A 72,089-nucleotide genomic window follows, 5' to 3' on the forward strand; every position below is an offset into this window, starting at 1 on the left:
AGTGGTGTATGGTAAGAATCCAATCAGTCCTTTAGATTTAGTTTCTCTCCCTACTAATTAATAATTTAGTGAAGATACATAAGAGATGGCTAAGGGGGTATCAAACGATTGCATAAACAAGTGAAAGCTAAGATTTTATAGTAAAATGAGAAACATAAAAAGGCAGCAAATAAGCATTGAAAATATATGGAGTTCAAAGAAGGTGATTTGGTGTGGATTAACTTGCAGAAAAAGAAATTTCGTTCAAGAAAGTTTGGCAAATTACAAACTAGGGTAGATGGTCCATTTAGAGTCCTCAAACACATTAGGGAGAATGTTTACAAGATATAGCTTTTCGACATTTATGGAGATCTTTCACCTTCAATGTTGCTGATTTATCACCCTACCATGGCGAGAATACTAGTTCAAACTTGAGCACAAGTCTTTTCCAACTAAAGTAGATTGACATCGAAGTGTCTGCACATCATACAACTTAGGCTGAAACTAAGGCTGACTTATCAAAAAATAAGATGGGCTTATTCTTGGTCCAAATCCACACATAAATAAGGTGGGCTAAAATAGGAAGATTGCGTTCACATTAGCTAAAAAATAAGATCATGAATATGAATGGGATTGTGGTCAGGTTCAGGAGTAAATAGGTAGATTATATTCATATGCAAATCTCATGATTTTAGGCATGATTCTAGCAATGCAATTTGAAAGTTTTCATGCTTGGAGGGATGTTCCTAGCCTATATATTTTCTATTATTCTTTAGTAAAAGGCAGAATAAAGTTTTCTTTATCCTTAGGCAATCTTTTAGATTATTTTTCAAGTTCTGTATATCTTAGGTAGATTTTTTAGAGTTGTGTACTTTTATTGTTCTGTATCCTTGATTAGAATTCTTAGCGTGGTGTTTTTATATCTCTTAGTTTCTAACCTTGGTGGTGAACTTTTATCCTTTTAATCCAATAATCATATTTTGACATTATTCAAAATCTTGTGAGTTGTCCTCTTTGTGAGTTTTTTTTGTTTGCAGTTAATCGTCATATCTCAAACATTAATTCCCGGCATCATGATAGGTACCTAGGACTACCTATGATGGTGGGGAGAAACATAAAGAAAGCCTTCAACTACATTAAGGACAGAATCCGTTCAAAGATTGGATCATGGAGTAGCAGCACATTGTCAATGGGTGGTAAAGAAATCTTTATAGAAGCGATTATTCAAACAATTCCGGCAAACAGTATGAGTTGTTTCCTATTTCCCAAAGGTTTCTGCCAGGAAATTAATAGCTTAATCAATGCCTATTGTTGGAGTACAAAGCAAAACCGGATTCGTATTCATTGGCTATGGTGGGACCGAATGTGCATAAGCAAAAGGGAAAGAGGCATGGGATTTGGACACTTTTAATTCTTCAACAAAGCACTTCTGGCTAAGCAAGGTTGGCGTTTGACCAAAATAGAGAATCATTAATCTATAAGATGCTGTGTGACAAATATTTTCTTGATGAGAATTTTTTGGTAGCTCAACTGGGATGAAACCCAGCAATGACTTGGAAAAGCATTTGGATAATGAGGGAGGTCCAAAAAACTGGGCTACAGTGGAGAATGGGAAACGAAAGAAAGGTAAATATATGAGAGGATAAGTGGATGCCTGACAACAGAATACTAATCTCAGAAAGTAACGGCCAAAGTTAACTGGGGTCGGACGCAAATGTTGCTACATTGATAAATAATCATAAGAAAGGATGGAATGAGGAGTTAATTAACTTTTTTTTTTCGGCTGATATTGTTAAAGTTATTTGCACGATACCATTAAGCGAAAAAGACCATGCAGACATACAAACGTGTGAAGCTTGGAGAAGGATGGTTGGTTTTCGGTACGCAGTGCATATCGCATGTTGGTTTCTGAAAATAGCTCTGTGTTTGAGGAAGCAAACCAATAAGAAGACGCGCAAATGGAACGAGCAAGAAGAGTCTGGGGTAAGCTGTGGCAAGCAAAAATCCCGAATAAAATCAAAATTTTTGGATGGAAACTTAACGAGGGATTCCTACCAGTGTATTGTATCCTAAAACCAACATGCCCAAGGTGCGATCAGCAAGAGGAAACAGTCTCTCACGCCAAATGGAATAGCGAAAGTGTGAGGGAAATCTAGAGTAGAGTAGACATCTCATCCAAATAGAGATGGGCAGGACAAGTAAAAATCATGGGTGGCTTGACAAGATGGCAGATAAGATGGATACAGAAGACTGGGAATTTAGATTTTTCCTAAGCTGGGAGATTGGCATAACAGGAACCCTGCTATTAAAGAAGGGGTGAGTCGAACTCTAGATATGGTGATACAGTTTGCAAGAAACTACTATAAGGAGATCAAGCAATATAATGAGGTTGGGATGCACAGAGATGTTGGTACCGCATCAAAGTGGGAACCACCACCCAGGAAGAAGTGAAGATCAATTTTGATGGGGCTCTGAATTTACAAGATGGGGTGGGAGGTGTTGGTGTGGTTGCAAGAGATGATAGGGGGATGGTTTTGAGAGCTACTACAGCAAGAATAAACTATGCAAATAATCCAAAAGTCGTAGAGACACTGGCCGCTGGGAAAGCAATCATAATGACTAGAGCAATGAGTCTGGACACTACTATCATTGAGGGAAAGCGATACAGGTAGTAAGGGGGGATCCTAAGTATAGAAGATGACCTTTCTGCAACAGGAAACATAATGGCGGATTTCATAAGTAAATGTTTGCTCCTTAACTCTCTGCGGTTGGAATTTGTCAACAGAGCTCGGATGGTGTGGCCCATCGGTTAGCAAGATACGCTTTGGATGCTAGTTCAGCTAAGATATGGGTTGGGGAATGCCCTACTTTTATCTAAGACATTGTCAGTACTGATTTCAAAGTTTAAAGTAATATAGTCCTTTATTTCAAAAAAGGAAAAAAAACTCGAACTTAAAAAAATCAGTTATATGTACATTTTCGTAAATATAACCTTTCTCTTTTACTATTACTTTTCCATACATCAATTTGACAATTTTCATTATTCACATGTACAAGATCCTATAATATACTGAATATATTGAATGAAAAGTTTATTTCATATATGTAAAGATTAAGTTATGATAATTAATGCATTAAAAAATATTACCGAAATAACAATAAAGGAAAACCGAGCAATTAAATGGTAACAATAGAATTAAAAGAAAAAGGAACATAGTGCCCTACATAAAAAAGGATTACATGAAACATTTACATCACCTTATATTCCTTTTATTCAAATCATGTCACTTAATTATATTATTAAAAAAATTAATCATTTATTATCCATCATATATGATAATTTAATAATAAATATTTATTTTAATAAATTAATTAATTTTTTAATAATATAATTATATAACATAATTTAAATAAAAGAGATATATACTATGTAATTATTTCATACAATATTTTCTTATACCACAAATATTGGAGCAGAAAATCCCTGAGAGGTTTTGCCTTGAAAAGAACTAAAATCAAGTAGCTCAATAAATGTAAAAGCATAAATAAATTAAAATTTTTTTAATTAATGTGACATAGATATTCGTGTATACAATAAGGTGGATGAGCTATTTCGAAAAAAAAAAAAGTAAATGATCTTTATAAATAACCTTAATTATCGATGTTCATAGTATAAGATTATTTTCAGAAGGGAGGAGAGAATGTTGCTAAGTGATCAGAGAAATAAGATGGAGAAAATAAGCATTGGACAATTATTAGTAGGTTTAAGCGCCGAGGCTACGAAATACTTGGAAAAGACGGTATGCTATGGTCGAAAATAAATAATTAAAAATATGTTTATGTTAAATAATAATTTTGTTAATAAATAATTAAAAATTAATAAAAATGATAATAATATATCAAATATTTTTAAAAAATTGATGATAACTGAGAAGATAATAATCAATTTTACATCAAACTAATAATTATTCTTCATTCAAAATAAATGATAAAAAAAAAAAAAAGAATAGAATGGAATAGACAAATGAAAGCGTAAAAGGCAAGAGGAGCGCATTATACTTCCAAAAATAAAAAATTGAAACCGGGTCTTTTTTGCGAAAGAGAGCTGCGCTGGGAATGGATTTCCTTTTAACCGCAGCCCTCCAGTGAGATTTTGGAGACACGATGCGAATTTGTGTGCTCAATCGCACCTTTACCATGTGATCCAAATGATTTTCTACGGAGCAATTGCACCAAAAAAAGTTAATCACATCGAAATGGTGGATGAATTACACCTAAATGCAGCCTAGCGATGTTTGATGGGTTCCATCTCACGCTAAATGGGAAGCTTGTTTGGATTTTTTTGTTTTTTTTTTAAGTAGGGGTCTCGGGTTGGACTAAAATTTTTTTATTTTTATATTATTTTTTATTTGTTAATTATTATTCCATAGGGCGGAGAATGGGGCAATTATGGTGTACGGTCATCCCTCTTCGTTCCTCTCTCCTAATACCTACTATTCTATATTTTTAACTAATACCACAGCTTTTAAATACCATTATTATAGCATATACTATAAGGATTTTTACTTAATTGTGTTTAAATATTTAAGTGAAATTTGAGAAATCAAAATTTATTTTGTTGAGATTATAATTTTCTTTTTCTTATTATTTTACGTTTATTCTATTAAAGTTATGATAATGAAAAGTTATATTGATCCTTTATTACCAAAAGCCACTTGTTAGTCTTCATTCTTTCAATGTTAACAAAATGGTCCTTTCCTTAACAATTCCTTTAACTCTAGTATTAAATTTTGGTTGATGACATGTGTTTACTACATGTAAGCTGATATGTAAAAACTTGATGATTTGGATTTTTATTGTATTATTTTATTATTTCATTTTTTTATTTTTTTATTTTTTTATTTTTTCTTTTTCTCTTTCTATTCTTTTTCTTTTTTATTGATAAGGGGTTTATCAACGATTAAGAGTGTAATCAAGTCATATCGAGTTGATACAGTAAAAAATTTGAGTTCAAGCTTGATTCAAAACTCAGCTTGAGTTCATCGAGTTTTAATTTTTAATCTTAAGGTCAATCAAAATAAAAATTAAATTATTCGAATTTATTCAATTATAATTATTTATCGAATAAAAAAAGCTCAATCCCATACTTAATTATTTATATTTGAACTCAAACTCGAGCTTGAATTAATATATATATATATATATATAATGGTGAAATAATAGTATCTAATTAAAATAATAAATATATATCTTAAAATATAAAAGTTTGATTAAGCTCGTGAGCTACTCGAATTTGATATCAGGATCTCAAATTCGACTTATTCAATAAGTCAATATATTTGATTTTAAGCTTAACTAGACAATAATCAAATTGTATTAAAGTTTTATTTTAATAAAATTTAAGTAACTTGTAAATACTTATATATTATTTGCATCCCTATCAATGATTAAAAAAAACTATTGAATCTAGCATAGTTGACACCAAGACAACGACTAATGCCAAACTAGCCCTTGAAGCTGTCAACCCAAGGAGGGTGAAAAGAGATCGAGCTTCATGTTATTTAAGAAGCCTAACCATTTCACTTGCTGGATTGACGGGGCCAAATCTGGCCCAATCGATGTCGAGTGTCTGACAAGCCACAAACCAACAAGAGAGAGAAAGAAAAGAAAGAGAGAAAAAAATAAAAAAAAAATAGAAAAAATGAATAAACTTTTATCAAATATTATATTTTAAAATAAAAACTTCAAAATTTTCTATTTTAATGAGTTTTTTGTTTTTAAAATATAATAAAAAATTTTAATATATTTGAAAAATATTATATTTTAAAATAAATAAATTTCATAATTTTATATTTTTAAGAAGTTTTTATTTCTTATATATTTCAAATCTAATATAGATTTTTAATATATTTTCTCAAATATTATAATTTAAAATAAATAAAGTTTTCAATATTTTATATTTTTAATGAGTATTTTTCAATTTCAAATATAATATAGATTTTAATATATTTTATAAAATATAATATTTTAAGATAAATAAATTTCATTTTTTCATTTTTAATTATTTAAATATAATAGATTTTTAATGTGTTTTTAATATACATTAAAATAGATTATTTTGAAAAATGCATATCATCCAATCCCTACGTGCCAAGTGGTGCCAAGCAGTTATGAATGTCTTATTTGATGACAATAGTGACGGAATGACTAATACCTTATGACTTTACAAGTATGTGGACCAGCAAAATGAATTTTGGTATATAGTTCGGGGACCAATATGATACTTTGCTAAAAATTTAGGGGTTATTCTTGCTATTTACTCTAAAAGTTATTGAATAAATTGAATTATATTATTCTTTTTAAAAAAAATTATAACTACTAATATTAAGGTCAAATTATGTTATATAAAATTTTCTACTAATAATTCCATTAAAACAATTTTTGTTAAAAAATTTGATATAAGCAAGCTGGGTAGAGCTAAGAATTTTACATCCAAGGCAAGCTGAGGTAAACGTGGCTTAATTAGTGTTACTTGGAATTAGCCTGCAACATTGACATTAAACTTGTCCATTGAGCGGTACGGGTTAGGCCAGGATGGATTATTTCCTGAATTCTCTACCTAAGGCCTGGTTCATTGGGCCTAAAAATTAAAATAATATGAAAATTAATATTTTAATATTTTAAAATAAAAATTAAATAAAATAATTTTATTAATTAATTAATATCTCAAGTGGTCGGATCCAAACTTTAAAATTCTTATCCAATACCTGACCCAAGCCTAGTCGGGTGAATAAATCGACCTTTTGAAAGATTTCATTGGCATGATATATACAAAGGATAAAATTTGAAAGCTGACATAATTATAGATAGTTGTTTGCATGTTTAAATACAGAAAATAGAACGCACAAAAACCAAAATAAAGAGGTGCTCAAATTTTACTGACATTTTAATAGAAATATCACAAGTAATAAGAATCAAGGAAGTTAATTTTTAAATTACGAAAACTTATCAGAGTATATTTATTTTTAAAATAAAATTCTCAAGAATCCTGAAAAAGGGAAAAAAAGAATTTCATATCAGAATCTTGAGTTTTCTTAATTTTATACGGTGAGAAGAATCTTGATATTTTTTTAAATATAAAACTTGATTTTTTTTTTTATCTGCAATTGTCGTTAGCTAAACATATAAAGATAATTTATTCATATTTATTTCATCACCTGCACATGATTCTTTAAAAGATCCAAAGAATTATTTATGTTTATACGAAGTTTATTTATAAGTTTATTCTTCTATGAAGATTTTAAATTTTGTTTATATGTGAGAGTCAACATTTTTTATTTTTAAAAATTTAAATTTATAATATAATACTCGAGTTTAAATATCTGCTTAGTTAATGTATGTATCCAGCTTGTACTCGTTAGGAAGATCATGAAATATGCTTTGAAATGGTGGTCTGTTCAAAAGGTACGACTTTTAATACTTTGGTACATAAAATATTATGAAAATGTACATCTTAATATATGATAAAATATTTATTTTTTATAAAAAGTCATAATTTAAAAATAGAATTAATAGTAGAATCAGAATTTCAAATTTATAAATTATTATCTTTTAAAAAATATATATAAATAAATTAATTTAAATTTTAAATTTAATAAAAATATTTGTTTTACAAATATATTGTTTATCTCATTGAATTCAATCAATTTATTAATTTTAGTCGTTTACATTTATTATTTTTATTTAATAAACTTTAAAAAACTTTAGCTTTAGGAGGTGGACTAAAGGTGGTAGGACTAAGCTGCAGCACTAAAATCATTTGACACCTCTACAAGCTTGAAGTCCAACTCAATCCACCTATTTAAACTCATTCAAGCTCAATTAAATTGAATTTATGATTAAAATATTTTTAATTTTTTATATTACTATTTTAATTTTTTAAATATATTTTAGATTTAAAATTAAATAAACATTATTTAATAATAAAATATTATTATATAATACATAATAAATTTTAAACTAATAAATATGTCAATAAATATTATCGTTAATGATAATAAAATTAATTATATAATAAATTTTAATAATTAATTGTAATAATTAATTTTTTAGGTTTTTTTATTTTTTGTTTTTAATTTAAAAATAATATTTATCTATTAATTGTGGTTTTTTCTTTTACTTTCTTTACCTTTTCATTTTTTTATTATAAAAATAATATTTATTAATTAATTGTGTATTTTTGTTTTCTTTCTTTTTTCAATTTTTTTAATTTTAAAAATAATATTTATCTATTAATTGTGATCATTAATTGTGTCTTTTGAATTTTACTATCTTTTGGTTTTTTACGGTATTAAAGATAATAACTTTTTATTTAAAATTACATTAATAGTGATCATTGATTGTTTTTCTGGACTTTATTTACCTTTTGATTTTTTTATTTTAATAAAAATAACGTATATTTATTAATTTTGATAATTGATTGTATTTTTTATATTTCTTTATATTTTGATTTTCACAATTTTTGAAGAGATATATATTAAATTAATTGTGTATTACTTTCTTTGCCTTTTGAGTTTATCTTTCCTTTTGTTTAAATAATATTTATCTATTGATAAGTTATTCCTCATTTTTTTGTTTTTTTACCTTTTCATTTTCTTCAACTTTAAAAATAATATTTATCTATTAGTTATGATAATTGATTATACCTTGTAAGCCTTTTTGTCTTTTAGTTTTTTTTTTTAAATTTTAAATATAGTATTTACTTATTTAAAATTATATTAACAATGATCATTAAACATGTTTTTTGGACTTTATTTGCTTTTTGATTTTTTTATTTTAATAAAAATAACGTCTATTTATTAATTATGATAATTGATTATATATTTTTTTTTGTTTTTGATTTTTACCATTTTAAAGAGATTCATATTATATTAATTGCGTATTGTTTTTTTTTAACTTTAGGCTTTCAACAAGTTTAAAAATATATAAATATGTATGTGTATATATATATATATGTTTTCAAACTTTTTATTTATTTAATGAGATTTTTAAATAATTTACATTAATATGTATTTAATAAATTTCATAACAGAAATAAAAAGATGCATAAACTTGCTAACTGATAGAGAGATATATTTACAATAGTAGTCCTATAAATATAAATTGCATTATAATAATTTATTTTATATATGGTATGTCGTAATGATTTTTCAACTGGGAGACTTGATCATTAGACTTGAATAAAATTTATGGAATTGTCATCAATTCTTTTAATTAGATATAATTGGCTAATTAAAATATCATCTTTTAATAAAAACTTTGAAATTAATTAAGATTTACTAAAAGTTATTTTAGTCTATAAAATCAAGATTAGGTTTGGAAATAAAGTTACAAATGAGAAAGGTATCAACACCACCACATTCCTATTCAAATAACAGTACCAATTAAATATATGTTATCCTTTAATTTTGGTAATATGATCTCTTTTGATATTTCAAATTAATTCTATAAAAATTTATTCATAGGAAAAGTATTTTTTTCAAAAATTTATTATTTAGCTATTTTATATATTTTTCAACACTTTGGTAAAATTTATAAAAAATATTTTTATGTACAAAATTTTCAAGACAGTTTACCATTCACAAAATATTCAAAATTTTATCGTGAGATATTCTTTATTCACAAATGACATATATGATTTATACAATTGTAAACCAATCATAAATATTTTTTACAAATTATTATTATTATTTTTTTATTTTTTAAATTATTATAATTATAATTTTGTAATTATTCAAATAAAATTTTCATTTGTAAAATTGGTTTTAGGATTATCTCAATTTTTTGGCAAAATCCTAAAAAATCATTTTTTTCTTGATAATAATTAAGGAAAATAACACTCTTCCAATTTTTCTTAAAATGTCCCACTCAAAAGATTTAATCAAATAAATACTTTTATTTAGTATTTTTATTTTATGTTATTTTTTATTTCAGTTATTTAGATAAATCTTTGTTTTAGTAAAAGTAATTTTTAGATTATCCAAGCTTTTTGGTGAAAACTAAATATATTTTTACTTGCAAGAATTGAACTTTCAAGTTTACTCTAAAAATTACATTTCAAAAGATTTATCCATATAATTGATTATTTTTAGTCATTTATTATTTGTAGAATTTTTATTCTTAACAAAAATAATTTCTTGAATTGTTACAACACTTATTTAAAATTCAAGAAATACAATTTTTTCCCGTAATAATTAAGGAAAATAAAACTCTTTCAATTTTCTTTAATTATTATATTTATTATTATTTTTTTAAAAAATTAATCATAATTTATATATTTTTTTGTTGAATTATATTCAAGAATATTGATTATTATTTTTTTGTAAGGAATAATTACTTATTTTTAATTATTTTTTAAAGTTAAAACATTAAAAAAATGAAATAAAATAAAATAAAAAGAAAAAAAAAACTTATATACAGGTCGGGTCAAAGTGCAGGTTGAAACGTAGGTCGATGGATCAGTCCACAGGCAAAGGACGTCAAAACAACATCATTTTGGAAACCAATAAAATGCCTAAATCAAAACATTTTTTAAAAATTTCACTTTCTCTTTTCTTTCTTTCCTCCTTCAAACCTTCTCTTTCTAGAAACGTCGAATCCTTCACCGGCTATTGTGTAAACCCAGTTTTCAGTTGGTCATCACTGTGCCATTATTAGAAACTTTAATTAATGCCTAAAAATTTAAAAATTTTCCATATAACAATCAGTTTTCCAATTTTCGATGGTTAAAAAATTTAATTGGTCACCAAAAAATTGAAAAGTTTTCAAATTTTGGCAACACAAAATTTTTAAAAAAATCCAAAAAAATCTTAAAATGATCCTTTTAATCTCTTAAACGCCTCTCTTAAACTAGTTTTCCTAAAAAAAAAAAAAAAAAAAAAATCTAAAATGGCCTAGATCAAGCTTTTTATTTTTATTTTTTTAAAAATATTTTTGTTGGGTTCCTTTAAGGATGTGGTTGTTGATTTTTTTTTTTTTTTTATTGGGTTGTTTACTAAGTCTTGAGTATTGGTCAAAAGGGCTTTTTTTTTTTTTTTTGGGTGGTGTTTTAGTGGGCTAGTAAGGATGAGTGGTAATTTGGGGATAGCTCGGGTTTTTTTTAATTAGTGGTGTACATTTATGCCGAATAATAGAGTATTTTTTTTTGTCAATTGATTTTTGTCAAATTTCTCTTTTTGCGTTTGATGAACATTAGAGCATAGTTTATAGAGCATTCAAGATTTCAAATCCCTAATATTCTAGGATTGAAAAAGACATTTTATGATTGTGTTGAACTTTAGGGTGCCTAAAATTTTGCTACCAAAATTAGAAAATGGTAGGTAGTAGTTAGTAGTCAATGTAATTATTGCAATTAATGCACAAAAAGCTTTAGGGAAAGAAGGAAAAAAAAAAAGAAAGAGAGAGAAAGAAGAAAAGAAAAAGAAAAAATAATAATAATGAAAAAAATAATAAATAAAAATTTAAAAGCTTAATAAAATTTCAAATTACCCAATGCAAATATAATCCAATAAATCCAATTAAAGCATTCGCATGGACCCAAATGAAATCAAGAACTGATTCAAATTTATTTTGACATTAAATTTGGTTTTCAGACAAAATAGGTGTCTATAGCTTCTTTTTTTACACGTTACTAAGAATCAAAATAGGGTAAAGACCAAAAGATAACAATTTTTCTTAGATGTAGCTACCAAAAAGACCAAAATGACCTACAAACACAACACTTTTTCTTTTTTATTATTTATTATTATTATTTTTGAAAAAAAAAAGAACTACAAAAGCATACCACACATATCTTAGTCTCAATATATTAGAACATGTCATTTTTTTTAGTTTAATTTTTTTATGGTATACCATCAACCAAACACGGTTTCAGAAAAAAATTTATTTCGAAAAAACTCCTCTAACTAAAGGCTCAATGACTATAAATTTAAACAAACTCTTAGGTTCTACCACTTTGAATTTAAAACTTGAGAGGTTTTACAAATTATGCCATAAAGGTCTCACGAATAAAGCCTGATATAAAAAAAAAACTCCTCTAACCAGAACTAATGAGACTTTAAAACTCCTCTAACCAAAGGATGCGATACTTGAAAATCTTCTCTAACTAGTGGCAATAAGACTTTAAAAGAACTTCTCTAGCTAGAGGCAATAAAACTTTAAAAAATTTCTCTAACTAGAGGTGATGAAACTTTAAAAACTCTTCTAACTAGAAGCTATTAGATTTTAAAAACTTGAAATTCAACAATTCTCGAAGCTCTTATAGATTATGCTCGAAGGTTTTATAAATAATGCTTATATTTCAAAAGAATCTTATATATAAAAGGCTTTTAAAATTAAAAAAAAAAAATTCCTCTAACTAAAGGCTATGACACTTGAAAAACTCTTCTAACCAGAGACAATAAGACTTTAAAAGAACTTTTCTAACTAAAGGCTATGATACTTTAAAAAAACTCCTCTAACCAGAAGCTATAGGATTTGAAAGACTCCTCTAACATGGGGCAATGAGATTCAAAAGATTTTTCTAACTGGAGGCAATGAGATTTGAAAGATTTCTCTAACCAAATGCTCAACAACTTTAGAAATGTTTTCTTTTGATTTTGACTTAATTCTTTTTGTTGGTTCTAGATTTTTGTTAACTCATGTTCCTTTTATATGGCACATTTATGCCTACATGAATGATATTTGCATGCTCTTGTAAAGTCATATAATGAGTAATGATTATAATGCAAATACATTTATGATGTATATGAAAAGATGATCTTTTTTTTTTATTATCATTTTATGTCATTGTCCTTGATTCCTCGAAAATTCTTAATGTTTGTTTTCCATTTTTGAATCATACGCATTCTAACATATGATGGGATTCAGATAAGACTACTTTTAACCAATTACCATCATTTTTTACATTCGATGTTTATCAACTATAAACCTCTTTCTTATTAGTTCTTGTTTTTACTATTTTGCTTATCATTTTAAATTTCCTTTAGAATAATGTTTGTATCTTTCATGGCCATTATTATTCACAAATCTTTTGAATCTTATGATAATTACAACACTCATATATTTTTCTTTCAATAAGAAGGATAAAGAGAAATGATAAATAAATATGTTTCTATATTTTAATAAGGAAGAAGTATTTCATGTATAATTCAAAAGAATATAACAAGAAAAAAATTAATAGTATAATGAATATTAAGATCATCATGAACCAATTTTTTAGGCATTCTTTTTTGAAAACCCTTGATTGATGCCATTGATTTTTTGAGAATGTAACAAACCAAGCTTTCCTAAAACCAATGAAACCCTTTTGGTGAATGTTGATGATTGCCCCATTTCATTTAATGCTTCTTTATCTAAGTCACCTATTTAAGTTTTCAACTAGATACCCCTTTGGTTATGTTAGCTTTTTCAAGTTTTCAACATAGGCTTTTCTTTCTTTCTTTTTTTATGCGTAATACCTCTTTACCACATCAACATTGACCAAATTTGGCAAATTGTTCCCATCCATTTTAGCTAAGATCAACCCTACTAGAAAAGGCTTTATTCATCACATATGGGCCTTCTCAATTAGAAGTCTATTTTTCACAAGGATCTTGATAATTAAAGAGGATCTTTTTCAAAATTAACTTTCATTCTTGAAACTACCAAGGGTAAACTTTCTTGTTATGAGCTTGCATTATTCTTTTTTGATATAGTTGACTTTGGCAAAGTGCTATTAGTATTTTCTTGTTAATGAAATTTAATTGATTTTACTGAGCACAAACCTACTCAGCTTCTTCTAACTCGATTTTTATGAAAACGTACAAAAAGAAATTTCAACCGTAATAGGCAATACTACTTCAATCTGATAAACTATTGAGAACAATGTAACTTTTATGGATATATGAATCAAAGTTTGATAAGCATGTAATGCAAATGGTAGCTTTTTATGCTAGTATTTATACATATCTATCATGTTTTTAATAATTCTCTTTATATTCTTATTGGCTGCCTTAATTGCTCTATTCATCTTTGGACGATAAGGCACTAAATTGTGGTGTTTGATTTTGAACTGAGTACATACTTTATTCAATTTTTTTTATTCAAAATAAGAGCATTATCCAAAATGATGCTTTTTGAAATTCCATATCGATATATGATCTTTTTCTTGATGAACTTGCAAATCATTATTTTTATCACAAGCCACCTCCGCCCACTTTGTGAAGTAATCAATTACCACCCAAATGAATCAATGTCTACTAGAAGCTTTTGGTGTAACAACCATTTCCCCTCAAGCATTGGCATGACATGCAAGGATGTTGAACAAACTTGCATTTTATATGTATAAATATGACATTTGTGGGATTTTTTAGCATAGTCATGCAATTCTTCTCTATTGTCAACTAATAGTATCATGTTCTCATGATATACTTAGTCATTATGTGACCATTTGCATCAGTTCCGCAAACACTTTTATGGATTTTTTCAAGTAACTTTTTAGCTTTAATGGCCTTTACACATCTCATGAGTGTTTGGTATCAACTTCTTTTATATAAAATTTTTTTATCCAAGAAAAAACCCATTGCCAGTTTTATCAAAGTTCTTTTTTCATTCTCTGATATGTGCTATAGGTATTATTGATAGCTGATGTATTGTAATATGTCAAAATACCATGGTTTCCCATCAACTTCTTCCTCAATATTTGAATGGTGAACTGGTGACTCTCACAAGCTCAACTTGATGAGTTGGACTTAAGTATTTTCATTTAACTTGAACATTACCGCCAACATAGCTAAAGCATCAACATTTAATTTTTTTTTTGGGCAAATGATTAAACCAAATATTCTTAAATTGTTTAATAAACTGTGATATATAATTTTGGCATAAAAATAGCTTTGAATCTATGGTTTTCTATTCTCCTCACAACTAGTATATGACTAAGACAAAGTCTTCATAAACTTTCAATGTATAGGTCTTATTTTCAAGAGTAACTTGAAAACCCATAACACATACTTCATATTCTACCATATTATTGGTGCAATCAAACTTAGTCTTGCAGTGATTAGGTAGTAATCTCTTTTCGAAGATATCAAAACTACTTCGATACCATGTCCCAAAGCATTTGATACATCATCAAAATACATCTTTCATGCATTTCCTTCATTAGGCTCTTCTTCATCATGTGTAATATAGACATTAAGTTTTTATTTAAAAAATTGAATGTCATAGACACATAGTCTTCCTAAGCATATTCTGGAAGAAATTTGATAATAGCACTTCCTTTGATTACCTTTTAGGACATATACACAATGTCATATTCAAAAAGTTACACTTGCCATATTACTATTCTTCTTGATAATGAAGGTTTCTCAAAGATATATTTAATTCGATTCAATTTCTTAATAAGCTAAGTAGTATGGTACAACATATACTGTTTGAGTCGATAAGTTATCCAAACTAGTGCACAATAGACCTTTTCTAGTGGTGAATATCTATACCTTAGTCGATGAACTTTTGCTCAGTTAATAAATTACTTGTTCTTTCCTTTCTATTTCATCATGTTACCCTAATGCACACCTTATGGATTTTTCATGCATCGTCAAGTACAAAATGAAAGGTGTTTCAAAGATAGCCAGCATTAATACTGACGGGTTTGATAAGTACTTTTTAACTTTTTCAAATACCATTTGACAATTGTCATCCCGTTGCCTTGGCTTATGTTTTTGAAAGATTTTAAATATGAGGTCACATTTGGCAGTAAGTTGGAAAATAAAATGAGTAATATAATTCAACCTTTTTAAGAATCCTCTTACTTTTTTTTACATGTGTGAAGGTGGTAGCTCTTGAATGGTATATATCTTATTTGGATCTACTTTAATTTCTCTATTATTGATGATAATTCCCAGTAATTTTTTTAAAGTTGCACCAAAAGTGCACTTAGCCACATTATGCTTAAGTTGAAATCTTCTTAGTCTTTCAAACAACTTCTTGAAAATAACTACATGATCTTTTTTTTCATAGGACTTGGCAATCATGCCATTTACATACACTTCTATTTCTTTATGCATCATATAATGGAATAAAGTTATCACGACTCTCTGATTAGTTGTCCTAGCATTTTTCAAACTAAATGGGATGACTCTATAGTAGAATGTTCCCCATAATGTCACAAAAGTAGTTTTTTCATATCCTTTTGTGCCATCTTAATTTGGTTATATCCTAAAAATCCGTCCATTAATGAAAATAGAAAGCACCTAATGGTATTGTCCATTAAGGTATCAATGTAGGGCAATGAAAAATTATCTTTCAGACTTGCTCTATTCAAATCTCGATAATCAACAAATATCCTCATTTTGCCATCTTTCTTGGGTATTATAACTATATATGCCACCTATTTAGGATATTTAGCCATTTCTAAAAACCCTGCATTGAACTACTTTTTCATTTTCTCTTTTATTTTTAACAATATTTTGAGTTTCAAAAGTAGTTTAATTTGTTTGTACACAAGTTTTAGAGGTAGTTTATGCACTACAATTTAAGTATCCAACCTTGACATATCTTTATACAACCAAGTAAATGTATCCACATATTCATGAAGTAACTTCATCAACTCTTACTTTATTAGTGATGACAATAAAGTACTAATCTTAACCTTTTTCTTACTTCTTTTGTCTCTCAAATTCACAACTTCAATGGTCTTTTGATGATGCATGATTGGCTTGTCCTCATATTCCATCAATCTTAATAGTTTTAGGAATTTGAATAGTCTTCCACATTCCTTTCATCATTAAGTTCACCAATATAAATGGAATTTTCAAAATCAAATCCTAAAATATCATCATGATGATCTTTATATATAGCAACAAAAGAAATTGAAATAAATAAGGAAAAGGAAATTTGACAATGTGCCAGGCTTATCATTTATTCGAACAAAAAATGAGGAAACAAACAAACACTCTTGCATGCAAGACACTTAATGCTCTCTAACAAAAGAATTTAGATTTAGTTCAATACATACTTTGAAGGAAATTAAAAAACAACAGGTTGTTCCTCAACATGCCAATTCTATAACTTTGCACCAGAAGGAGTAAGATACACCAATAGACATCCTAAATCTTCATTCTTGTCTTTTTTGTTCCAACTGATGAATAGACCAATAACAGGTAGGAACTAATCATAAACATGATTGAGGAAAGCTTTGAACTTTGAATTTTCCATGCAATGGAATGAAAGATAAATGGATAAAAACATTGACGCAAAACATGTTGAACCAAAAAATGGAAACAATGAATAGAAAATATGTTGGCATGACAATTATTTTCAATTTTTTTATATATGAAAATGCAATATGTTAGAGTATGAAATTACAACCAAAAGAAGAAAATGAAAGCATGCAGAAAGGGAAAAAACGAAGAAGTTTCAATGAAAAAAAAAACATCTGTGACTCTTGCACCTAGTCTTCTCTTCTTTTTGTTTTTTTTTTTTTTTGCTTCATTCTATCATGTCCCCCTATGGTTTTTCTTATGGTTTCTGCTTTTTTTTTTCTAGTTTTTTTTTTTATATAGATTTTGGCTTTTTCACTATTGGTTTTCTAATTTTCTCACTGTTTCATGCCTTTTTTTGTTTGCTATTTTTTTATTTCATGTCATTTTTTTTGCTTTAGCTTCCTACTTGGTTCAGTTTCTGCTTTATTTTTTTTTGTGTGGCTTTCTTCTTTATTGCTGCTGTTGTCTAGTTTGTTTTTTGCTTTCTTCTATTCTTCTTTTTTTTTTGCTATCTATTTCTACTTACTATCTCTACCTCTTATTTTTAAATTGCACCTTTTTTTTACGTGCTATTTTTTACATTTTCGCTTATTGTTTTGCCCAATTTTCTTCTTCACACACTACTTTCTACCTTTATTCCTAAGTTCTTATTCTATTTTTTATTACTTTTTACGCTCACGTTCTCCATTTCTTTACTATTTTTTCTAACATAATAATTTTTTCCTCCTGAATATCTTAGCCTCTTACGTGCTTTTTTTATTTTTTTATTCTGTTGCCATCATTTTTTTACTACATGTTCCTTCTTTCTTTCACTTCTACTTTAGTTTCTTATTGTTTCATGCTTTTTTTTTTCGTATTTTTTTTTGCCTCTTATCCTCTTTCTTTTTAGTCTTTTTTTTTTGCATTTCTTGCTACATAAATTTTCTACTACCACCGAGTCCTTGTTCTTTATGCAGTCTTCAATCAACTTTTAAGCCATTTTTGCACCCTTTCAAAATGCTCCATGTCTCAGGCCATTTAGTTTGTGACCGTTCTTGCACATCCCGTGCATAGCTTTTTCATTTTTAGCAGCAGCACTTTTTCTTTTCCTTTTTTCTCCTCATGTACATGCACGATTCCACCTTTTTTATAACATGAAAGGGCTATTGCATTTATTTGGCTTAATTCTTCTTCACTTTATAAGCATGCTGTGGTCAATTTTGATTCTTATTTTAGGTTATTTTAGGCTAAAGTTTTTTATTATTTTTTATTATTTATAATTTTTATATTATTTTATTTTTATATTATTTTAGTAATTTTTATTTTTTTTATTTTTATTTCAAGATTTTTAAAAATCTTGAACATTTAAGTAAATTTTTGGAGTAAACTCATTTTCTCTATTTTTTTTAAAATTGAATTTTTAATATTTTATTTTTATTAAAATTTTATTCTTCTTATTTATTTGTTTTCATGAATATGTTCTTGTTTGATTTGTTTTTTGCTTCCTTCCATTCTTTTTTTTGTTGCCTATTTCTATTTACTGTCTTTGTTTTTTATTTTTCTGCTACACCTTTTATTTTTTACGTGTTTTTTTTTTTTTTTTACATTTTCACTTGCTATTCTACCCAATTTTTTTCTTCACGCACTACCTTCCGCCTCTGTTCCCAAGTTCTTTTTTTTTCATTGCTTTTTGCCCTTTTACTACCAAATGCCCCCACGTTCTCCATGTCTTCATCAGTTTTTCTGCCATAATAGTTTTTTTCCTTTGGAATGTTGTAGCTTTCTACGTGTTTTCACTTTTTTTTGTTCTACTACCACCATTTTTTTGCTGCATGCTCTTCCCTTTTTCGTTTCTACTTTAGTTTCTTATTATTTCATGCTTTTCTTTTCTTCTGTATTCTTTTTTTTCACCCTTTCTATTCTTTTTTCTCAAAATTTCTTATTTTTTTTTATATATCTTGCTATCTTAATTTCTTGCTGCCATTAAGCCCTTCTTTTCCATGTAGTCTTTAGTCAATTTTTAAGACATTTTTGTACCCCTGAAATGCCCCATGTCTCAGGCTATTTAGTTTGTGGTTGTGCTTGCACATCCCTTACATGGTTTCTTTATTTTTGACAGTAGCATTTTTTTCCTTCATTCTCCCGTGCATATGCATAGTTCCACCTTTTTTATGACATGAAATAGCCATTTTTATTAACAAGGTCGAATGGGCCTTTGTTTTTAGTTAAGGCTTGGGCTTTCAATATATAAGAGCTAATGCTTTTAGGCCTTGCATTTATTTGGGCTTCATTCTTCTTAACTTTATGGGCCATGTTATGGCCAATTTGGATTCTCATTTTGGGCTAAGCTTTTTTACTATTTATAATTTTTATATTTTTATATATTTTTTATAATTTTTATAATTTTTTTTTTGTTTAAAGATTTTTATATTTTTATTTGGCTTTTCATTTAATTGCTAACAATAGGCCATTAATAAGTTTTTTTTTTTTTTAAAAATCTTTTAATAAGCTTTTTATTGGGTCATTTTGGGTTTTTATTCGGGTATATGTAACGGATCTCACTATAAAGCCTTCATAAGACCTCTTGCTGAAGCATTTAAAAACAAACAGTTAATGAATCTTAAAAATTAATGATTGAGTCTTAATTACAGAAATAAGTTCGAATTTTAAAAAAATAAAAATATATTGGACAAAATTATATGTTTACAACTGCTTTTCTTTGTATATTTTTGAAGATTAAGAATAATGCAAAAACATAAATAATAATTTTGTCTAAATACTACTTCCTAATTTTCTTTTGTTTTTGCCTTTTTTGTTTTTTATTTTTTATTTTTTTATTTTATTTTGTTTTGTTTTGTTTCGTTTTTTGGTCTTTTGGTCTTTTGTTTTTAATTTTTTTAATTTTTTCTTAAAAAAACTAAGATTAAACCATGAGTGAAAAAATAAAGATGGCCAAGATTAAATTGCAAGTCAAATAAAGTGACCAGGATTAAGTCACAAGTCAAATAAAGTGACTGAAACTAAACTGTAAGTCAACTGAGGTGATCAAATTTAAACTACAGGTTGAATGGGGTGATTGCTAATCTGAATTTGCAATGCCAACTAATTTGGGTTTTTGTGACAATTAAACTAGGTTTAAATTCTTATATGTGGTAACTAATCTGAGCTTGTGTGCCATCTAATTTGGACTTAAATTTGGGAGCTTGCTAAATTAGGCTTAAGACTTCTCAATGCTAGCTATTACTTTGCTTACAATATGAGTTTCAGCTGAACTGAGCTTAAATTTTCATTGGGATTAGCTAAATTAGGCTTAAAATTTTCATTAGGTGCTAGCTAATCTAGGCTTAAATTTTCATTGTGGCCAACTAAATTAAGCTTAAATTTTCATTGGTGTGATATAAACTAATTTAAAACTTAGGTACTAGCTAGACTGAGCTTAGATTTTTATGAGAATTGGCGATCCCTATCAGAAATCAAAGAGGTAAAAATTTTCTTTCCAAATGGATTGGATAATTCGACACACGAAGGTTTTTGTTCTTTCGCTAAAACTTCACCACTTAAAAGGGATATATATTTTTTCAGTTAATTTGGACTTACAAGCCAACTAAACAATGCTTAAATTTGGTTACTAACTAAACTAGGTTGAAAACTTAGTACCAGCTAAACTAGGCTTAAATTTTCGTAGGTACCAGATAATTTGGGTTTAAAATTAGTCTTGAATGCCAGAAAAACTAAATTTAAATTTTTATAAGTGTTAGGTACACTGAGCTTAAAACTTAAGTGCCAACTAAACTAGACTTAAATTCTTTCTTGAAAATTGGTGATCCCTATAAAGAATGAAAGGTATAAATTTTTTTTTGAAATGGATTAAATGATTCAACACACTGAGGTTTTGTTCATTCAAAAAAGTTTCACCATTTGATAGGGATAAAAAAAGATATACTTTTTCCATGCAAGTTTAAAGATAAAACTGAAGTTTTTTAAAAAACATGAATCTTTTGAATACCAAACATTTTCGACATTTTCTTTAGCCTCAAAATAGGAAATTTTGATATATATCAAGGTTAACTGTAAGGGCTCGAGATTTTGGAAAGTTATTTGGGAATGGAGAAAAGTTGAGCTTTTCGAAATCAACCCTTCTCTAACATTTGGGATCGAATCTTTTATAAGGTTAAGCTTGTCTTTACTCCGCATCCACCTTAACTAGTATTAAGAGTGGCCTTCAAGGTTTGCTTTAGACTGTCAATTGTAGGGTTTTCACTGTAGAGTCATATTCATTTTTTATTTTTTTAATTAATTATTACACCATGCACTTAAAAATTTAAACTCATCCAAAACGGGTTAATGTTTCAAACAAGAAATTAAGCAATAAAGAAAGAGTAAAAGGTTTATAGGCTTCATATCTATTTTTTCAAAAAAAGCACTTCAATTTTTAAATATCAATACTTGATCCAATATGGACTTTTTATAAGGTGTAACATAAGCCAGGTTTGGGGTTCTTAAAGAAAATGATAGATAGGCCTAAAATATGTATTTAAAGGTAATTAAAACTAAAGATCATTCTTTTGTTTGAATGATTCATTTTGGAGTATATTCCCTTTGGGCTTTCCATCCATTCATTTCTTTTCTTTTTTTTTTCTCTTGGTTCTTTTATTTTCTTTTGTTCTTTTTCTCTTTTTTTTTTACCTTCTTTTTCCTTTTTTCACTTTTTCTTTTTTTTGAGTGGATTCAAAACTTGTGAGATTTTTTATATTGCGAATTTGCCCTAACATACAAGATTTCATTTTGGACATTATCATTCTTAACCCCTAAATGCATTAATTTTACCCTTTAGTGTAGAGGGTATCCTGGTTAGGGTTTATTTTTTTAAAAAAAAATTATTAGGCTCAAAGGGGTAACAAAAGATGAAATTTTATATTCATGAAAGGATGATGAAAAATGATCATTTGTCATTTTAGGCATGATCATTTAAATTGAAAAGCAGTTCATTTTAGAAAAATAAACTTGAAGAAAGGATTTTTGTTTCAAAAGTTTTTTTCTTTTTTTTTTTTTTTGGATTATTGGCTTTCTTGACTTTTCTTTTGGCTTTTTCATTTTAAGCTTTTGTTTTTCCTTATTTCTTTTCCAACACTCTAGATTTGTCAGGATTTTATTTGGATTTATTTAAATTTCTTAAGGGCACGATGTCATAACCATTTTTTTGTTGTCTTTTTTTTTTCCCTTCTTTTTATTTTTCTCTTTTTTATTTTGACATGCCCTCTATAACTTATACATAAATTCATATTGCCAGTAATGTGATTCATGGAAGATGTTTCATTTTAGCAAATCACTCTTAATGATAGTTATTGAAAAAAATGGTCATGTGGAATGAACCTATTTAATGTGTCACATGATTCATATCACTCTATAAAAAAAGAACAATTGGGTTTATCATAACTCAAGTTATCTTAAGGGAAGTTTTTCTTTTTTCATTAACATACCCCCAAGACATTGGATTAGGCTAGTTTTGGGATAAAAAACTTAAAGATTGGTAAATCTGAGGTTATTTTACAAGACTTTGGGTGGCTTTGATTTTAAAATTTTTTTGAGTTATAGCATAACATTAACATATCAAATTACTACATTTGAATTATTAAAAAATGTCATGTTTGCCTAATCTTCTAATAACCATATATATATTTTTTAAATTAGTTGTTTCATTGTTCATTACCTGGAAAAAGAATACCACCATTTGATATCTTATATTATCAAGCAAGGGTAAGGTTCACAAATTTAAATTTATGGTTTTTAAAGGGTTATGGCTGATAATATATGATATCAAAAGGTTTAGGTATTTAACAAATTCTTAATAGTGATTGCCAACTCTTCTGAGACTCAAAACTTTTCTTTTTCCTTTTTTCTTTTTTTTATGGCATTTCATTTTCTATAACCTTGAGACTTAACTACGTGAGACTTTATTCAAATCTAATAATTTTTTCTTTTTTTTCTTTAAATCAACTTATCATAATAAGAAAAAAGAAGGATATCCACAAATAAAGAGTTTAGCTCTTTATTAGTTAAAGATGGTCGAACTTACGATGCGACCTTTTTTTTATCTATTAGCATATTTTTTGTAGCTCTCATTAGGGCTCATTCTCATGTTTTGAAAGCCTAATTGGTCTAGAGCCATTACTATCATGTGTCGATACTGATTTAAGAATGCTTGATATAAATCTTTTGAAGTATGAATTTGGCTACTTTGTAAACTATAATACTAACTAGCTACCGCCCTAACAAACTTTCTTAAAAAACATGGATAAACAGCTTTTCTCCAATGGCATACATAACCATTTTGTGATAATATTAAGCCAAATGTGCCTTAGGACATCTAGTTCCATTACACTTCTTAAATGTTGAAACCATGAACTTGGGCAAAATAACCACATCTAGAACTAGTTAGGATTCCTTTGCATGACAAGATTTATCCTTACCTCAAATAGCTTGAATCATTTCCTTTAAGAGACTATACTTTTTCTGTTCATCTAGATTCCATGATCCCTCCCTTAAAGGTCCTAAGTTAGGTATTTCGCGTTGATCATTTCCTTAAGCAAAAAGTCTTTTAATAATCTCTTCGATCTTTCTTTTTTATGTCAATATTCTCCTGATCCTTAGAAAAATTAGCAGGTTTATTCTTGAAGAAAATTTTTTTTTAGAGCACATATGAATTACATTCTATTGAGTGAATACATAAATGAATTAATGAATGAATGAATGCATAAATGATAAAGCTCTTTAGTGAAATGTGTAAAAATTGGATTAGGAGCAAGAATTAAAGATAAATCATAGTTCACATATTCAAATTCAAAAAGACAACATCATAATTACATAAAAGGAAACATTGTCCAAAAAAAAAAAAATTCACAAAGCATTTTATTTGCCTAACAACCTATCACTTCAAGACCTTCTTTAATAAAAAATCCCATCCATGTTCATCATCATGCCATCGTCTTCTCATTATTTCTAAATCTTTAACCCCTATCGTCGTTGGATTGAACCATTTCGCATTTATGAGTGATTGCACCTTATGTTTGAAGCCTTTAATGGAATGCCCCATATTCCTACCATGGTATTCACATCTTGCATTTAGATTAAAATATTTTAGGTATGAAGGCTTTAAAAGCTTTGAAAGCCCAAATGAACAAGGTGTCTCTTAAATAGATAAGAAAAGAGTTTTTCATATAAAATAGAGATAGGATCTAACTGTTTCTTATTCTAAGGTCATTTTTGGGCAATAGATTGACTGCGAGTCTCCGAATTTGGTGGTGATACAAAGATATAAAGTGGAGAAATTGGCTAAACAAGTGATTGAGGAATGGAAGGCTAAAAATATTGGTTTAGATGTGGACTTTTTTGATATTGTATCAAGTTTTGGGACCTGATCTTAAAAGCTTGGAAATGAGTTCACAGACAAACATGAGAATGATTTGAATGCAAGTTCAAGTTTAAAATGATTGATAAAGGTTATATGAAACCTGGTAATTTCATCTTGGAAATCAAATTATGAAACTTAAACACTTGGGTGGTTAGATCACTCATCCCTCTTAAGATCTTATCCAGACTTTCACTATTGCACAAGCCATTGAATACTTCAGCATGCTCAAGAAATGTATTAGGTCCAACAGGAATCGGTTGATCACGACTCAATTTATAGATCTTACTTGAGCTGAAACTGGTAAGGACCATTAAGAAGGTATCAAAATAAATTCCTTAAGCCTATCAACACTTTTTGTCAACTCAACAAGTTGTTTTGTTATCTCTTAAATGTCATGATCAAACTCCTCTTGATTACATTCTAACGCACTAATTCGAGCCTCCAATTGATCTTCCATATTTTCAACTTCTTATACCCACTAAAATAAATATTTTATTTCAAGGGTTTAAACAAAAACAATTATGCTATTATTCTTGTTGAATGAAGACAAAAAATAAATCCTAATTTGCATGCTACATAGAATATGTCTATGAATGCTTAAGTATGATAATGACGTAAACATATCAAAAAAAATAAAACAGCCTAAAATATACAAATCACTTTAATGATGAGGTAGCTTAAAATATACACATCACCTTTATTTGCACTAGTATTACCCTTAAACACAAATTGTATCTAAGTGTCCCACATATCTTAATTTGTGTAATTTCTATGAAAGAGATTGTCATAGCTTTTAACTTTCTAAATAATTTCTTTAAGAGGTTAAAACTACTAATGGCTTCATAAGAACTTCATTTACTAATGATTGACCCAAAACAAATATCCCCTTTGAAAATATAATGCCTATATGATCTATGTTGCAAAATTAAAGAATATAAAAATAAACATGAATAAATAATTCAAAACAAATAAAATAATAGAAATAATATAACAACCATAAAATACAACAAAATTTGTATAGTGTCCTAACTTTTGGTTATTTTCTAAAAAGGCAGCATTGCTTTACCCTAGGTAGGCTTCCTATGGCTCACTATATATTGGGTCGGGATTAATAAATCTAAAGTTCCCAAATCAAACCTTACATCATTGTTCATTACAAATTAATAAGGCACACCAATCCTCACTCATTATAGGCTACAAATGAAAAATGGTTCAATTTAAGTGAAAGTGTTTCACTAACAAATGTAAAAATTATCACCTCACAAGAGCAAAACTATTTCACTTCCTTCTAATAAAGACAGTGCCCAAGTCTAGAACTTATGCATGTAAGTAAATATGCAAAAGTGTGTAAAAATGTGCAAACTAGTATATCAATCAAAAGAGCATAAATAAATTACAAAATAAAATTAAATGAAAAATAAAAAAGGATATTAAATATAAATATTCGCATCTAAGCTTCGCCTAGAGGTTGGAGAGTCCAATGATCTTTTTATATTTTAAAACACAATCTTCAATTCGCATCTCATTGTTATTTAGGACACATATTTACATTTATATTTACAATTATTGTCTATATATATGTTTATTTTAATTATTGATATTTATGGTTAGCTATTTAATTATTTAATTATTATTTAAAAAATTTAATTTCAAAAGTAAATAAATAAATAAATTGAAAATAATATTTTAGGGAATATAATTTTTTATACTCTGTTTAGGTGTTGAAAAGTAACCAATAATTATTATTTTCAAATAATATTATTTTTATTTTCAATGAGATGTTGGGGTAAATCTTAGATGAAAATAATTCATTTTAAATTTTACCTTTATGTCGAAGAATTTTAAGGTATTTCTTTAATTTAGAGATTTTCACAGTATTTCTAAATAAAAATTTTTAAATAATTTTATTTCTTAAAAATGAAAAAAATTATAATTAAACTTCATATAAAAATCAATTTTGTCCAAAATTATAAATAATGTATAATTAATTGATACCAATTAATTATGGACATTATAGGGGTGCTAATCTTTTTCCACGCGTAATTGACTCCTAAACCCAATTTTGTTTTCATAGGCGTTTTTAAACTTTTATTTATTAATTGTCCAAAGAAAAAAAATCCTAAACGTCCTTACCATTTTCCATAAACAGCCAACATGCAAAAGAAGCCATAACTTGCAAAGCTTTAAACTTTTCCCCATAAATTGCCAACAAGCAATCCATAACCACAGATATCCAAGCCAAATGAACCAACGGGAGGACACGTAAAAGAAAAAAATGAAGAAAAAAAAACTAGTTTGATAAAACGAAAGACCTTAACGGCTATAAAATCTTAGTAATCTAATTTCACATAGGAATGCGCAACCAACAAGGGAAAAGAAATAAGAAAAAGAACTTTAAAGAATCCTTTCAAGTTATTTCATATAAAAACAAATCATCTACTCCTTTTTTTTTTAACAATCTAGCTTCCAAGAGGATGCAAAAAATGGTTAAACTTCTATACAGTACACATCCACATTTCTCTTTTATTTTTTTTTAATTTTTTTTATTAATTAAAGAAGGTAAAAAAATTAAACTATTGTCTGATTTTTTTTACAACCCAAAAGCTTAAGAAGGAAAAAATCTTAACACAAACCAAACCTAACTGCATGCATTCATCAAACCTATGTTACTTATATTTAAAAAGAAATGGAAAGATAGATGGATTACCATTCTTGCTATTGTTGATTCTCTTCCTATTTTTCTGTTGAATGTTGTTGCTACCACCAACGCTTTTTTTCTTAAAAAAAAAAAAAAACTTATTAATGGCCTATTTTTTCTGCTCTTGCCTCTTTGGTGCTAGATTCTTGGTTTGTTTTCACAAATACTTCTTTTTTTGGCTACTGGTTTACTTTCATTTGCTTTTTTTATTGGCTTTTTCTACGTGGTTTTCATTTCAGTTTTGGTTCACACCTTCATCCCCCTTTTTTTTGTCTTTTTTTTATTCTACTACTATTTTTTACTGTAGGTTTTTTTATTTTTCTTCAACAATTTTTTTGCTTCACTCTCCACTTTTGTTGGCACTTTAACCAATGCTTTTCTTCTTTCATTTTTCTTGTCTGCTCACTGGTCTTCCTTTGCTCATATGCTTTTGTTTTCCTCATTCTCTTTTTTATTTTTTTTTCTTTTGTTTTTTCATTGGCGCCTCTTGCCCAATTTTTTTAATGCTTTATTATTATTTTTAGACCTATTTCTATTTCTATTTTGTTTTGCATTTTTTGCTCTTTTTTTTTTTTTTTTTTTTAACTTACCTTTCAGTTTTCAAGTTCTTCCTCCATCTTTTTTTAATTATTTTCGCCTCTATGCCATTATTTTTTTGCACCAGTTTTTTTCCTTACTTCATGACATGCACAACATATATGTTACTTTTTCCTTTTCACATGCTAGCTCCTTTAAACTATGTAGTCTCCCCACACGTTCATGTAGCAATATTTTAGTTTTACAACTTTTCTTCATGTCCCATGGATGGTGTGACTGGCTTTCATTTTTTCATGGCTTTTATTTTCCAAATAAGCTAGCCAAATTCTTACCCATGTTTTGGGTGGCTTTCATTCTCATTTTTTTTTTCATGGCTTTTATTTCCTAAATAAGGCTAACCAAATGGCCCATTTCATGGCCATGCTTTGAGCTTTCAATTTTTTTTTGTTTTTTTGGGCTTTTAAATTTTATTTATTCTTATTGGGCCAAGCTTTTTGTTGTTTTGATTATTTTATTTTATTTATATATTTTATATTTTATATTATTATTATTATTTTTTTATTGTTTATATTTTATTTGGTTTTTATATATATTTTTTGTTTAATGGCCAACAATGGGCCATTAATGGGCTTTTAAAAATAGGCCTTTGTCAAGCCTTTTATCGAGCCACTTTGGATATTGTTCGAGCCAATGCAATAAACTTTATCATGGGGACCACATTAGGCCTCATCCTTAAACATTTAAAAATAAAACCGTGTAATGGGTTTGAAAAATTATGGTCACGGCTCATTTGCTAAATCGAGCCCAGATTAACATAATAAAATATTTTTGATAAAATTAGGTGTCTACAACTTTCAACAGCCCTCCCTTGCTATCTTTCTCCCCTTGGAAACTCTTTCAATTTGTAACCCTGATTTGGGGAAATGTTGCCATTTTATGAAAAGTCTAAGCTTTTAAATCTTGACTTGATTAGAAGCGACAGAGCTAAGTTTCTAGTCAAGTTACAATTTGGATCAGTCTTATCTGACCTGAAAGTCTCGGATCGTGTAAAAACCTACATGAAATGGAATAATGAGAGGGAAACTGTGGTGGAAAGTTTCATGAATTTACCGAATCTAATTTTAATGAGTCGATTGGTTTCTGGTCCTTTACTTGGATGATAAGTCAATTTTGTTCTTGTTTGATTTTTGTAGTAATTAAGTAATGAGTTCAATATTAGATACTTGGAAGTGAAATATATAGTCTTACATTTGTGAAACTGGTTATCTCTGGTGCAATTGATTGAGTATGGATTCTTTTACTTTTTTTATTTATATTAATGGAGACATGTAAAAGTTTTCAATAAATCATAGGGATTTTCAACAATTTTTTTTCAATGCTATGTTTTTTTGTTTTTTAATTTGTTTAAAATATTTGTTGTTAGGTTCGCATTTTGTTTTCTTTTCTAAATTATTTTTTGCATGTTGCATGCATGATAATTAGATTGGGTTTTTTGGTGGATTGCTTTGTGTTTTTTGTTTAATTAGTGTTTTTTTTTTGTAGGTATAATGTTCTTGGGGGCTTAAGTTGAAGTTCATTTTAATTTTTTATTCTGTAAATTTGCTTTTACTGCAGTAGCTATTATATTGACCAAGTATTCATTTATCCCACATGTTTTAATTTTTCTTAACTAGAAAAATGCATTTGGTATTGGATCTGAACTGTCCCTTGCCTTTTTATAAACAATAAGCTAAAAGCATTTATAATATAGAAGTTAAGAAGCTAGGCTTTCATAATGCCAGGTTCTTTGCCCAGAAGTGTCTAGCATAAGGGCTTAGGCTTAGTTATATTGAAGTTTTTGCTCTTATTACCTTTTAAGTGATTCTTCTACTTTGCTACATTTGCTTATTTGTGTCCCAGATGTACAAATGTGTATAAAATACATATTAAAATACAAGTAACAATTTACATTTACATGAATGAACTTAATTTTGAAAGTTATTTGCCTACTAATTATAATGATTTTTCTAATTTGATGATTCATCATCAGATTCTATTGAGTTTTTTTCCTTAAATGAGCATTTTTGTATATTTTCACTTTTTTTGTTAAAATAAAATTAGGTGTTATACAATTGATAATGTCTATCTGCAGGATATTTAGTTTCATTATCTCTTCTTAAAGTGGAGGGGTAAATAAAGAGTTCATTGAAAAATTTTCATATAATCAAATTATTGGATTTTGAGCTAAGTTTCTTTTTTTATTTTTTTGAGAGATGGTTGAAGAAAAATGAGCTTTCATATCTCTTTTCGTATGTTTCCATCCTAAATTCTAGAGTTTGTTCGTGAAGGTGATAATAATGTGGCAGAATTTATGGACGTTGGTCAACGACTTCTGGGAAGGTATGAAAGCATTTATCATGTTTACTGTATTAATTGTTTGTAAAAAGCTTTGTCAGATGATGTGCTTTGAAGAAATAGTAATCATAAATAATGTTTAAATAGGAGGCAAGTTCTTCCAGCTATTCCACATTTATTGGATTCTGTTCAAGTATCATGTTTCAGTAATCATAGCTAGTATTGAATTTTCCTTTTCAATTAATCAATAATAAGTGTATGTTTTTATCTTAAAAGAGTATATACCTGGTATTATGATTGTTTATAAAAAATGTAGTAGGAAGAGAAATAAGAAATGAAAAGTTGATTGGCATTCTTGATTTTCAACAAATTATGTACAAAAATGTTAATGCACGTGGATTAATAACTATATTTTAGTTATTACAGGTAATGTATGTTTTCTAACATATGTTTAAAAGAACAATACTTTATGCCACATTATTCTTTCTGGATTATAGGCTTTTGGAACCTAAGTTAGGTTTCAGTGGAGAGGCTGGTTGGTTAAAATTTTTACCCTAATGACTTGAACATCCCTTTGAGGTCCTAATTTAAACCTTCTACTTCTCTAGCTTTTTTTTTTTTTCACTTTATAAACCTTAAGCTTCTTCACATGCTAAATGTATGGAAGCTTTTCCATGTCTTTTAAGTTCCCTTTTACTTTTGATTCTTTTAAGTCTTGATCTCTTCCTTCTCTTGGGTATATTTTATGTTTTCCTTTACAAAAAAAAAGTAAACTTTATACTGGATGGTCTCTTGGAACAAATTTGATATTGATAATCACTTGAAAAATGGTGACTATTTTTTCTTTGCAATGATCACACATTACACTCTTAAAGTTATCATCCACCATAATTATGAATAAACTTATCTGTACCATGTTGTAGCTTCGAATTTAATCTAAGTATTTTAAAATTATTATATAATGTTGTTAAAAGATTTATGGTACAATGTAGAGATATATCTATTGGAGATGGTATTGGAAAATAGTCAATTTATGGTTTAAAATTTGAAGATGAAAATTTTCTATTGAAACATGAAAGGAAATGGATGTTATCTATGGCAAATGCTGGTTTTAACACAAATGGGTCTTTATTCTTCATCACTACAACTCGCACTTTTCATTTAAATGGGAAACATGTTGTATTTGGCAAGGTTGTCAAAAGAATGGGAGTTGTTCATTTAATCAAACATGCAAAAAGTGGTAAAATTGTTGATGTTATAATTTTTTATTGTGGAGAAATCCTAAAGGGGACAAATGATGAAATATCCAATTTTCTCAATGATGGAGATATTTGTGCTGATTGGCCAGTTGACGTTGATGAGAGTCTTGACGAACTTTTTTAGTGGATGACTGCTGTGGCTTTTATTAAAGCTTTTAGAAATAAACATTATAAGGTAAAAGGCTTATGCATGTTTATTAATGCACTAATGAGTTCATTGCCAAATGGAATTGTGCTTATACAATGTTCTCGCTACACTTGATATTTCAAGATGGTGCTTTTTGGATTTATTGCTTATTTTTTTCCCTTACATTTTTCTTATTCCTTTTTAGTTTCTGCTTTGGGGTCTCATTTGTGCTAATGAATTTCCTTAATAGAAACAAGACTATAAGATGGCTTTCATAAAGTACAAGAAGGCTTTATGCTATTTAGATATCTACTAGAGAGAAAGAAATGATTGATGAAGGTGACAACATTTCTTTTTTGTACATGGTATCAACTTTCATTTATAAATAAAATAGTATAACTTTCAATTCATTGTGGTTGGTCTGCATATCCTATGTTTTGGCTTTGTTTAGAAGAGTTCAAGTTTGAGAAAGACAAAATCCCGTATATTCACAAATAGCTCTGTAAGCTTCATCTTTCCCCTTTTTACTAACTATCAATTCTTGAGTACTTTAGGTTTGAATAATTTGCAACCTAGGTAGCGTTGATTTGCTACCTAGATGCCATGTCAGGTCAAGAAATCACTTTTACTCTTTGCTTCTTGAAGGTGATTAAACATTGAATGTTATTGTTTTATGGTAACTTACTTTTTGTTTGTCACAGTTTTGTTTTAACAAAAATAGCTATAAGAGTTTAGCTTTCTAATAATGTCGTGTTATTGCCCATCTCTTCTTAAATTAACAATTAACAATGTTAACTTTCTCTTAAATTATTACTTTATATTAACTTTAGATATTACTTTAATTTTTATTTCAAACATATACCATTTCAATAAAATATTAAAAATTATTATAACAGATTGAGCAAAACCGGGCCCTCAACACTAGTTTAGATTAAACTAACACTACATGCTTTGCATGTGAATAATTTTATTTATTTTTAAATAATAATTATCTTTATATATAGAGAACTATTTAATACGATTGCTACAACTTAGAAAAATAATTAACATATTAAAATTTTTAATAAAAAATAAATCATTTTTCAATGAAGTGATTGAAAATTAGAAAATTATTTCTATATGCATGTATGTCTATATGTATATGAAGTTTTGATTTCACGGGCTTAATTTTGTGAAAGTTATTGCAAAATCTTAATCAGGACATAAATTTACTACAATCACAAAATTTTAAAAAATCAATTTTATTAGTAATAAATAAATAAATAAATAATAGAGATTTTAATTAGAGATGTAAACAATTTGAACTATTTGAATTTAAATTGATGAATATTCAACTCGACTATGGTTGAATAAAACTTAAACTCAAGCAATTCAAGTAAAGAATAGAATTGAGCTTGAACTTTCTAATATTTGCGCAAGCAAACCTTATCAAGATTTTGAATTTTTCAATATTTTAAATGTTATTGATATAATAAAATATAATATTTATTTAGATATTTTAAAATTTATTTTTTTAAGCACAAAAATTTTATTTAAATTTTAATCTCAAACTAAAGTTGGAACTTTATAAGTTTAAGCTCCTCACATACGATAATGATAGTCAAAACCTATTGAGTTGAGCTGGAATAACTCAATCATTTTTTTAGCCAAACTCAAACACGAAATTACATCTTGACTAAGTAAATCAAAAGTATTCTTTGTATAAGAGAAGAAAACACATCCTAAAAATAGGGAAAGATATTATAAATAATAATATTTAAACATTATACTTATTGCATGTCATCTCTTAAAAATAATTATATAAAGTAAATAAGTTAAATCTGGAATTTGTCAAAAGTAGAAATTTTGATTAACAAACAATATAATTAACAAACTAAAAATTTTGAATCAAAGGTAAATCATTTTTCAAGCGATTTAGTTTAGAACTATGTATTTATATGTATATATATATATATATATATATATGAAATTTTGATTCCACCGACTTGGTTCCACGAGAATTATTACAAAATCTTAATCTTGACGTAAATTAATTAACGTCACAAAATTTCAATTGAAATCAAATTTATTAATAAAAACACATTTATGTTATGTGCTTTATTGAAGCTATGAATGTTGAAAGTATGTATACCTTGATTAAATAAGTAAAAGTTAAAAAAATAAAAAAAGTTTTTAAATTTTATAACTTTATTTAAATAAATTTTTATACTTTTATTATATTCAAATAAACTTATCTCTAATTTGCATCCAAATAAATCATTAACTTTCAATTTATAAGTTTTTAAAATTTTAATTTATACTTAAATAAGACCCTAACAATAATAATCCTTTTATTTGAAATAAAAATTTATTTTGATACAAATCAAAGTATGAGAATTTATTTAAATATAATAAAAATATAAAAGATTTATTAAAAAATAGAATAATTCAAAATTTTTTAATATTTAATTTTATATAAATAATTCAAACTACTCAGAATTTGGGTTGATGGATGATTGAATATTTAAATTCTAACTTGTTTATGGCCAATCTGAGCTTCAGCTCAAGCGATTAATGAATTGAGCTAAGTTCGGTTCAAACTTTATATTATTCATGACAAGGAACCTTATCAAGCTTTTAAAAGTTTTGACTTTTGAATATTATACATATAGTAAAATATAATATTTATTTAGATATTTTAAACTTTTTTAATTTTAATCCCAAATAGAACTCGAGCTGTAATAAAGATTCAAACTACTCATATAAGTAAATGATAATTAAGTCTAATTAAGGTAAGCTCGAGTAACTGATTACTTTTCAAGCGAATTCAAAGATAAAATGAAATTAAACCTTGATTAAATGCGAATGGAGCTCAAACATAGCATTGTGTCTTATCTAACCTCGACGTACCCCTAGTCTATGAAAGCCCAGATCAAAAATTGATTGACCTGTAATTAATCCATCCTTTGTCGGTCTTTGACTCTCACATATATATAAAAATTAATTTTGCATATTTAATATTATAAATCAATTTTTTTGTAATATTGGTACACAATACCTTTTTATTGTCAAAAATTAAAAACAAAAATTGAAAATTCAATTTAAACTAATGAAAAAAAAAAAAAACTTCATTTTGGAGATGCCAAAAAAATAGACAAAGGAACACCGCTAAAGATTTTTCTTTGTAATTCTTTTCCCGGCATTTCTCTAATCCGCTTCACATTTCTCCAGGGGACTACACTGACAGTGACACCAGATCCTATTAGGGCAAAATGGAAGATTTTTTACGGTTGAAAAGAACATTACAAGGAAAAAATGATCTTTTTTAATTTTTTTTTCTGGTAAATATATAAATGAGGGCTAAAAAGAGATGCATGATCCAATATGCATGATACTCTTGTCAATGCACTCAACCCAAACTAAAGATAATCATTTAACCATACAAGAGGCTGATGCAAGGGATACAACAAAAGAAACTGAAAATGGTCCATATAGAACACCATTAGGATTAAGTACTTGTACAATAAATACAGGCAATACATAATGTATCTAGAATTCTTAATGCACATAGAAAGAAAAGTATGCATGTATGTGTGTGTCACGAGCCCATATTTCCAACTCAAAACACATGATTAACGTGAAAATCCATAATTTTATAGCCAAGACCACCTCTTTGTCTTACTAATGTGGGATTTGTGATATTCTCCCTTTCTCAATTGTGCACCACCTCCATTAAAGGATAGGAACCCACTTGCTCTGAACCTATCTCAACCTTGATATCTATCATGAGGACTCAAATCAGTGAAGAGTTAGATCTGTTCTGATACCACTTATTATGTGTTCACATTAACCCCAAAAGACATGCTTGTTAGGTAATGTGAGATTTATGACATTCTCCCTCACCCAATTGTGCAACACCTCCTTAGAGGAGAGGGACCCACTTGGTCCGAACCTATCTCAACCTTGATATCTCTCATGAGGACTCACATCAATGAAGAGTTGGATCTGCTTTGATACCACTTATCACGCATCCACATTTCCAACCCCAAAAGACATAGTTGTTGGGTGAAAATCTCTCATGAGGACTCACATCGGTGAAGATCAGCTTGGATACCACTAATCACATGTCCACATTTCCAACCTAAAAGACATAAATGTTAGGTGAAAAAAGTGAAAAAAGAACCATGATTTTATAGCCCAAGACCACACCTTGTCTTACTGATGTGAGATTCGTGATATATGGCATCAGTATTTTTTTCCCATACCTTGGTATCTCTCATGGGGCCCACTGATACTACTTGTTGTTGTTAACTATCCACATTTCCGACCCAAAAAGACATGCCTATTAGGTGAAGTAAGACCCATGATTTTATAGCCCAAAACCATTCCCTTGTCCTACTGATGTAGGATTAGTGACCATCAATATTTTTTCCCCGACTCGAGGACTCAAACCTGAAAGCCTAGCCAAAATTTCCAACAAGGCAACAATTTGATTAGTTCAGATATGAAAAAAATGATCCCACTAACACAGGTTAGAAGAAAATATAATGTATCCAACTCCAACAATACACTTTCATAAATCATCAACATCATAAATTCGCAAAGACATTTCAAAATCACCTTAACAAGCTAGAAGCTAGCAAGACTGGTAATATTAAATTTACAAACTGCAGCCTGATAAGTATATTGCAATTATATCTGAGTAAGAAAAGTGACAAAAAAAAAAAGGATTGAAAAATTACCCATTTAAGGTTGTCATAGTGATGCAGCTGCTGAGATCAATAAATAGAGAAGTGCGAAGAATTTATCAGCTCACTAGAGGATTTGTTATTGCCACGTGGTCTGTCCTGTCAAGTGGCAGGATATAATTATCCATTCCTTGAAGAAGAAAAATCTGAGAACAACGTCTGAAGTGATATAAGCCGCATTCCGGGTGAATTTTTGTCTTCCATTTTTGTCATCTGAAACAAAATTTAATTTAAAGTCCTTCTGAGAAGGTAAAAGATGCATTTACAGAAACAGTGTGAAAAATCAAACACAATACAAGCATGCAGTAAAGCGCAAGCTCTAGATCTACAAATAGCAGTTCCACTTCTGAGCTCAAGCGTGAACCACACACTTGGCCATTTCTTTTAAATGTGTCACATATCAAATACCTTATATAATTATCAATCTTGGCTATTAAAGAACGGGTAATTTCTGAATGGAAACACATTAGGAGATAGCATTAACCATGACAGCCAACCTGTCAAGAAGTGATGTAAAAGAAAATATTAAGAAAAGACAAAATACCATCAGCAAATGCAAGTCATGCAGCGCCTAACTGCATATAGACATACCTTGTCAACATGTACGGTGTATGAACACAAAAAGCAATGGTCCACTAGAACTAAAACTGTTTGTTGGACAAATAGATATGCTTGTAATGAACAAGAGAGGATAAATGATAAAACCGTTTCCATAGCCTATTACAGCTATAGAGATTGTATCTTACACCAAACCAAGCACATTATTTTGGAACCAGAAACAAGTCAGATTTTACCTAGGTATGTTTGCATACACAGAAGCATGCTCGGCACAAGCAAGTAACTTGAAGAATTTTTGACAGTTCATGTCCAAATTATTGATAAAAAACATATTACGAATCCTGGTTTATCAAAACAAGCAGTTACTCAATTAGTGTGAAACAAACAAAGAAAAAAGGATCTTACCAGTTTGAAAGTTATAAGAATTCAAAAGGCAAAAATCAATTTGAATTGATAGAAAATCAACAAAGTTCTGTATCTAATCAATATGCAGCCAAATAGAACTTAAATAAGTCCTAACGATACTTCATCTGCCTATATATAAAAATTATCTTTAAGAAATAAAGTTGATGACTATATGAAGAAGATTCTCAGTCATGAAGGGATGGAAATGGCTACACAGACTCCAGTTTATAAAATACATAAATAAACAGAGTTTCAATTTCAGAATTTGTAATATTTAGTACAAGTTACTAAAACAATTTAAATATAGTAAACATTGATTACTAAATCAATACAAATATAAATAAGTATGTGTCTCTCTATCTCTGTGTGTATATGTGCATATGTGTGAAAAAATTAAGAAATAAAACTATATGAAAAATTAAGTGTAAAATTGAATGTATATTGAAAAACTACTCATGAAGAATTATACAAGCACCTTAGGTTTATATACAACTAACTAGTGAGTAAACTAGGAAACTAAATCTTTCTAAAAACTAATCCTATAATTGAGGGATTGTCTATCCTAATTTTTTGTCCTTAATTCTATGAATACAAATATTTAATTCTAGGGATACAAATATAAATATACAGATTACAAGATTACATTCAGCTGTAAATAAGTGTTTTCCCACACTCCACCTCAAGCTAGTGAATAGGTGTTTTCCATTCCCAGCTTGGAAATAATTTCATGAAATATTGCACTGCTGAGACCTTTAGTCAACACATCTGCAAGTTGACCTTTGGTTGATACATATAGTGTACAAATCAACCACTGTCTATTTTCTCTTTTATGAAATGCCGGTCTACTTCAATGTGTTTTGTTCTATCATGTTGCATAGAATTGTGTGCAATGCTTATTGCAGACTTGTTATCACAGTAGAGTCTCATTGGTCCATCCCACTTGATCTTCATGTCTTCTAGGATAATCTTTAACCATAGTAGTTAACAAATTCCTTGAGCCATTGCTTCGAACTCTGCTTCAGCACTTGATTTTGCCACCACATTCTATTTTTTACTCCTCTAAGTCACAAGATTACCACCTAGGAAAGTGCAATAGCCTGAGGTGGATCTTCTATCAGCTACTAAACCTGCATAATCAACATCTGTACGTGTCAACCAACCCCGAATTTCTTTTGAATAAGATACCTCTCCCAAGATTGGCTTTCAAATAATGCAACACACGGTAGACAGCCTGTAGATGCACTTCTTTAGGGCTATGCATAAATTGACTTATCACACTCACAACATATGCTATATTAGGTCTAGTATGTGAGAAATAAATGAGTCTTCCAACTAATCTTTGGTATATCTCTCTATCTATAGCAACATCATCATTAGCTTCTCCAAGTTTATGATTAGGATCTATAGGGTTATTTGCAAGTTTATATGCGAGCTTCCCAATTTCCTTCAAAAGATCCATTACATGTTTTTGTTGTGAGATAAAAATACCATGCCGTGAATGAGCTACTTCAATTCCTAAGAAGTACTTCAATCTCCCTAGCTTTTTTATCTCAAATTTTCTAGCCAAACATTGTTTTAGACATTCTCTTTTTTTCATCTCCAGTTACAATTATTTCATCAACATACACTAATAAAATTGTGACTCTCCCTGAATCAAAGTGCTTGATAAACAATGTGCGGTCTCCTTAACTTTGCTTATATCTCATTGCTAGCATCACTTTGGCAAATCTCCCGAACCAAGCCTTAGGAGACTATTTAAGGCCATATAATGCCTTTTTCAGCTTGCATACTTTGTTTGCTTCTAGATTACCTTCAAATTCTGGTGGAACCTTCATATATATTTCTTCTTCCAAATCACCATGTAGAAAAGCCTTCTTTAAATCAAATTGTTGAAGCTGCTAATTGTAATTTGCAACCAATGATAACAAAATCCTAACTGTATTCATCTTAGTGACTGGAGCCAAAGTTTCTTGATTATCCACTCCATAAGTTTGAGTGTAGCCCTTAACCACTAACCTGGCTTTATACCCTTCAACAATACCATCCACTTTGTATTTTACGGTGAAAACTCATTTACACCCAACTGGATTTTTTCCTTTAGGCAACTCTACCAGTTCCTGTGTCTTATTTTTTTCTAAGGCGTCCATTTCTATTTTCATTGCTTGCCTCCATTTCTCACTAGATAATGCCTCGAATAATGTAGTTGGAACAGAAATAATGCTTAGGCTCACAAGAAAATTTTTGTGGGATAGGGAGAATTTTTCAAATGACACAAAATTAAAGATTGGGTATAGTGGATGCTTAGTACATTCCCTAGTTCCTTTTCTAATGGCAATAGGCATATCATAATCACTAGTTATAGTTTTAGGAGATTTATGCTCATTTTGAGAAACAGAGTCAAAGATTGTAGTTACCTCATTTCCAGAGTTACGATTAGGTTCTTGGACTGGCATTGGTTCAGGATCTGGAACTTTCCTTCTCGAGTACACCTGTAATTCCCTCATAGAATCATGAACAATATTATCCTTTGTCACATCTTCTGTGTTTGGAATGGGTTCAGACTCAAATTCAGTATTTGACTTGGACTCAGAAGAAACAAGTTTCCACTTCAAAGGATTAATGAGTGAAAATGTTGAAGAAAAGAACAAATCCAGCAAAAAGAAGTCTTTATCCTTATCTTCCATGAATGAAAGCTCCCCCTGAAGATAAGGTTGAGTAAAAAATTATTTACTTTCTTCAAAAGTGACATCTATAAACACATAGAATTTTTTGATTGGAGGATGATAACACTTATACCCTTTCTGAGTCGATGAATATCCCACAAAAATATACTTAATTGCTCTAAGATCCAACTTCCCCCTATAGTGACTGTGAACATGAACAAATGATGTACAATCAAATATCCTAAGTGTGAGGTTATTTGTGGTATTAAAGTTGGGATAGAATTGTGAGAGTAGTTCCACAGAAGTTTTATATCCCAAAACCTTTAAAAGTAACCTATTTATAATATGTGTGGCAGTGAGAACAGCTTCCTCCCAATAAGATTTGGTTACGTTTGCTTGAAAAATAAAGCTTAGGTTGTGGCTAGTAAATGACTGTTTTTCCTTTTTGCCACTCTATTCTGCTGTGGAGTATTAACACAAGATGACTAATAGATAATCCCCTCCCTTTGGAAATGGGTAAATAAACTCTGGTTAAAATAGATTCTTGCATTATCAGACCTAAATCTCTTGATTTTCACTCCAAATTGATTTTGGATAATGTTTTGAAAGCTTAAAAACACACTATTCACATTTGATTTGGATTTAAGTCAAAATATCCAAGAGACCCTTGTATAATCATCTATGAAAGAAACAAACCACCTTGCACCCGAAATATTAAGAATTGTAGAAAGACCCCATATGTCAATATGAATCAAGTAAAAAAGAGTAGAACTTCTTTTATTGCTAATTAAAAAACACATCTATGCTTTGCAAGTTCACAAACATCACAATGAAAATTTTTAGCATTTAATCCTTTGAACAAAGAAGAAAACATGTTTTTTTTATAAGTTCCAACAAAAAGATGTCCAAGATGAAAATGATAAAGCTAGATTTTATCTTTATTGGGAGATTTTTCTAAAAGAAATGACAAAGGTAAACTATGCTTGATATTACTTGTGTTGTTTGATGTCTCAAGATAGTATAGTCCATCCTTCTCCTTAGCAAGTCCAATCCTCTTTCCCAAACTCTGGTCTTGAAATTCACAATAAAAAGGATAAAAAGTCACTTTGCAGTTCATATCTCTGGTAAGTTTTTGTATAAATATCATATTAGTAGACAATACAAAAACATGAAGAATATTTTTAAGAAAAAACGATGGATTAATTTGCACATCTCCTAATCCTGCTATGGTAGTAGGTGAACCATCTGCAACAACAATTTTTTTATTACAAAGATATAGGGTATATGTATTAAACTTCTATGAGGAATGTGTCATATGATCTGTGGCTCCTGAGTCAATGAGCCAAGAACTCATAGCAGGCTTGATCGAGACATTTAATCCATGAGAACCAAAAGCTTTACCTAAACTAGAGCCCTTACCCAAGAAACATGCCCCAATAGGCTTTTCAAGGGTTTTCAATAGGCTTCTTAGCTTCTCAATCTCTTCTTTGTCCAACTCTCATTGTTTCTGAGACATCTGTAGTACCCTGGTGATTTTCTCAGTTGACACTTCCTTAAATTGAGTGGTAGTGATATCTTTCTTTGAACTGAAACAAGTCTTACGATATAATCAAAAACGACTCTTAGCAATAAAGGCTAAAGAAAGGAAAAATAAAATGGCTATAAAGGCCTTAACAGAGTTCGGCAATGAAGGCCTAAAATAGAAGTCAACAATGAAGACTGAAAATTTTGCTTCCCAAGAAGAGCTTAAAGCACTGATACCATGTGAAAAAACTAAGAAATAAAATTGTGTTGGAAAACTAAGAGTAAAATTAAATATATATTGAAAAACTGCTCATGAAGAATTATACAAGCACCTTAGGTTTATATACAACTAATTAGTCAGTAAACTAAGAAACTAAATCTTCCTAAAAACTGATCCTATAATTGAGGGATTATCTATCGTATTTTTTTGTCTTTAATTCTAGGGATACAAATACTTAATTCTAGGGATAAAAAATATAAATATACAGATTACAAGATTATAATCAGTTGTAAATAAGTGTTTTCCCACAATATGTAATACCTAAGTTGGAACAGAGTTGGAACTTAATACCTCCTTGTTAAAGGTAAATAGAGGCAACTATTAGGCTATCCTTGAGCACAGGCATCCATCTATGTTGGCAACTAATAAAACCATAACTTTGAATGACATGCTCTTCCCCTAGAGGTGGTGATTGTTTTCAACTGAATAATTTATCTTGGACATAAAGCAAGATAAATAGTAATATACCAAACCTAAGAGAGGGCACAATTAAGTATAAGTGAGAAGCTGACAGGCTAGAAATGGCTAAAAGCCAGAACAAGCAGAAAGCATAGTAATTGATAGTCCAAAAAACATTTAAAGAAGCCTCAAGTTTATGATATTTGATCTATCTTAATACTGAAATTAAACTATTGACATGCTTCTTCACAATAGATGCTTTTTTGATGATAGGCCATCCGCGAAAATTTCACAAACATAACCAACATAGAAGGTTAAAATAAAAGATTAAGAACATGTTGCCCAAACTAACAAACCTGCCACAAAGAAACTCCGTGCATGTTTCTTCAGCATTCAAAAGATTAAGAGGAAAGCATGTTTATGAGCTTTCATATCTCTATTTATTAATCAACCCTTGGAATGTAACCTTCCCTCTTCATCTCCACATTCAACAACTCAAACACTTGATGAATCTCAATGTGATGATACAGCAAGTCATCCCCAGCAAGAAATTCATGAAGTTGACCTTCAATGTCGATCCAGCTACAACCAGGAGTCTTATTGACACCCCTTTGTCTCATCAACACTCTCATTTTTGCGGAGTCATCCCACCTTTTTGAATTTGCATATATCTTTGATGAGATAACATAGTTTCCAGAATTCGAAGGCTCTATTTGCAGCAGCAGTTGCATCACCCTCTCACTAACATCAAGATTTTTGCACTTCTGACAGGCACCAAGTAGTGCCCCCAGTACAATTTCATCTGGTTTTTCAGGCATCTTCTCAATTAAGTCCCAAGCTTCGTACAGTTGACCAGCACGTGCCAAAAGATCAACCATGCAAGAGTAATGCTCAATTTTTGGTGTTAACCCATATGACAAGCTCATCAAGTCAAAATACCGCCAGCCTGCATCAACCAATCCAGCATGCACACATGCTGAAAGTACTCCTACAAATGTAACATCATTTGGGCAGGCATCCATACCCTCTGTTGACATGCGCTCAAAAAGCAATAAAGCCTCCTGAGATTGCCCATGAAAAGCAAGAGCAGAGATCATTGCATTCCATGAAACCTCATTTTTTACAGGCATGTTTTCAAATACTCTTTTTGCATCATCCAAGCTCCCACACTTAGCATACATATCAACCAAAGCAGTAGAAACAAAGATGTTGTGCTGTAAGCCTCTTTGTGATGCATATGTATCAATCCATTTCCCCAAGTCTAGGGCCCCAATTGAGGCACATGCTGACAGAACTCCAACCAATGTAATTTTGTCTGGTTTAACTCCTGCATCCTTCATCCCATTAAACAGCTTGATTGCTTCATCGGACATTCCATTTTGTGCATACCTATTACATATTGACAACACAGCCTCTAATCACAGAATTCAACAAAGACAATCATTTGATACAAGGATCATAAAATTTTAAATTACTTATAGAATTTATTGCTGGAAAAACTGCATGAGTACACATTATATATAACATAAAGGAAACCTTAGGACTTGGATAAGATTGAACAAAGACTCAAGCAACATAATAGAACTTGATTGGATCAATTTCCATCATCTATCCATAAGAACTGACTTAAAAGGATCCAAATTCAGTAAATTAGATCCCTGAAAAATACCATTTGGCCTCCCCAATTTGAACATCTAATTTGAAATATTACATAAAAATGAGCACTCACAAATATTTAACCAGTAATATAAAAAGATATATGCGGTAATATTGAAAAGTTTGTTAACTATAACATGTAAATTCAATGACAAGATATACTTTTGGCCATTTAAGATATTATCTTTCAGTTATTATATAAGAATCAAATCCACTACAAAATTAAATATGTTTCAGTAACAATTTAGAGAAAGCTATAATTCTCATTCATTTTAAACTTTTCAATATTATCTACACAATTTTAATTTTTTATTGCAAGCAACACGCGTCAAAATTAGAATTTAGAATTTCATTCAATCTTTATACACCCTATCTACCACACCCGCAGGTGACTCTTAAAAAATATGCTGAAGCAAGTAATTTTTCCATTAATATTCTAAAAATAGAGCCTAATTTTGAACAAAAGCAATTAGATACTATTTTCTCTTCATTTTATTTCATGAAATATATGCACTGCTACATACAAACACATATACGTAGTGTATATGCATGCTTGCACGTGCGAGTATTTTATAGTATATGCTCTACACATTATTAAGTTTCTCAAAATGTTTTATAAAATATATATACTCAATATTGAATGTTGTTGCCTTTGGTTTTAGTTCAGCCCCTCTACTTCAAAATCTCAGCTCCGCCATTGAATAGATTGTAATTTCACATAAATATAACGTTAAGTGTTAACATCAATCACTTTAGAGAGTCATAATCATTTCAAAGGTATAATACAGATGTGAATTGAATTTTATTTTGTTTACTAAAAAGAGGTTTAATATCCAAATTTAAAGCAATGCTACAAGCTTTATTTTTACTTATCCATAGATACAATTAGTGCACCTTATTAAATTCTTTAGAATGAATAAGTGCAACAAATTTAATTATCTAGCATGAATAATTTCAAACCACAAGGTAAACAGAAATAAGAAGAAGTAGTTGGTACTTGGTAGCATATTCCAATCAATACAATGGATCTACTCTCAATTGAATTTATAATGTATTGTGGCCAAAACCTCTTCCCTTAACATGTGGTTCTGACTTGATTATTGTAGGTAATTTGAGACAACCGAAAAAAATGAAATGTAGCAAGGGGTTTGAAAATCAGATAAATCATATTCATCTCATCATGGCAACCGATTATGACTCAAAACTTTTCATGTCTAATTTGACTGCTTAATCCCAAAAGGGACCACATTGAACCCTAACCTTAACTAGTTGGTTCATGCAGCCACCATTAAGAGGTGGCATCTAACAGATATAGAATTCAGATTCCGACACCTGTAACCCTTCTCTATCCCTAGCTTACGACTGCCTTTGTAAAAAAGAAAAGACCACATTGACCCATTTAATTAATTGTGTCAAAATTTTAGCCCATATGACAGAACCCACACAACATATTTAAACCAATTTATTCAATTATTATTGCTTAAAATTCATGTATTAAAAAAGTTTATTAATAAGTTGATGTGTCATTTAAAATTAAAATTTTGACACACCATTTTAATTAAATAGGGTTTTTTATGTCATGTATAACCCGTGTGATAAATAAGATGGTGTTATTCAAATTATTATGTGATTGAGTCCTGTTGATGTCAACCATTCTTATTATAATATCAAACTTTAAATTGCCACCCCTAAACTTATGGCCTAATCAGTCCAACATAACAAGAAAATTTCTTATGCTATGGCACTTAACATAAATTAGATTGCCTCAAAAAAAAAAAAAAAAAAAAAAAACCCTTTAATACAATTGCACAGAATAAGACTTGCTTACCCAGTGATCATAGCATTCCAGGTGACCACATCCTTCTCCGGTATTCCATCAAAGATCCTCCTAGCCGATACCAAATCCCCACACTTTCCATACATACCAATCAAAGCAGACCCAATAAATGAATTCAATTCCATCTTATGTTTCGTAACAAACCCCTCCACCCACATCCCTAGACTTAAATCCCCCAAGTCCCCGCAAGCCCCAAGAACGCTGACTAACGTCATCTCATCAGGTACAAATCCTTCATCTCTCATCTTCCCAAACAACCCAACCGCCTCGCTCGCATACCCCATTTTCGAATATCCCGAAATCATCGAGTTCCACGACACCAAATCTCTTTCAGTTATTTCATCAAACACCTTACGAGCACTACCTAGTTCGCCGCAACGGGAATACATTGTAATCAAAGAGTGAGTAGTATGAGAATCAACGTCCAACCCAAGTTTAAACACCGAAGAATGAGCTAACTGCCCATGGCTCCGCTCTAAAAGATTAGCACACGCAATAAACAAAAATGGGTAAGTGAATTTATTTGGTTTTAAGCCCAAAAACTTCATTTGATAATAGAAATGAAGAGTTGCAAAGTAGTTTTGCGAAGTGGTGGTAAGGCCACGGATCATGACATTGAACGCGTAATCGTTAGGTTGCGGGATTTGGGAGAAGAGAAGGGAAGCGTAGGCTAAGTTTTTAAGGTCAATGATTTTGGAGAGAAGGAAGTTTGGTTTTTGGATGGCATTAATGAGCATTTGGGTGTGGATTTGTTGTAAGAGTTTCGTGGATGTGCATTTTTTTAACAGGGATAAGAGATTTTCTGTAAAAGATTGTCGTTGGCTTTTTTTTTGTTGAAATTTGTTGAGTTGGGTTTCCGAAAGAATGATGATTGGGCGAGAAACCAGGTCAGAAGAGGCTTTTGCTTTGAGCATTGTATGGCGACGGCCAGATAATTACCTGCGCGCTTTTCAACTTTGAAAAACCAAATATTTAAAACCAATTGCGTGCGGCCGGCGGAGGTTGACCGTGGCATTTGGAGCGGGGCGGAGCAGGGCGGGGTTTTGATTGGGCTCGGAGTGAGCATTTTACTGTAGACCTTTTTGAAACAAAAAGCTCCAACAGTTTTAATTTCTTATTGGATTTGTGTTGTAATCGACTTATCCGAAGTTTATACTATTCATCAAAATTCGAAAATTCGATCAAAATTTAAAAAGATTTTAACATAAATATTAGATTCTTAAATAAATTTGGACAAGCAAAATGAGGCTCCTGTAAGAATCTAGTTGAGCTTTAGTTTCAATATTTATGGCCAAAACTTGGGTTTAGCGTGATCTCCTTAACAATTTCAAATTATATACAAATTATAATATATAGGAAGGGTCAACTTACATTAATATAAAATTTTTTAATTTTATAGTTATTAATAATTAATTTTAATAAATCTAAAAAAAATAATTAAATTATTTTTTTTATTTGTCTCTTCCATCCTTTTAATCTATTAAAAAAAAATTTTGTATAACTTGATCTTTCTTCAAAATGTGTTGTTTCTCATAAATGCCAATACGCCAATTCCTTTTTACATCATTTATAAAAAAAAAAAATTATTAGGAAAATTATAAATATAATGTGACAAGGCATTGACTTTGACGGTAACATAACTCTCTTTTTTTTTTTTTTGAAAATGATAATCTTTATTAGATTATAAGTTAATACTTTCAGCAACGATTACATCGAAATAATAAGGGGACATTTGTTGACCCAGTACTCTGGCTCCATGGGTGGTCGAAGTCGAAGAGCACTCTTTGCCAGACTATGTGTAGCATCATTTGCTTCTCTCTTAGTATGGACAGCAAAAAAATAATGAAGCTCTTGCCCCAGCAGCTTTGCATCTCTGATTAGTTCACCAACCATTGATAAATTTTCTTCATCAAACTTTATCTAGTTTATGACCACTGCAGCATCACCCTTAATTATAGCAGCCTGAAATCCCATTTCTTTCACAACTTCAATGGCTTTAATCGCTGCTAAGGCCTCTGCAATTGTGGGATCTTTGACTCTCTTTACTGTTGTTGAGCATGCAACCATAACCTGTCCTGTTCCATCTCATATCACGATTCCTATGCCACAGACACACTCATCTGTTTTCAATGCTCCATCAAAGTTAGCCTTAAGCAGACCATTCGCTGGTGCTTTCCATCTAATAATCTCTTTAGTAATGCTAGAGGCTTTGCTAATTTCAGCTTCTCTATATTCCTCCATGAATCTCTCAACAAACGCCACGGTGCCTTTAGCGTTTCTCACTTCATTGGTCATAATCTCCACGTTTCTATTATGCCAGACCATCCAGCAAGTTGTCAACCCCAACTCCACGCTGTTCTGGTCCACTTTCTCATACAAGCAATGAAGCCAACCTTTCTTTCCATATCTGCATTGGTCCATTCTGCACCCCATCCTCCCATGTTCCATATATCCTTTGCTGCCCCACACCTTTTCATCGCATGCATTGATGTTTCTTCTTCCTACCCACACATTTTGCATGTCTCATTCACTGTAATTCCCCCCTTCTTTAAATTGCTAAAAATTGGTAAAATTCCAAAGTTTAGTCGCCATCCAAACACTTTTATCTTTGTTAGGAGATTCAATTTCCACAGTTGCTTCAACCACCCGTTTGCAGACGTTGCATTGTGATGTCCTCATGTGAGCTGTTGAGCAATCTGTATGCACTTCTTACTGAATATTCTTCGTTCTTTTCTGGTCCCCGTACCAGTTGATGCTCTCTACCTGTGCATCCGAGTGGTATATACCATAGTAACTGCGCTTCCTCATCCGAGAACAATTGTTTGATCTCTTCCTCCTTCCACTTTCTTTCGTTGGGCTTAATCAGGTTTGAAACCAATTTTTATTGTGTGCACAGGTTCGCATCTTCACATGGTTCAAGTTTCTGAAACGGTTTAGCCCACATATCTTGCCAAATTCTCATCCTACCACCATCACCCACTCTTCATCTTAGACCTATTTTCAAGATTTTCCTTACAGACCAAACACTACGCCAAGTAAAGGAAGAGTTTGCACCCATTTCAGCTTCCAGAAAGTTGAGTTTGGAAAATTCTTTGCCTTCAGCACTTTGTGAACCAGAGACTATGGTCTTCTCATTAGGTGCCAGCCTTGTTTTCCTAACAATGCAACATTGAAGCTCGCAGCCTCCCTGAACCCCATTCCTCCAACTGCTTTAATCTCACCAAGCTTCTTCCATCTCGGCCAGTGTATGCCTCTCCTTTTAGCTTTTAACCTCCACCAAAATCTGCTCATAATGCTATTTATCTCATCACAAAGACCTTTGGGAAGAAGAAAACAACTCATGACATACATTGGAACTGCTTGAAACACTGCTTTTATATAAACATCTTTCCCACCTTTGGACAACATTCTTCCACTCCAATGTTGTATTCTCCCCTTCATCCTGTTTGTTATATCTCTGAATGTTTTTTTCTTCTCTTTTCCCACCATAGTTGGAACACCTAGATGTTTTTCTGGATTTGCTGTCACTTGGATTCCAAAAATATGTTTAACACTTTCCCTACAATCCTCTGATGTGCTTTTGTTGAAGAATAAGGATAACTTTTCATAGTTGATTTGTTGTCCCAAACTTTCTTTATATTTCTGTAGCACATGCCTCACCCTCATGTATTCCATTGGACTTGCATTAATAAATAGCAAACTATCATCTGCAAAAAAAGGTGAGTAATTCGGGGTCCATTCTGATTAGCCCTCATGCCAGTAATCCATCCTTTCGTTCGGTATTGTTTCAACATAGTTGAGAAGCCTTTTGTACATAAAAGGAATAGATGAGGAGAAAGAGGGTCTCTTTGGCAAAGGCCCTTCATGGACAAAAACTATCAGTAACATTGCCATTGAGGATTATGAAATATGAAATATGAAATTGAAGTTATACATCTCATGATTAGTGAAATCCAATTATCAGCAAATCTCATTCTCTGCATAATGACCTTTAAAAACCCCCCACTCTACCCTGTTATAGGTTTCGCTCACGTCAACACGACTCTTAGTTTCACCATTTATAACAAAAGCCCATTCCTAGTTTCCCATCTTCTTCATTCCAATGTTAGTTGCTCAAAATATTTTTCAAACCATTTTGCTTCATGTTACTTTTATTTCTCCTCCATTTCACCCCAACATCGGCTTGTTTCATCCAAATCAATACTTTGTTTCAATACTTAATTTTTTTTGAGTAAAATTCAACCAATTGTGAAACTCTTAGTATCCGACCTGATTCAAATTCAACATTTCTTTAATTTTAACAAATTTTTAAAATAAAAATTAGGACCAATTTGACTCCAAATGCCTTAAGGTCAAACTTTGTCAAACTTGATCAAAACTAGTCAAAATAGATCAAATCTGATTAAACTTGAGTCAATTTTCAAAATTCATAATCATTTGGAATCAGTATGACTTAAAATTGACATTTGTGATTTTAAAGCATTGAAAAACCATATTACACTTATGGAAGAGTAAAAGTACCTAAATGCCTTTAAGGAGTATTTTTGTAATTTTACCTTATCAAAGTTAGATTTTTATAAAAACTTTCAGACACATTAAAATATTATTTCATGATTTTTTTAGCATCAAAAACCATAATTGCACTTTGGGAGGTGTGAAATTACTAAAATACCAATAGGGATATTTTTGTAATTTGACCTTCCCAATGTTAGTTTTTTGTGAAACACTTCAGATCATAATTTTATATTATTTCATGAATTTTGGTACATTAAAAACCTTGGTCGCAACTCGAAAGGTGTAAAATCACTAAAATAGTATTTTTATAATTTGATATTCTTTAGGTCGATTTTTTGCAAAATGTTTTAGATCATGTTTTTAAATTATTTGATAATTTTTAATGCATTAAAAATCTTGATTGCACCTCAGAAGGTATGAAATCACCAAAATACCCCTTAGTAGTAATTTTATAATTTAACATTTTCGAGGTTGGATTTTCATGAAAACTTCCACATTATGATTTCATAATATTTCAAGATTTTTGCTACTTTAAAATCATAAAAATGAATAAGAGAGCAATGTTTTTCAAGAAAATGGCCTAGAAATAAAAAACTTTCTAATAAGGGTAGATTGATCTTTTCACATGTTCCAGCAACATAAAAATCCAACCTTTGGTCATGAATATTCTAAACTATAGGATGATCTTGAAGGACTCAATCCAATAGTGACACGTGGCTCATTGCAAAACAAAACAAAAGAGAAAGGATGGCCATTGATGAAGATTTTATCTAAAGGCTTGCATGGCTTGTGCATGAGATTTTTTTTCTTCATGAAGGGGATGGAAGAGAGGAGTAGACAGCTAGGAATTTACATAATAAAATAGTGGAAGAAAAGAAAAAATAGAAAAAAAATTCTTAGAGAGCTTTATAGAGGTATATTTCTTACTAGTATTTTCCTTTGCATTTCATATTGTTTTCATATTGTTTTCCTTTCCATTTTTCTATTTTTTGTAAAGAAAATCCATAGTTTTCATTCTTTTAATCCAAGCTTGAATCAAGTTCTCATCAAACTAAATCAAGTTTGGAATAAAACCATAAAGATCAAACAACAACAACCAAAAATCCATGGTTATTTTATAAATGATTGATGAATGTTTTGATCAAATGAATAGTTATGAAATTGTGAATATGCCATGAGATGGTTTGGCCAAGTCACTCCCATGCTTGGCGAAAACTTCCTAGGTTATTAGTGGCCAAATGTTGGTTTATTCTTCTTTGCTTACTTGTGTTCTTGCGTGATTCTTCAAGTTTTCAATATGTTAACTTAACTTTTCCTTGAATAAAATGTTAATTTAGTAGATTTTTTGTGATTTTTGTACTTATTTGTATGAATTTCAAAACAAAAAAAATGGTGGAACATGTTTTAGAAATTTTAAAAATCTTAGTATTCGATTCATTTTCATCATGTTTTTGCAGACATTTAGTTTATAATATAGTTTCAAGAATGCCTAGATTTGTAATAAGTTTGTCTCATACTCATGCATTTCTCATGCATCAATATTTATATTTTTACCAATAACATTTTTGTTATTTATTTTTGTCACATGCATTTTCATGAAACATCGAAACCACTTTCTAAACCTTAAACCATCCTCCAAACCCTAGACCCTAAACTAATCTTAAACCCTAAACCAAACCCTAAAGCCTAACCTAGACCCTAAACTAACCCTAACCCTTAAACTAAACCCTAAAACCCTAACCTAGACCCCAAACCCACCTTAAATCCTAAGTCAAAATCCCAAATCCTAAACTAAACCCCAAACCAACCTAAACCCTAAGTTGAACCCAAACTAACCAAAACCTTAAGCCAAACCCCAAATCCAAACCTAAACCCTAAACCTACCCCAAACCCTCAAAACCTCAACCATCCCTTAAACCTTAAAATCAACCCTTGATCCCATTCATCGATTTGCATTTTCATTTACTTTGTTACATGCATTCATACTTTATCATTCATGTTTAATTATCATGCATTCATCATGTTATCATTATATTCATGCATGTCATGCATATGTTTTCAAAATGAGTTTTCAAAGAAAAATAGTTTTTTAAATAAGATGACATTTCAAATAAAAATAACCTTCAAGATTTAGCCTAAATATAAGGGAACTCTCGATGGCTGTCATTTATACGAGGTGTCATCTCAGTTTTATGGAGGTAATTTGAAAATCCTTAACTTAGAGATATTTTTGAACCTCTACCTAAATATAGGAGAGTGAAAAAAAGTGTCTCGATACTTTAAACATTTCCATCTTAATCCAAAAATAAAATATTTTGCTTTTAAAAAAATATAAATTGATTTGCTTTCAAAGAAAAAATTCAAATTTTAAAATAACAACATGAAAGAAATGGAATTAACATCTAAGCACTAAAGTGGGACCATTTTTACCAAAATCTAAGGATAACATGCAATCAATTGGTACTATTTTCGATGGGCATTGCGGAGATGATAATTTTTTCTTAAGTGTAATCGACTCTCAAACCCAACTCTAATTTTTACTAACTGCAAATTGTTCTTTTATTGAAGACAATTTCTTGTTTTGATTTTATTGAACATGCTTTTTAGTTCCCCGTTTTTTTCATTCTCCAAGTTCGATAACAGAATTCCTCAGGCCTGCATGTCACGATAGTAACTCCACTTAGGATACATTTTTTAGGGAGTCAAGCCAACTATTGATTGCATGTTATCCTAAATTTAAGGTTTAATGGTCCTATTAGTGATTAATTTTAATTCATTGATTTTAATTTTCTTATTCTCTTAAAAAGTGGAAAAATTAAAAAAAAATTATTTTGAAAAAAATTGAAAAAAAATGTTTTGATTTTTATTTCCTTGTTTCCAAAGAATTCAGAAAAACTAAAAAATGTGGATGTGTGTTTTACATTTCATGCATATTTTAATCATGTCATTTATTATAAATTGTTGTTATTTATTTTGTTTTTAATAATTGTGGGGCATTTAGGATAGGGGTATTTTAGGAAAATATGAAAGGTTTATATGTTCCTTCGTACACACTCATATCTGCATTACATTCATAAGTTCTATACTTGAGTTCTAACCCATTTAAAGAAGAAATAAAGTAGCTACACTTTCGTGAAGTGTAAACTTCTGTAATGACTAGTGAAACACTCACACAAAGATTGAGCCTTTTCCACTCGTAGCATGTAATGGATGAGGATCGGGGTGCCTTATTACTCTATAATTGACGATGATGTTAGAAACAATTTAGGAATCTTTAGATACATCAATTCCTAGCCCAGTAAATAATGAACTTTAGGGAGCCAACCCTAAATAGAGACATATCATACCCTCTCTGTAAAAATTATCCCTAATTAGTCACATAAAGGAACACTCCTTACCTTTTTCGTTTACCTTTCTATTAGTTTGATAATCTGAATTGTTGTTTTTAAGAAAAAATGAAAGGGAAAGCTATTAAGAATTACAATTCTCTATACAAAAAAAAAAAAAAAAACAAACAACAAAAAAATGAAAAAAAGGGTTTGAAAATTGATTAATAAAAAAAATGTGTGGGATAACTTGTCATGTTACCTTGCATTTGCATTTCTTTTTCCTTTTGGCTAATTTTTTTTTACGTTTTGTTATTCGTTTCATGCATAATTTTTTACTTAAAGCATCGAAGAAATACATAATAGATAATTTATTGGTAAAAGTTTTCATGGCATCCCAAGAATCACAAGTAAGATCCTAGGTGAATAAGTCATTTTGGGAGGTTAGGGATTAATAAAAAAATAGGCAGTAAATAAAGGGAGATTGTTTGAGGATGTTTATGTTGCAAGTCTTCCAAAAGTGGTATATATGGACTTAAAATGGAATGATACAACAGATTTGGAAGGAATTTGGAGTCAGTAGGACCCAAAAAAAAGGCAACTTTCACGGCCAAGTTCAAAGACCATTTTAGTACTCAAAATAAAAAGGCAATTAGAAAAAGCAAGGTGATGATGGAAAAGGTAGAGTCCTTAAGACAATGAGTCATTCCCACTTGTAGTCATAATTAGCTTCTTTTAGATTTATTAGATAAGGCAAAAGGATAATATTAATAAGTTCGGCATTTTATGGCTCTAGTTTTAAAAAGGTCCATGATGTTTAAATTTTGGAATTTTTTGAATGAGTGAAAACTTCTTTTGATTTAAAGTATTTATAAATGAATGTATTTGTTTATGCCTTAAAAGTATGCTTAAAGGTGCTTATGGAAAAAAAATGATGGCTGTGAATATACTTTCATCAAATTTTTTAGGCAAAAAAAGTATCCTTAAATAACTCAGTCTGAATATAGGAAGAGAATTTAAGTTCTTTTTCAACAATAATAAAATTTAACTTGCATATCATGCATAATTTGTTTGAACATTATTTTTCATGCCAGTTAAAAACAAGAAATGGTGACTGTAAGTATACTTTCAATCAAACTTTTGAAGCAAAGAGGTATCTTTAAAAGTTTTACCTAAATATTAGAGGATTTTTAAATAATCTCTTAAGGCCAATAATAAAGATTCACACTATACGCTTCAAACTTTTGGGAATTAATAAAATGTTTAAGGATAGCGCATCCTAAAAAGCAAGATTAGTTAGTCCTTCATACCTACAATACAAGAGCTCATTCAAGAATCATGGATAATGAAAATGCCAATCATAATGATAAGATGGAAAAGGCTCAAGAAGAGAAAGTAGAGAAAGTCATAAGGACGCAACAAAATATAGACAAATAGTTTACAGAATTGAAATAGATATTGGCAGGATTGTCTAAAGGAAAAAGGCATTGTTCAGACACACGATGCAAGGGAAGAAACAATAGCAGAAAAACCAATGTACGTAAAGTTCATATATCCTTATCCTTATCCTTATGTTACTTAGGCACCATCGACCATTCATTAACAATATGTTGTTACTTTTATTAGGCCATAATCGATCTAGATGAATGTTAATCTTGATTCACTCTTTTTAACCCTATTACTATGCCAAATCTTGACAATCTTAAAGAACAAGAGAAACTAAAAAGGGTATATGAGTTCACAAGAAACATTGAAACAAAAAGCAAGTATGGCATGTTGAAAGAGAGACTGAAGGTAATAGAAAGGCATGATACATATAGAAGCATTGATGCTAGTGAACTAAGTCTAATACGTAATCTTATTATCCCATCAAAATTCAAGATCCTAGATTTTAAGAAATATGATCTAACAAAATGCCCCTCAATATATATTATAATGTTTTGCAGAAAGATGACATGCCATACATACAATGACAAGTTATTGATCCATTGTTTTGAGGACAGTCTCATTGGGTCTACTACAAAATGGTATGTTCAACTAGACCAGAGTAAAATTCACTTTTGAAAGGATGTGGCCAGTGCCTTCATAATGCAATACAAGCATTTTCAAGAATATAGCACTGAATAGGTTGTCCTGGAAGAAAATAGAGAAAAGGGCTATTGAAAACTTTAAAAAGCATTCACATAGATAAAGAGGTATGGCTGTATAGGTCTAACCATTGTTAATAAAAAAAAGAGACTACACTACTCTTCATCAACATTCTAAGAGCCCTTTATTATAATAAATTTGTCAGCAATGCTACCAAGAATTTTGTCGAAATGGTGATATTAGGAGAGATGATCAAGAATGCAATCAAAAAAATGGAAAAATTGATGGACAAGAGGCCTCAAGTGTGAAAAAAATCCTAGCTACAAGAAAAAATTTAAAACCCATACAGTAGCAGTTTCAAGCCCATCATTTGGACTTTTGATTCCTTACCACCCATATCCCACCTACTCACTCTACTACCCATCTGTAAATCAGATATCCTAAACACCATACTCTTATACACCACCCCCATAGCCAATGTACCAACCTAGTTTTCGACTAAGAGTGCCTCAATACACTCCATCCCCAACCATACAACCATTTTTCCATCCAATTAACTCAATTTCAAAATAAAAAAACTCTTGTATCACCAACACCAGAGAAAGAACCCCTATTAATCAAATATTTATGTTTTACACAGATTTTTACCTACAACTTTTAAAAGGCCACCTTATCATCCATTTCCTTATTGAGCCTCTCAAACCATTATATCATAAATAGTAAAATCCCAATACCCAATTCGAGTATCATTATGGCATCATGGGTAATTCTTTGAAAGATTGTAGGCCCTGAAATACAAGGTGGAAACATTGGTAAAGGCCAAGTGATAGAATTTTGACACTCGAACAAAGCTAAATTTTGGAGGAAACCCATTATGCAATTATGTTAAGGGTACAACTACTGCAAGAAAGGGGGTAAAAGAGTTAAAAGATGCATAAAAAAGGTGAAAACTCATCTGAAAGTAGTATATAACTGTATGGTTAAAACAAGTATGGTTTAATTGATGGTTTCTAATACTGATGTAATCATTTAGGATTTAGACCAATATGAAAGTACTATAGAATGGTAATGGTTTACTTGATTCTAAGATTATGAAGGGTTTAAACAGGTAGTTCAAAAGCTAATGGATATTAGAATAACTGAATTCTACAATAAAAAGAAAGAGGATGAAGTAAGCATGACAACAAGCCAAGGATTAGGTGGATTGTTTATCCCAAAACCCTAAACTATTTTCTATGATAAACCAAAACCAGTGGCAAATGAATCAACTCCTCACCCTATAGCAACTATGACCATATATGTACTAAATGCATTTTCTTACAAAAGTGATAAGGTGATTCCTTAAAATTATAATTATGATGTGTTAGTCTAGAGATCTAATGGTAGCTCTGCTTTTTGATAATTCTAACATTGGTGATGTAACCAATATATCTAGGGTTAGATGGTAGGCCTAGAATAATTGATGTTATACCTCTGAGGTATTAGAGCAAGTAAAGAAAGAAAAAGTAAAGAAAGTAAAAGGGAATAAAAATGAAGAGAGGGCTCTTATCATAATGACCCCAACAATATAGTACAAAAGATTAGTAATAGAAAAATAAGCATGAAAATTTCTAAAGATTATTAGGTACAATGAATATAGTGTGGTGGATCAGCTCAATAAAAAGCCAATAAGAATCTTGTTTTTGTCTCTATTGCTATACTCTAAACCTTATAGGAATGTGTTACTAAAGGCATTGAACCAAGCTTTATGTAGACCACAATATTTTGGTAAAAAAGTAGATCATTTGGTAGGAAGTATTGTGGTTTTAAATTTCATTACATTCAATTATGATGAAATTTTACCAAAAAGGTAAGGAAGCATGAAAGCCCTGCATATCACAATGAAATGCAAAAGTAATACCATGGCAAAGGTGCTAATTGACAATAGATCATCCATTAATGTTATGGCAATGCCTATTTTGATAAAGTTATCGATCAATCTTTCTTACATGAAAAGTAGCCACGTGGTGGTTAGAACCTTTGATAGGTTAGAAAAGAAGTGATTAGAGATACAAAGATTCCATTATAGATGGATCCTTGCACCTTTAATGTTAAATTTCAAGTCACAGATATTTCACCATTATACAATTGTCTACTGAGGAAACTATGGATCCACACTGCTAGAGTCATAATGTCATCTTTGCTTCAGAAGATAAAGTTTTAGTCGATAGAAGGCAAGTGTTCGTTAATGGTGAGGAAACCTATTAGTTACTAAGACTCTAACAACCCTTTGCGTGAAAATTATGCTTTTTTTGTGCCTTTGAACCTGTAAACACTATATTTTTAGGAGAAAGATCAGCCATACATATCTCTCACCTATTTAAGACTATTGAAATGATGGTTAAGCAAATACTAGAGAAAGGATTACAACCTAGTCTAGGTTTTGCATTGGCATTGCAAATGATGAAAAAAGCACCAGAATCTGTAAACGAATTTAGAATACTAACCAACAGCTACTGACAAGAGGAAAGTTAGGCAAGCAAAAAGAAAAAAAGAATGGCCCACTTCAAAAGCCAATAGTTAGGTGGGAATAAAATGGTATTTCCATACCTCTATGACATTTTTCATTCTAAGGGGTATCTTTACCCTGAAGTATCAATAGTAAGAGTACCCACAGAAGATATTAGGGCAACATTCTTAAAGATGAGTCTGGAGTCAAAAGAAATGTATAGAGTAATAATAGTAGAGGAAGAGATCATTTTGTTTCCTTTTAATAGTGTAATGTAGAGACTAGTTTGTTTACTTTCGTTATCCTTGAACTAAAATCTCAATTGTCATAACGTTTAGATTCGGGGATCTATCGCTAGACATTGACTTAAGAAAGTCGCCACCAATCTTTTTTATCTAGGTGCGATTGGCCACCTAAAGAATTTGTCCTTTCAGGGAACACCTAAGCTTAAGGGTCCCTAAAAGAATAGGTTCGGGTCTGCTAACCAGAACAAGGTTCGAGAGTTCGGTTACGTGTGAGGAAGGTTATAGGACCCTCACAACGCCCATCAAAAGATGGTACCAACTTAAATTTGTATTATCCAAAAGCCTTAAAATTTTATCAAGTAATTAATTATTGGAAATTTTTCTCAATTGACTCTAATACTTTTAACAGAAAATTGAGAAAATTCCCTCACCTCAAGAGTATGCAAGAAAAACTACTGTTTCACTTGCAGAGGCTCCGTCGTCGGATTAGTTAAAAAAACCAAAATAAAAATCAAAATAGAAAGTAAGGAAAGAATGATTGTTTTTGTGTAGAGAAAATTGATACTTTCAACTTTTTCCCAAAAACCCTTTTTTTTTTAAACTTTGATTTCCAAGGAAAATTGATACTTTCAACTTTTCCCTAAAAATATTTTTCAAAAATTTTGATTTTCAAGGAAAATTGATACTTTCAACTTTTCCTTAAAAACCCTTTTTTTTGAAATTTATTTATTTTTTTTTAAGGAAAATTGATACTTTCAACTTTTTCTTAAAAATATTTTTTTTTGAAAATTTTGATTTTTATTTAAAGAAAATGGAATAATAAAATAAAAAAATGAAAGTGAAAATAAATAAAAATAAAAAAAAAACAAAATAAAAATAAAATAAAGATAAAAAGAATATTAAATAAACCTAATCTAATAAATAAATAAAATAAAAAAACAAATAAACAAATAAATGAAAAAAAAAAAAACCTGGAGCGGCTCGGATCGAGGCTCGGCTCGGCTCAAGGAAGAGAAACGGCTCGGGAGAGCGGCTTGGAAGCTCGGCTCGGCTCTGCTTGGAGGAGGGCAGCACGCGCGGGTCAGGAAAGCGGGTCGACGCTCGGGTCGGGTCGGGTTCGGCAAAACGCGCGGATCCTCTGGTTACTTAAGGTCAAAACGAGGTCGTTTTGGGAGGGTATAAAAGGCAATCCCCTTCGTTTTTCGACAGAACGCTCCTTCCCTCTCTCTCTCTTTTTTCTTTTTCCTTTCCCTTCTCTCAAAAAGCTGAAGAACACCGGTGCCGAATTCTAAAAAATATCACCGGAATCTGGAAATTTCGTCGGAAGTTGGCCGAAATATCATCGGTTTCTGGGATTCTTCGTCGGAAACTGGGCAAGTCGCCGGAAACTTCAATGTTCGCTGGAATTGTTGCCGGAAAATTCAAATTTCACCGGAATTTTCGGCGAAATCTGGAAATTTCCCAGAAATTTCCAGAAAAATTTTTCGCCAAAAATTTCTAAAAATTTTTTCTCACTCCCAGAACACTCCTAAACTTTTCCTAGCTTTCTATACGCCTCCTTTTCTCTCAAATCAGTAGCTTTGTTTACTGTTTTCTTTGTGTTCTTCATCTGTTCCAAGGGTCCTTTATATAGGGATTGATCAGGAGTTCTGATCAATCTCAATTCCCCTTTGGACGGGGATTCAATCTTTGAATCCAATTGGACTCTTTTGATTGAATCCCCACTCCTAGTAGGATTCTTCAACATTTAATCTTAGCCATCCAAAAAAAAAAAAAAAGAAATAATAATAATAATCGGATAAAAAGAATCAGATAAATGAATAAAATAAAATTAATAGATAATTACATAAATATTTACAAAAAAAAAAGAGAAAAAAAATATATATGAAATAATAATAAAATATAATAATAATAAAAATATATACATATTAATAAATACATAAATCCCTAATAATAAAAGTAATAATAATAATAAAAGAAAAAATATATATATACTTATATAAAATAATAAAAAAAAAATAAAATAAAATAAAAATATAAAAATGTAAAATATAAAATAAAATTAAAAAATAAAAATAAAAATAAAATGAAAAGAAAAGAAAAGAAAAAAAAAGAGAAAAAATATACAGACTTACCTATTTGGGCCAGGCCCAATTGATCCGGGCCTGGACCAAATTGGGTGTCTACACCAATGCCTCTACCTAAGGCATGTAGAAAGTTTGTATAGGCTTATTTTTTAGCATCATCAATAAAATGTCAAATGTAACACATTTTTCATCACATATTATTTTCCATTCTTTCCATTCTTTTATTTATGCCATTATATCATTTGTTCTTGGCCCAAATATCCATTTGTATTCCTATAATCTTAATAATTTTTAGTTTCTAATATTGAACATCATGAATGGTTATGATGATTGTTTCAGGTTCAATTTTGATAATTTTGTTCAAGTTAATGAGCTTGATGATGAGGATTCAGAAGACTACATTTTGCCTCTAGTTTTGATAATACTTAGTGTAGATAATACTGATAGAACATGAGGGAAAAATAATAAAACCCCATAAGAAGCTCATTGATATGATTAATTAAGGGATGATAAAAATAAAAAAAAGTTTAAGGTGGGTACATCTCTTCTACAAAAAAAATAGTAAAGATAAAAAGAGTTAGTTTGGGAGTATGTAGATGTGTTCATATGATCATATCAAGATATATCAGGGCTCAACACAGATATTGTAAAACATAAGTTGCCATTGATCTTGGGTTGTAAACCAGTGTAGCAAAAGTTGAGCCGCATAAAATTGGAGATGCTGTTAAAAATTAAAAAACAAAGTTAAGAAACAATTTGATGTTGGTTTCTTAATTGTAGCCAAATATCTCAAATGGGTCACTAATATAGTCTCAGTGCCCAAAAAGAATGGAAATGTGAGAATATGTGTGAACTATAGGGGTTTGAATAGGGCTGGCCCTAAAGATAATTTTATGTTGTCCCATATTGACACTCTGATTGACCATATAGCAAAGCATTCAATATTCTTCTTCATGGATGGATTTTTTGGTTATAATCAAATCAAGATGGCATATAAAGACATGGAAAAAATCACATTTGTGACAATGTAAGGGATATTCTATTATAAGGTCATGTCGTTTGCATTGAAAATGTTGGTACTACCTATTAAAGAGCTATGGTTACCTTATTCCATGATATGATGTATAAGGAGATTAAAGTGTATATAAATGATATGATTGCAAAGTCTCGAAAAAGTGAAGATCATGTAGAGAAACTTAAAAAACTTTTTGGAAAGGCCGCGTAAGTATCAGCTTAAGTTGAATCTAGCTAAATGCATAGTTGAGTGAAATCGAGAAAATTACTGGTTTCATGGTCAACGAAAAAAGAATTAAGGTAGATCTCGACAAAGTTTAGGCAATTATGAAGTTTGTTCCCCCATAGACACAAAACAAGGTAAAGAGTTTCTTGGGTAGGTTGAACTTTATCGCTTGATTTATATCTTAACTCATAACTAAATGTGATCCTATCTTTAAGTTGCTAAAAAAGTGCAACCCTGGGGAATGGAACGAAGAATGCCAGGATGCTTTTAATAAAATCAAAGAATATCTAATGAATCTACTAATACTGGTGCGTCCAATGGTAAAAAAGCCTTTGATATTGAACTTAACGAGAATGAAGCCTCCATGGGATGTGTATTGGAGCAGAAGGATGAAATTAGCAAGAAAGAGTAATCTATCTTCTATTTGAGTAAGAAATTCACTTATTATGAAGTCAAATATTCATAACTTGAGAATATGTGTTACGTTTTAGTATGGATTGTTCACCAGCTGAGGCAATATTTACTCTATCACATAACTTGGCTAATATCTAAACCAAATCCTCTCAAGTACATATTTGAAAAACCATCTTTGTCAAGAAGAATAGCAAGGTGGTAAGTCATGCTCGTTGAATATGATATTACATATATAGATTATAAGGCTATTAAAGGGAGTGCAATAGTAGATTTCCTTGCTAATCAGGCCATTAATGATTACAAGTTAATGAAATTTGAATTCTCAAATAAATATCTAATGGCTATCCTATTAAAAGAAAAAGAAAGAATTTGGGGTGACTACTTGGAAAATGTTTTTTAATGGGGCATGAATGCTTTGGGGCATGACATAAGAGCCATACTAATATCCCCAGAGGGAGAATATTACTCCAACACTACAAGATTATCTTTTTACTACACTAACAACATAGTAGAGTATGAAGTTTGCATCTTAGGTTTATAGATGGCCTTAGATAGAAAGATTAAAACTCTAAAAGTCTTTGGAGATTCAGCATTGGTGATTTATAAGTTGAAAGGTAAGTAGGAAATGAGAAACCCGAAACTGGTGTTATATCAAGGGTATATTGCTTGGTTGACAGAAGAATTTAAAGACATCTAGTTTCAACACATACCTAAGGAAGAAAATCAAATAACTGATGTTCTAGCCATATTGACAATAATGTTCAAACTGAATGCAAATGCTAAAGTTCAACCTATCAAGATACGAATTTTAGAATTTGCAATGCATTGTGTAAATGTAGAAGAAAAATTTTACAACCTTGGTATCATGATATCATGCAATACTTAAAATATTATAATTATCTTAAGCATGCATCAGAAAATGACAAGAGAATTATGAGGAGGTTGGCAATGAGATTTGTTTTTCACAGGATATTTTTTTATAAGAAAAACTAGGACCAAATATTATTGAGATATGTAAATGCTAAGAAACCAAGGAGAATACTTGAAGAAGTACATGATGGTATATGTGGAACACACGTCAATCGTCACATGATGGCGAAACAAACAATGAGGGCAGGATACTATTGGTCAGCATTATAAGGTGATTATATTAACTATGCAAAATGATATCATAAGCGTCGGATTTACAAAGATAAGATTCATGTTCCTTTAGTACCATTACATGTCCTGGCACATCCATGGCTTTTTTCTATGTAGGGAATGAATGTGATTAAATCCGTCACTCTAAAAGCTTTAAATACGCATCGATTCATCTTTGTGACAATTGATTATTTTACAAAGTAGGTGGAAGCAACATCTTATGCTATCATAACCTGATCAATAGTGTAAATATTCATAAAGAAAAAAATAATTTGCCAATATAGCTCACCAAAAAGAACCATTACTGATAATGTTAGTAATCTTAATAATAAAATGATGAAAGAAATGTGCACTCAATTCAAGATAAGCCACCATAACTTGGCACCCTACCATATTAAGATGAATAGAGTAGCAGAAGCTGCCAATAAGAATACTAAGAAGAAATTAGAGAATATAACCGAAACTTATAAAGATCAATATATTGAGAAGTTGCCATTTGTTTTACTTGTATATAAAACATTAGTCTACACTTCTACTGGGACAACTCTTTTTTCATTAATATATGGAATAGAAATAGTTCTACGAATCAAAGTGAAAATTCTTTCTCTAAGGGTTTTAATGGAAGTACAATTAGAATAAGAAAATGGGTCCGCAGTCACTATGAATAGTTAAATTTGATTGAAGAAAATAGGGTTGTAGTACTCAGTCATAATGATATGTATCAAAAAATAATAATAAAGGCATATGATAAGGAGATAAAGCCTAGATGTTTTCATGAAAAAGAGTTAGTTTTGAAAAGAATATTACCCAATCAGCTTGATAGTAGAGGAAAATGGACACCCAATTGGGAAAGTCTATATGTGGTTAAGAAAGCATTCTCTGGTGGAACACTAATTCTGGTAGAAATAGATGGAAACAAACTACCAAACCCTGTAAACTTAGATTCTATCAAAAAATATTTTACTTAAAAATAAAATGAAAAACAAAAAAGAAAAGGAGAAAAACAGAAGACCTAGATTGAAAACCCTAAAAAAAAGGTAATTTGGGTCACAAAAGGAGATATCTGAGTTGAAACTCAAAAGAGTGACTTAGGTATAAGGAGAAAATTAAAGAAATAATTAAGCCACAAACTTGAAGTAAAAGGATGTGGGCGTAGTAGCATGAAAGAAATGGAAGAAAAATCATTGTCATCAATGGATTAGCATTAATTAGAACATTAATAAGACATGATTTTTGGAAAAGAATCAAATGTAAATGACCTAGATCCATCTTGGTGTTCAGTATTGAAAATTTTGGAAATAAATCCTTAATACCATTCTCATTTGCTCACTTTTCTCTTACTTTAAATGGTACATTTATTTTTCCCTTTTCAAATAGCTTGTGAACCAAGTTAACCAAAGTTACAATGAATACCTTTTGTTTTCCTTCTTTAAATCCTTTTTTTTCCAATCCATTGATTGAAAAAGATGTTGCATCTGACATAATATTGATGCTGATGATTGATAATTCTGATAACCAAACTTGAACGATGCTCAAAAAAGGTTTTAGGATAATGATGATAAACAAACAAGTTCTACAAAACTGATGAAAAAATTATGATGAATGAATAAATGATTGAAACGGTTAACAAATTAAATAGTGAAAAATGAAAATGATGGAAGATGAAATGATGAATGATCATTGAAGGAAGGAGGAATGAAATGGAAGATGAAAAAAAACTCGAAATGAAATAATGATGATAAATGGTGGACAATAATACTTATGGCAAAGTTTGGCAAATAGCTATTGAAAAGATCAAGGCAAAATGATCAATAAAGAGAGAAAGAGGGAAGAATGCTTGAATTGAGAAAAAAAACTTCTATCTAATGAATATAATTTGACTGTTGATGACCTATCAAAAAACTTAAAGATAATTATGGTCATAAAAACCTTGTTTCCATAAATACAAACGTATGATATAGACAAAATTGTTGGATCGCATCCTTTGAGTGTCTTGAATTCATTACATTCATTGCATGAAAACTAAATTTGATTTTGGAAAGTCAAACACACCATCAATGAATACATCTCAAGAAAAATACAAAGAAAAAAAATTTTTTTTTAAAAGGCCTCACATACAACCAAACTTATTTTTCAAAGAGAAATTTTTAAAGTTTCTTACCTATATTTATATGAGCCATTTTCTAAGAGAAACTTTTGAAGTTCACTGCCTATATTTATAAGAGCCTTTTTCAAAGAAAAGTTTGTAAAGCTCCCGACCTACGTTTATAGAAGCCTTTTTCAAAGAAAAAATTTTAAACTTCCTTGCCTATGTTTATAAGAGCCTTTTCAAAATGAGATTTTTAAAGTTCTCTCTTTATGTTTATAGAAGCCTTTACAAAATGAGATTTTCAAAGTTCCCATACCTATGTTTATAGGAGCTTTTTTTAAAAAGAGAGTTTTAAAGTTCTCCGCCTATGTTTATAGGAGCATTTTTCAATGTGATATTTTTAAAGTTCTCGTCTATGTTTATCGAAGCCCTTTCAAAATAAAAATTTTAAAATTCATTAGCCTTTAGTTTTTAAAACTTAAAAAAAAAACACAACAAAAGAGATTAAGCAACCACCCCATTCAATCATAATCCCAAACAAAATTGGAGTTTTTAGCTTTTGCATTTTTTTATCTAAAAATAACAAAAAAAGACAGTTGTAGGCACCTAATTTTGTTCGGACAGAATTTAATCAGTTGTGAAACTATTAGAACCCAACTTGGTTCAAGTCCAACACATTTTTTTTTAAATTTTGACAAGTTTTTAAAAGTAAAATTTGGACCAATTTGACTCCAAATACCCTAAGGTTAAACTTGGTCAAATCGAGTCAAACTTGATCAACACTGGTCAAAATTGGTCAAACCATATGAAACTCAAGTCAATTTTTAAAATTAATACCATTTGGAATCAATATGACTTAAAATCGATAATTGTGGTTCTAAAACATTGAAAAACTTGATTACAATTAAAGAATGGTAAAATTACCAAAATGCCTCTTAGGGGTATTTTTGTTAAAACTTTCAAATCACATTAAAATATTATTTCATGATTTTTGATACATCAAAAACACTTATCGCACCTTGGGAGGCATGAAGTTACTAAAATACCTTTATGGGTATTTTCATAATTTGACATTTTCAAAGTCGATTTTTACAAAACACTCCAAATCATAATTTTATATTATTTCATGATTTTTTCTGTATTAAAAACATTGATCACACCTTGGAAGGTGTGAAATTATTAAAATATCATTGGGGCATTTTTGTAATTTGATTTTTTTAGGTTGATTTTTTACGAAACATTTCAGATCATATTTTTAAATTATTTGATAATTTTTTATGCATTAAAAATCTTGGTTGCACCTTAAAAGGTATGAAATTACCAAAATACCCATATGGGGTAATTTTGTAATTTGAATTTCCCAAGATAAAATTTTCACAAAAATTTTCATATCATGATTTAATAATATTTCAAGATTTTTGATGCTTTAAAATCACAAAAATAAAAAAATAGAGCATTATTTTTCAAGAAAATGGCCTAAAAATCGAAAACTTTCTAATGAAGAGATAGATTATTCTTTTCACATGGTTCCTCCAACATTTGGTCATAAATGTTCTAAACCGTAGGATGATTTTGAGTGGCTAGGTCCAATGGTGAAAGGCGACTGCTTGTAAAACAACACAATAGAGAAAGATTAGCCCTTAGATGAAGATTTGATCCAAAGGCTTGCATGGCTTGTGTATGATTTTTTTTTTCTTCATGAAAGGGCTAGATGAGAAAATGAGACAACTAGGAATTCACATAAAAAATAATGGAGAAAAAATAAAAAAAATTCTTGGAGAGCTTTGTGGAGGTATATTTCTTACAAGTATTTTCCTTTGCATTTCATATTGTTTTCGTATTGTTTATCTTTCCATTTTTCTATTTTTTACGAAGAAAATCTTTAGTTTCCATCTCTTTTAATCCAAGCTTAAATCAAGTTCTCATCCAACTAAATAGTAGTTTGGATTGAAACCACAAAGATCAAGCAACAACAATAAAAAAAGCCACCATTTATAAGCATTGGAGGTTCAACCAAGCATCATCCCACCATATCTGAATCTCCTCTAGGTCTTCCTTTGATGATTTATTTGCTTCAAATAATGTTTATGATGATTAGATTGTAATTTTACTTGTTATTTGCATGACTTTTATTAGTTTAATAGTGTATGTTTGGTGATTGGCAATATGTGTTTGTTTTCATAGTTTCTTCATTTATTAGTTTGTTACATGTCTGAAAAAATTTCTCTCATGATATAAAATCCTTTATATGATGATTTTATAAATGATTGATACAATGTTTTGATCCAATGAATGGTTCTAAAATTGTGAATATGCCAAGAGGTGATTCGGCCAAGCCATTCCCATGCTTGGTCAAAACCTCCTAGGTTGTTGGCAGCTAAATGTTGGTTTATTCTTCTTTGCTTACTTGTGTTCTTGCATAATTCTTTAATTTTTCAATGTGTTAGCTTAAATTTTCCATGAATAAAATGTTAATTTAGTATATTTTTGGTGATTTTTTTTCTTATTTATATGATTTCAAAACAAAAAAAAAAAATGCCAGAACATGTATTGAAAATTTTAAATATCTTAGTGTTTGATCTATTTTTATCATGTTTTTTCATACACATTTAGTTTATAATATAATTTCAAGAATGCCCAGATTTGTAATAAGTTTGTTTCATAGTCATGCTTTTTTTATGCATCAATATTGATAATTTTACCAATGGTATTTCCGTTATTTATTTTTGTCACATGCATTTTTCATGAAACCCTAAAAATACCCATCAAACCGTATACCACCCTTCAATATTGATAGTTTGGTGATTGGCAATATGTATTTGTTTTCATATTTTCTTCATTTATTAGTTTGTTACATGTCTAAAAAAATTTCTCTCATGATGTAAAATCCTTTATATGATGATTTTATAAATGATTGATACAATGTTTTGATCCAATGAAAGGTTCTAAAATTATGAATATGCCATGAGGTGATTCGGCCAAGCCATTCCCATGCTTGGTCAAAACCTCCTAGGTTGTTGGCAGCTAAATGTTGGTTTATTCTTCTTTGTTTACTTGTGTTCTTGCATAATTCTTTAAGTTTTCAATGTGTTAGCTTAAATTTTCCATGAATAAAATGTTAATTTAGTATATTTTTGGTGATTTTTTTCTTATTTTTATGATTTCAAAACAAAAAAAAAAAAAATGCCAGAACATGTATTGAAAATTTTAAATATCTTAGTTTTTGATATATTTTTATCATGTTTTTTCATACACATTTAGTTTATAATATAATTTCAAGAATGCCAAGATTTGTAATAAGTTTGTTTCATAGTCATGCTTTTTTTATGCATCAATATTGATAATTTTACCAATGATATTTTCGTTATTTATTTTTGTCACATGCATTTTTCATGAAACCCTAAAAATACCCATCAAACCCCATACCACCCTTCAAATTCTAAAACCTAACCAAGCCCTAAACCCTAAACTTAACACTAAACCTTAACCAAACCTAAACCCTAAACCAAACCTTAAAACCCAACTTAAATCCTAAACTAACCCTAACCCCTAAACCAAACCCTAAAGCTCAGCCTAGACCTCAAACTAACTCTAAAGCCTAAACAAATCTCCAAACCCTAAACCTAAACCCTAAACCCTAAACCAACCCAAGCCCTAAGTCAACTCCCAAACCCCAATCAAGACCTTAAACCTACCCCAAACCTTAAAAACCCAAACTAACCTTCAAACTCTAAAATTAACCCTTGACCCATTAATGCATTTGCATTTCATTTTACTTTGTTATATGTATTCTTAAATTATCATGCTGATAACACCAAAATATATAGAGTTTTTACAAGTCAAAATGGTGTTAAATTTTAAAATTTTGGATGATTTTTAGTGCTTTTCATGTTGTTTTAATGGCTTTAGGTTTTTCAAGCTCAAGACTTCATTTTCATGCAAGCATGCAAGGAGCATATTCAACCCAATTATGAAAGTTCAATGCCAACCATCTTGATCCATATTCATGCAATTTCAAGCACAGTTGGATTTTAACATATTCGACCATACAAGGAAGAAGGAGAAGTTACAAGACCATAGACTCTACAAGCTCAATCCATTTGGCCAAAGAAGATTTTATCCAAGAATGATTCTTATGTTTAGCATTGAAGAATTTTAAGACACCAAGAGCTCTCTTCTATTTAGCCAAGATTGGTTATGCTCATGATGGACTCTCTAACTCATCCAATGAAGATTTTTTATAAAAGCAAGAAATGTGTAAGATAATTATCAAGATAATTTATGAAAAATCAAATTATTCTTGAAATCCCAAGCCTTAACCAAATCCAAGAGTTGAGATTTCATCAAAATTGCTTTAAAACATTATGAAGGGCTAAGATTGCATCATCAAGACCCCATTTTGCTAAGCATGCTCTAGCTTGAAGAAGTTCTATTCGACTATGACTTTTAAGAGGATGTAGATAAGCTTATCACTTAGAGTTTGAATTTGAAAATACAATTTGTGATTCTCACCCCTTTGGCCAAATCCCATTCTATAAATGAGGAAGCCATTCACCTTATTCCATCATCTCACTCCTCACTTCTCTTCTTTCTTTTAGTTTTTAGTTCTTAGTTCTTTTATTTCTTTAGTTGCGTTATTAGCATAAGTGACAGATTTGTCGATAACAAAGCTTTGTTCATTAAATTGTTTTTAATCAAGAATTATTTTCTTTAAGATCTTTCTTTTCTTGTTTTTAAGATTCAAATATTGTTCTTTTTTTCTTTAAATTCGACAAAAGCAATTTTTATTTTTCAAGAACCAAGTTCTTTTTTTCTTTTGCAAGATTTAGCCATTAAGCATTTCTTGTTCTTTAAATTCTGTCATGCAATCTTTTTTCTCCTTAAACCAATTTGACATTCTAAAGATTTATTTATTTTGCAATCTTTTAATTTTTGCTTTATTAGATCTAGTTTTGGCATTAGTTTTTTACTTTCCTAGTAACAATAAGTGAAGTTAAAAACTTTGCCTACATATCGCCTTTAATCTTTACTTGATCTTTATAACCTTAAAACCTTAATTTTTCATATGTTTAAATATAAGCTATTAGGCTTTCACCTTTGGTAATTGTGAGCAACCCAACATTTTATTCTATTGTTGACACCAGTTTTGTCCGGGTCTACTGTTTTAATAATAATAATAATATTTTTAATAAAAAAATTATTAATAAACAAAACAAAAAAAACAAAAGTAACAGAATAAGACAGAAATCAGGGAGTTGGTACGACGTCGCTATCGCCAACCCCCAACCAGCCTCCCGACCAGCCACCAACCAACTACCCTACAGCCGCCTAAATCCCCCTAATTGAAGCCTTTAAAAATCTCCAGCCATTTCCCCTTCAAGAAAAAATAAGCTGGCTGGAATCCCCATTCAACCTTTCTAAAAAAATTCCCTTTTCTGAAACCTCCCCCTCGAATCCCCATTTTTCGAAATCCCTCTCGAACGCATAGGAACCCGTTCACTTCATCCTTACCAAAAATCACCAAACGAGCTACCCCTCCCTCAAAACACTCCCAAACACCCAAAATACCTAAACAGAAACTACACCAACCAAAAAAGAAAAAAGAAAAATAGAAACGAAAAAATAACACAGTCCTCCCCGAATCGACGAGGAACCCAGCGCCAAGGAGGTACCTGCAATAAAAAAAGCAAGGTTATTAGTTTGAGTATTTTATAAAAAAAAAAGTAAAAAAAAAATAGAAGAAGAACAAAAAAACTTAGAACCTCGATCTACGTCGATCGAGGTCATTTTCGACTTAGAGGAGACCAAATCTAAAAAGATCACGTCGAAAGGAACTTCCTGGTCACTTTTGAAATTTCTGACCACCGCCGACGGTGACCTAGGCGGCGGCCGGACGGAGCTCTTCCCTAGAGCTTTCTCTCTCCCCCTCTCTCCTCGTTTTTTTTTTAAACAAATAGAATGAGCTGAAAAAAAAAATAAGGGTCTTTTATAGGGGAACAAAGAGCCAAATCGACGTCGTCTGGACCAGGGAGGATCCGTTCGCGCACCTTTGACCCGACTCGGGATCCATGCAACGACCCGCTGACCCGTTTCCTCCAACAGCTCTGAGCTGATTCAATCAAATTGGACCGAACCACTCCTCAACCAGTTTTACTGAACCGCGAGCCGAACCGATCTCTTTTCGGTCCATCCGAATCGGTTGTCAACGGTCCGGTTCAGGTAAAATTTTTTTTTTTTTAATTTTCTAATTTTTTTTATATTATTATTTTTTTTATTTTAAATATATGATAAATTTATAAATTTGTTAAAATAAATGTTTAATTGTTTTAATAATAATAAATTAAAAACAAATAATAATTAAAAATATATTAAAATGCTTTTTAAAAAAAATAAATAATTTTTATTATTTTTTCTGCCTAGATGTTGGAGGGAATAAAAATATTTTTCTAAAGAAATAATTCTGCCTAGATGTTGGAGAATTATAATTAATAAATTTTCATAAAAACATAAATATAAGAAATTTTTAATTAGTTTTCAAAAATTATAAAAAATTGAACCTGCTCCGAAAGTCTGCCTAGATGATGGGGATTTTTAGAAATGTTCGTGTTTTACTTAAACCTTAAATACAAATTTTTAATTTTCAAAATCCCTTAAATCCAAACTCCCAAAAATTCAAAATCCCTGAAATCCAAAGTCCTAAAAATCCTAAGGACATGTGTGAAAAATCTATTTGAAGCAATTTGTTCCCGAATGCCGCCTAGATGATGGGGTATTTAAGAAA

The 72,089-nt window shown here is 30.0% G+C and overlaps 1 protein-coding gene and 1 pseudogene across 19 annotated transcripts; one reads left to right on the forward strand and one right to left on the reverse strand.

The window, feature by feature from the left end:
• Positions 1-1,514: 1,514 nt before the first annotated feature.
• LOC149518494 (peptidyl-prolyl cis-trans isomerase D-like) lies at positions 1,515-32,207 on the forward strand (annotated as a pseudogene).
• Positions 32,208-34,657: 2,450 nt separating this feature from the next.
• On the reverse strand, positions 34,658-46,621 carry LOC111285085 (Pentatricopeptide repeat (PPR-like) superfamily protein). 19 transcript variants are annotated; one of them, XM_089762293.1, is made up of 8 exons: positions 45,668-46,621; positions 42,540-43,572; positions 41,400-41,577; positions 40,974-41,051; positions 37,149-37,253; positions 36,763-36,851; positions 36,349-36,567; positions 35,073-36,066 (listed from the first exon to the last, which is right to left on the reverse strand). In XM_089762293.1, the coding sequence occupies exons 1-2, from the start codon at positions 46,588-46,590 to the stop codon at positions 42,627-42,629; spliced, it is 1,869 nt and encodes a 622-aa protein (XP_089618419.1). In that variant the 5' UTR covers positions 46,591-46,621; the 3' UTR covers positions 35,073-36,066; positions 36,349-36,567; positions 36,763-36,851; positions 37,149-37,253; positions 40,974-41,051; positions 41,400-41,577; positions 42,540-42,626. The 19 variants fall into 19 exon arrangements, with proteins under 19 accessions (XP_089618423.1, XP_089618419.1, XP_089618432.1 ...); XM_089762306.1 differs by lacking the exons at positions 37,149-37,253; positions 41,400-41,577 and having other exon boundaries at positions 35,073-35,747; positions 35,872-36,066; XM_089762305.1 differs by lacking the exons at positions 37,149-37,253; positions 40,974-41,051; positions 41,400-41,577 and having other exon boundaries at positions 35,073-35,747; positions 35,872-36,066.
• Positions 46,622-72,089: the final 25,468 nt, after the last annotated feature.

This window comes from Durio zibethinus, chromosome 6 (genome assembly GCF_047325235.1).
Source record: "Durio zibethinus cultivar Kanyao isolate XHJ-2024 chromosome 6, ASM4732523v1, whole genome shotgun sequence".
Classification (NCBI taxonomy): domain Eukaryota; kingdom Viridiplantae; phylum Streptophyta; class Magnoliopsida; order Malvales; family Malvaceae; genus Durio; species Durio zibethinus.

What these genes read in the sequence shown, in the direction of transcription:
- LOC111285085 (XM_089762297.1), bottom strand. Translation starts at nt 46,590, where the DNA reads ATGCTCAAAGCAAAAGCCTCTTCTGACCTGGTTTCTCGCCCAATCATC. An exon ending in TGGAATGCTATGATCACTGG is followed by an intron (nt 43,573 to 45,667) that starts GTAAGCAAGTCT and finishes AATATGTAATAG; the next exon opens with GTATGCACAAAATGGAATGT.